This window comes from Microtus pennsylvanicus, chromosome X, assembly GCF_037038515.1.
Source record: "Microtus pennsylvanicus isolate mMicPen1 chromosome X, mMicPen1.hap1, whole genome shotgun sequence".
Taxonomy (NCBI): domain Eukaryota; kingdom Metazoa; phylum Chordata; class Mammalia; order Rodentia; family Cricetidae; genus Microtus; species Microtus pennsylvanicus.
In genome coordinates this window covers 27845622-27917710 of record NC_134601.1, presented here as the reverse complement: position 1 = coordinate 27917710, position 72089 = coordinate 27845622, and the positions used below count along the sequence as shown (strand labels likewise).

Sequence of the window (72089 nt, the reverse complement as noted above, 5' to 3'; positions counted from 1 at the left end):
GACAAAGATACAGAGCATGCATCAATGGATAAAACAGGGCTGTCTTATCCTGCCAAGACAGGGTAAGATAGTTTTGAAAAGTTGCTTGCCTTTGAAAATGGTGTGTCAGTTATGTTAGGCCTTAGCCAAAGTTGGTTGCTTCAACACTGCTAATGTGACTTTGGGTGATTGCCTAGGTAGCTAGTTGTCTCTGTGATTTGTTGCATGTTTTGGAAGTTGTTTTACTGAACTTCCTAATTAACCAGGTAACATTATTTCCCTTCTCGGATCTTCGATGGGGTTGAAGACTATATAGATGTAGTTACTTTTCTCTCATGACTTGGCCAAGTTATTTATTATACAAGACCTAAGCTAGTTAGAATAGGATATTTGTACTTATTGTATATAATTTCATAGTAGGTTTAGAACTCTCTTATTTAAACAAAAGGGGGAGGTGTTACGGGAGGTCCTCCCACTCCTCCAGCCTATCGCCGCTGAGATACCAGCCCCTTGGGGCGTGGTCTCTCTCCCTTTAAAAAAGCGGCCACTTCCCTCTCCTCTCTCTCTTCACTTCCTGCTCCGCCGGTGACTTGACTTCCTTCCTGGTTACGCAGAGGGCTGACAGTGATCTGTAAGTTTTTTCCCCTTTAAATAAATACCACCCTATTAATCATAATTCCAAACTGGTGTGGCATTGTTTGTGACTTACGCCTTCACTGTCCTGGAACTAGCTCTTGTAGACCAGGCTGGCCTCAAACTCAGAGATCCGCCTGCCTCTGCCTCCCAAGTGCTGGGATTAAAGGCCTGCGCCACCAACGCCCGGCGAATTGTGACCATTTTAATGCCTTGTCCTAACCACTCCTCTATCCTCCCTCCTCTGCACTGATCTCTTGCTCATATTTATGGCTTTTTTTATTTATTCTGTGACCTGAAATTAGTCAGACCTATCTGTGTGGCCACATGTTTAAGGATTTCCATAGGCGTCATTGGATTCAGCATGTGCATACAAGGCAATCAGTGAGACAATACATCACCTGTCCTCCTTTAACCTGTCCTCGGAGTCTGGAATAAACTAAAAATATCAGTTGGCCTGAGAAAAGTCTCAGTTCGATAAACTGAAAGTCTCAGGTGGCCTGAGAAACCCCCACAGGAAGAGTTGACATGTCATCAATATCAGTGGGCAATTCAGAGCAGGGAGGCTCCTAACAAGTGAGTAAACTTGTCATTGGAACGTATCGGGGAAAACTAGAAAGGATGCCAATGTGATAAGGACCCTCATCCAATTTTACAAGTTTGGGAAAGAAGAAAGTATGTCTTCAGACAAAATCTTTCCACTCAAAAGATCCCTTTTCTGTCCTGTAAAGGCCGAGGTACACTGGCACATAGCCTCCACCCCCAGAGATCACTGCCTTTCATTGTTCTAATTAAAGAACAATCTGCTTCTGTAAAGGTCGGTGTTATGGTTTTGGTTCCTGGTCCATTTAAGAGACAAGCCATGCCCACTCTCTCTCCCATCCGCTGAGGCAGGCTGATCTCCAGTTTCTGGCCTGAGCGTGTTCTCTTTTCCATCTTCCTCTCAGAGAGGCAGCTTTGCTTCTGCCTCTCTCCCCACTTTTCCACTTCCCCCTCTCTCTCTCTCATCTTCTCCTCTCTCTTTCTCTCTCTCCCCCTTCCCCCTTCTCCCTCCATAACCCCCCTGAATAAATATTCAACATCACTCTGAGTTTCGTGTCTATCCATGTCTCTGTCTCCTGCCTACCCACCATGTGTCTCCCTGCCTGGGACCAGCCACTGCTCGGGGACTGGCAGCCATATCGGCCTGGGACTGGCTGCTCCCAGAGCCCACTGTCTGCAGCCACATGGCTCACTACCACCATTTGAGACCTACAGCATTTCTGCTGCCTACTGCCGCCGGGGATCTTGCAGCATTTTTTAAAAAATTATAAAAGTCAGTCTCCTCTTTCATTTTCATGCCATCTCAATTAATCCTGACCTAACAGTTAAGAGTTAAGAATGTTTATTTATAATAGCCAGATATTGTAAAAAGCCTAGATGTTCCTCAACAAAAGGTACGTTTATACAATGGAGTATATTACTCAGCTGAATTTTTAAAAAATGACACCATTTTAACCAATAAATCTATTTCCTCTATTGTATCTTCACCATCTGAGATTCTTTCTTCCATCTATTGTATTCTGCTTCAAACAATGTGCTAAACTTGTTTGACTCTCCATGGCATGTCTTATCCTCTCTGAGGAGTGGATGGGGGTTGGGCCAGATTCTGTTTCCAGGGTCTAAAGGGACATTAGATGCTTTGACTTCATGTAGCAGGAGAAGAATTTTTAATTAGATCAGGTGTGGTGGGTCATGTGATGGTCTTCATGTACTCCCAGAGAAACATATAAAAAACCACTCATTAGACTGGGATTATCATGAGTAAGAAGAGACCAAAGATTAGGGGACTGACATAGTAGGGGACCTACCCAGGGCAGCCATCATCCTAATTTGTACTTAGTGATGACAGCTATTTGATACAGAATTAACTTCTGTAAAACATTTCAAAGACAAGGTAAAACTAAGTATGACAATAACAAGGAGGAAAGGAGTAGGAGGACCAAAAGCCTATCCAGGAGGAGGAGACTTGCACTGGCTATTTTGTTTTTACTTTGTCCCTTAAGTCTTTGGACCCCATATCAAACCAGTTTGGATTTCTTGGTGTATAAGCAACTCTGTTCCTGGAGGAGGGCACAAATGTAGTCAGGATATTTAGTCCTCTTTTATTTTGGAGTTGGTCCTGAAGGATGTTAAACTGATCTGAAACTTCTTAAGTTTTGCTGAGAGCTTGTGAGATGGGGGAGATTAATTGATGTCAAGAAGCTCTCAGTCCAGCTGCTTTGGATCTGAGTCCAGAAGAAAATGACCAGAGGAACAAGAAGAGAGATGATTTTGGTTACCCATTAGTCCCAGTGGTCATCTGAATTGCTATTAGAAGTTTTGGGGCACAGACGATTACAACTATTTTGAAGGTGGAGTAATAGGCACTGTAGAAGGAGCAACACATAGGGCTACTCAGAGGAGGGCCAATCTAAGGGACCACAATACAAATTAATAGATGGTAAAGATTCTGAAAATAAGACAGCCATTTGATGACAATATGCATCCTTGCAGTATGTTTTGTGAGTGGGGTAGCATCTGTAACATACAGAGTGTGAGACTGCTAGGAATACTATAATTGTTACTGTGATGGCTATTCTTAGTTGTCAACTTGGCTACATTTCTAATGAACTACAGTCCAGAAATTGAGGGCACACCTGGGAGATTTTTTTGTTTGATTTAAGGCAGGTCTATCTACTTCTAGTCTAGACCTTTGAGGTAGGAAGACCTGTGTCTTTGATCTAGATCTTGAGGTGGGCAGACACTAATCTGAACATACCCCCTTCTGGAAGTCTATATAAGGATATGGAGAAAGGAAGCTATTGTTCTTTGTGTGCTTATCTTTGCCTTGCCAACACATCCACTCTGCCACTGACATTAGAGTCAACTTTTTCAGGAATCCAGCAAATATTGAAGATCAATTGAGATGTCCAGCCTTGGGGGCTGAGCAACAACTGGATTCTTGGGAATTCCATTCACAGCTATACAGTTAGCCATTGTTGTATTAGCTAGACTGTAGCCTGTATGCCGTTCCAATACATACACACACACACACACACACACAGAGAGAGAGAGAGAGAGAGAGAGAGAGAGAGAGAGAGAGAGAGAGAGAGAGAGAAAGAGAGAGAGATTAATTCATTCTGTAAGCTGTTTATTGCATCAGCCTCCTGTTTAAGGAACAAGTACCTGGAAGCTTTGTAAGAGAAATCTGTTAAAAATCAGCATCTAAACAACAGTTTAAATGAGACTCAATCATATTAAGTCATTTTTATGAGAATGTCTAGCAGCATTCCAAAAACATCACTTGGGTATTCTGAGTAATTTCCAAAATCTTGGAGTGTCTAGCAGCCTCCTCTAACATAGGTGGTTAGAGTGAAGAAGGACACATGACAGCTGGGAGACACAGTCTTCCAGAAAGAGACAGTGTTCCATCATTAGTAAATACAGATTTAGATTTGGCCTCAGTGATTAAGAAGATAAACTTCTTTATGAGCTATAGCTAGACACTGCAGTGCTGAGGTAAACTGGTTTTTTCCTATATCAGGGAAGGAAAGAGTTGGGAAAGAGTTTTCAAAATACTATTTCATATGGTTATGTCTGGGGACTGCAATCCCTTGAGCTGTTAAGCATACTGATCATTTTTACCATGCATACACTTTCCTGCTGTGTGTTTAAGACCATGTAGGTAGCCAAAATTTTGTTTTTGTACTGTTAAGGCTACTTGAGAATCTAATCCTTGGGAACCTCTTAGGCTTATGAAGGATCTCAATCTCGTGTTCCTCTATGCTTTTTTTTCACCAGTTGTCCATCCATCTAAGATAAGGCAAAGACCTTGCTTGACTATGCCTTGCCTCGGAAGCACTGAGGAGATCTTTCCTCTGTGTTGACCTTCTTCTTTGTAGACTGGATGCTGGTTAGAATTCACAGGTTAGGGTCTCTGTGGCTTCCTTGAACAAGAGAATAGGTGACTTTCTACCTTTGCAGAGTGTTTCTAGAGATGGCTGGCAGTCCCTTGTAGCCTCATTGACCTTAGAGGGCAAGAAGAAAATATTCTTTATTTCATATCTCTGAGTATATTAATATAAGCCTCCAAAAAATGGTTTTTGAACTCCAAGATTAGTCACACCAGTCTGGAATTTTAATTACTGTATAATATTTTAATGGCTAACAATTTCTAAATAAAATTGGTTAGACACGCATTTCAGCCAATTATTGTAATGTAGATCTTTGGCCTTAGAAATTTTAATACCATATACACCTTCTCGAAGTCTTATCCCTTACATGCTTTGAATAACTCAGCTATTCATGACTTGCATAAGATTTCTTACTTTCTTTTCCATTCTATAAACATCCATCTAACTTAATCTTCATACATATCAATACTTTTTAGTAACACAATTACTATCTTTATATCTCTCTAACATTTTTTATGTGGTTTCCAGGGAATTGAACTCAGGAGCACTGGAAAAATAGTCAGTGCTCTTAACCACTGAGCCTTTTCTTCAGCTTTCCCTCCCCCCTTAAAGCATTTTGAAGTAAATTAGTGAAGCAGAGGTAGTATGCTTGTTAAGTTCTGTACTGCATGGGCTGTGTAGTAAGACCTTATCTCAAAGAGAAAACTTCTGAAACCAGACATGGGCTGCAGATAGGGCTTCAGAATAATTAAGAGTGCTTTTTGCTCCTATAGGGGAACAGAGTTTAGTTTCCTGCACCCATGTCAGGCAGCTCACAGTTGCCTGTAATTCCAGCCAAAGTATTCCAAACGTGGTTGCTGTATCCTGTAGTTTACTTCCTTTTGTAGAGGAAGATATTTTTTTTTTTGGCTGTTAAAACATTCACTCCCACAAAAGGGGAGTAGACAGATTTATTGAATTCAAACTGGGAGGGAGCACCTGGACGTCTGGACTCTGGGGCCAGCTCCAGGCCCCTATGCCCAGGATGGGGGCCTGCAGAGGTTGAGGCACAAGGCCTGCAGCTGCCCAGATTGGAGGTGCCTGCTGTCACTCCCCAAGAGGGCCTCTTGGAAACCTCCAATCTGGAAAGAAAACCAAGGGCCAAAGACTGGGCCAGAGCAAGGGATTTAGGGAGGTGGAAAGCAGGCAGGAGGCAGGCTCAGGAGGCTGCCCTGCGTTACACTGTGCTTCTTTAGGCAGCCTAGAGGTGCAGGACGGGGGGATGCTAGTTTTGTGGGAGCCTAGGCTGGACCTTCCTCTGGAGCCCTTTCCAGAATGGCTTTCGGATCCCCCCAACAAAGACCTGTTTGGGTGGCAAGGGGAGAGGCACTCTCTGGCCGAGAGCTTCCAGGACCTGTTCCTGGCTGCTGCTATGGTCTAGCCCACTGGTGGTATAGCGTGGTAGCACCGGACAGCTTCCCACCCAACCAGTGCCCTGAGCCCAGGAACTAACGGGGAGGAAAGAGGAATCGGAGAAGGAGGCAATAGCAGTGAGGCAGACCTCAGCCCCTGGGCCTGTCTCGGGGCCGGGCGAAGCATTCCTGAAGGCCCTGCAACTCCTCCAGCCATCTCCAGCAGCTGCCCAGAGTTCTCTGCCTTGGGCAGGTGCTGTCCTTCCGGGCTGGAGCGCAGCTATGTCCCGCAGATCAGCTTTGATGTCCAAGACCCCGAACTCCCGCCTGCCTGGCATGGTTCTTCCTAGTCACGTGGACCAGATCATCCAAGTGAAGGATGTGGCTCTGCACGCGGTCATCGATGGGAAAGGAGGTCAGGTACCATTTGACTATGGCAAAGTAGGCCATGGCCTCCCCAAAGCTGGGTACAGGGACCTCATCGCCATCATCATCATCATCCTCGTTTTCATCGTCTTTCTCATCCTCCTCTTCATCTTCCTCCTCTTCATCACTGTCTGAGTCCGAGTCCTCCCCACCTTCCAGAAATTGGAGGGTGGGGCACTGGGCCTCTTCCTGGACACTGTAACCCCCAAAGCCACCACTGGCCTCCACTACTCTCTGGGCCAGGTCTTCAGTCTCTAAACCCTCAGAGGAGCTTTCTTCTTCTTCTTCCTCCTCCTCTTCTTCATCACTGTCATCAACCTCACCCTCCTCTTCCACCTCCTCTTCCTCTCCCACCTCCTGTCCTTCCCCACCTTCTTCCTCCTCCCCTTCTTCTTCCTCTTCTTCCTCCTCCTCTTCCCCTTCACCCTCCTCTTCTTCTTCCTCCTCCTCATCTTCCTCCTCCTCTTCTACTCCCTCACTCTTGAAGGAAGTGGTGATAGTGGCATTAAGGCCATCCCCAAAACCGGCCTCCCGAAAGCAAGTTGCTATGTCCGAGAGCTCCACCGCTTGCCAGGCTGCAGCCACAAAGTGTAAGGTCTCCACCAGGCCGAGCTGCAGGCCTGAGGGATCCTGGCCCTCGAGTGCTGCCATGGCCTTGAGAAAAGTAGCCTGGCGGTAGTGGCCCTTCACCTGTTCCACCACTCCTCGCTCCAATGGATGCACAGTGCAGGGAGGGAAGAAGGCCAGCTGCACATGCCGCAGGCCCAAGGTGTCCAAGGACTGGGCAGCCAGACGGCCAGCCAGCAAAAGGACCCGACGAGATTCTGCAGTCATTCGGGTGACCAGCGCTTTCAAGTACTTAGCTAGGGCCTGGGTAGTGACTCCACCCTTAGAGTTGGCAGTGTAGTCACAGGGCAGACCACCTTGGCCTGCATGGGGCTTGGCGGACTTGCCTGCGACCAGCGGGGGAAGCTTTGCGCTGCCATCAGCGTTGGTGCACAGCAAAACACTAAGGCGCTGGGTGGCCTGGCGAGCCATTCCATCACCTCCCCACAGCCCCGAGGCCTGGTCGGACAGAAAGTCTTACCACAGGCTGGTCTCGGTGGCACTGAACACGTCCTGCGAGGCATAGCCCTCAGCCACCGACAGCGGCTGCTCCTCCCGCGGGCACCAGCCTGGTGCACTCCCACTGCTGCTCTCAGAGCTTTGCGCCTTGGAGCCGGTCAGGCAGCTGCAGGCCACTACACCTTGGCGCCTGCGGAAGAGATCCAGCCAGACTTTGGAAGCCATGAAGTCGTCCATGCCCAGCTCCTCCGCTATCTGTAGCGTCTTCTCTCTCAGGATGATGCCCTTGACCGGCAGGCCCGCGGCGCGGATCTGCTGGAACCAAGCAATGAGGAGCCCCTCCAGCTTGTCTTACGGGGACAGCTTGTTGGTCTTGCGGCAGGTGGCGGCCACTCCGTACTTGCTCTCCGACGCCAGGATGGCGCGCTTGTTCTTTAGGATGGTGCTCAGCGTGGGCGGCTGCAGGTTGAAGCTCAGCGGGATCTCGCCCTTGCTTAGGTCCGGGTTCTCCTCCACCTCCTGGATGATCCGCGACTTCTCCTTGAATGTCAGCTGCCGCTTGGGGCCCATACCGGCCAGGCACCGTCATCGCAGCCCTGGGAAGGGGGGGCGGGCCCGCGGCAGAGGGTCACCTGGCGGCCTCTCTGTGCGCCCCGCCCTAGACAAAGTGGCTCCCTGGGCAGCGGCTGGCGGTGGCAAGCCAGGAAGATGTTTGGGGTTTTTTTTATTGTTTTTTGTGTTTTTTGTTTGTTTGTTTGTTTTTCGAGACAGGGTTTCTCTGTGGTTTTGGAGCCTGTCCTGGAACTAGCTCTTTTATTTTATTTTATTTATTTGTTTATTTATTTATTCATTTATTAAAGATTTCTGTCTCTTCCCCGCCACCATCTCCCATTTCCCTCCCCCTCCCCCTATCAAGTCCCCCTCCCTCATCAGCCCGAAGAGCAATCAGGGTTCCCTGCCCTGTGGGAAGTCCAAGGACCACCCACCTCCATCCAGGTCTAGTAAGGTGAGCATCCAAACTGCCTAGGCTCCCACAAAGCCAGTACGTGCAGTAGGACCCAAAACCCATTGCCATTGTTCTTGAGTTCTCAGTAGTCCTCATTGTCCGCTATGTTCAGCGAGTCCGGTTTTATCCCAGGCTTTTTCAGACCCAGGCCAGCTGGCCTTGGTGAGTTCCCAATAGAACATCCCCATTGTCTCAGTATGTGGGTGCACCCCCCGAGCTGGAGAGATGGCTCAGCCGTTAAAGGCTAGGCTCACAACCAAAAATATGAGTTCAGAACGAGCTCTTGTAGACCAGGCTGGTCAGGAAGATGCTTCTTAATGTCATTGTTGCGCAGCCTATTTCTCAGTGTGACACCTAGACTCTTCCTGAGACATGCCTTCTCAAACACATTCTGCTCTGAAGAGCGTTTCATTGTCCAGGTTTCAGAGTTGTAAAGAAAGGAGCTTAAGACAAGTGTCTCATATACCTATAATTTTGTTGTTGTCGTTATGTGTCTTGCTGATGGGACCTGTGCCTGGAATGCAGCCCTAGCTGTCCCTATCTGCTTCTTGTCGTCCAGCTCAGGCCTCAGATAGGGAAAGCGTGACAGTAGCTCCCTGTCAGTCAGGGGACTATCTTTTACTTTTTGCAGCAGTTATTTTTACTATAGACTTTTTTATATTAGGTGTTAAAAACAGTAACCTATATTGGAAATAGTTTACCCATTAGCTGTCCTAGGGCCCAATAAGTTTTATTCTTAGACTGTTTCTTTCTCATGTTCCCTGATACAATCAGGGGACCAGACTGACCCAGGAGAGGGGTTTGGAGGACATTCTGAGACAAATATGCTTGACATTGGAATGGGAGGTCCAAATCCCATCTCTATTGACAGATTCTCAAAGATCTTAAATATTACAAGACCTCATTCAACGGGCAGACTAGCACTCTGAAGTTTAAGGCAAGCCAAAGGTGTATAGGAATGGAGGTCACAGATCCCATTTGGGGCAATGCAAGAGTCAAGCTCATTTCTGGTAATAAGTTGTCACCTATGTCCATGAGTACATACCCTTTAGCAGTAGCATTATGTATTGCTTACCCTACTGAAGAGATAGAGGCAGGCAATTCTCTCACACATAATCACGAATTCTTGGTAATATTTGGGTGCCTCGTGGAAGTGAGGTAGGAAAGCTAATAGCATCCACCTACTATCCAGAATCCCTTACACACACACACACACACACACACACACACACACACACACACACACACACCATGGAACCCTTAAAATGGAGGCTATTAAGAAATTAGAAGTAGGTCCTGCCCACCATCACCAGACCATTGAACACTCAATAAAAGTCAGAAATTTATTAATGGAAGAAACATGAAGGTGAAACAACCCTATCTGTGGATATCTATTTGAAGGTGGAAATGATCGGACACTTAACAAAAAAGGAATCTTACACTAGCTCAGAACTAAGAAAACACATTGGTGTTTATTAAGGGTTAGACTTACAAAGTCAGGATGTTCTGCTTGAACGATGGATGAAGATCAGATCCAAAGCAAACTGAGCAGCCAAAATGGGACCTAGGGGCAATCAGAGAGAGCAAGGAAGGGGCCAGACATGCTTCCACATCCAGGTAAATAGTGCATGATGCCATGCCCCAGTAGGCAGGTAGGTATTAGCTGTAACCTTCCTGCAGCACCTCCCCCTTTTATTCAAATAAGAGAGTTCTAAACCTACTATAAAATTATATACAATAAGAACAAATATCCTATTCTAACTAGCTTAAGTCTTGTATAATAAATACCTTGGCCAAGTCAAGAGAGGAAAGTAGCTACATTTATCTAGTCTTCAACCCCACTGAAGATCCAAGAAGGGAAATAATGTTACCTGAGTAATTAGGAAGTGTGATCAGACAACTTCCAAAACATGCAACAAATCACAGAGACAACTGGCTACCTGGGCAATCACCCAAAGTCACATTTACAACGCTGAAGAAACCAACTTTGGCTAAGGCCTAGAATAACTGACAGAGTATTTTTAAAGGCAAGAAATTTTTCAAAACTGTCTTACCCTGCCTTGGCAAGATTGACAGTTCTGCTTATCCATTTCCGGATACTACGTATTTTGTCAGTAGTTGAGGTATGGGCAGATCCTTGACCAAAGGCCGGTTTTGCCAAAAAGAAGACAAGCTCCAAGTGGAGTGTCTTTGGTTCTTAGTTTTATGTTCTTGTACAGCCTGAATGGCTGGTGACCTTTGTGTATATAGTACCTTATTACATCCTTCCCAGAATTATGAGTTCCTGGGGCTGCAGGAATGTTAATCTGTAGCAAGTCATGGCCCCATAAATTTATGGCAATATCAGCTACATATGGCCTTAGCTTTCCTCTTTGACCTTCTGGCCCAATATAGTCAACCTATCTCGTGCTTTATTTAACTCGAGATATGGTTCCATCTGCCTCTTGAAGGGGCCAATTTGGATTCCAAGATTCTGGAGTGATGATACTCACATCCGCTCCTGTGTCTATCAAGCCAACAACCACAATTCCATTTATACATACCCTCAGCTTTTTGGTCTCTGATCATTTATAGAAGTTTGCCAAACGATGCACTTTTTATTTCCTATTTGAATTTCTGACTTATCCTTCAAATTTGAGCCATCATTTAGAACCTTATGGTCTTGCACAGAAGCTTCTAGAGTTTTTAATTTTCCTGGTGTGACATGTCCTCCCCAGTTCCTGGGAATGACTGGGCCACTTTTGGCTTTGGGGCCTATGAGAGGCCCCTCAAAGAGTTTCCCGATGGTATCGGGTTGCCTTGTCTGTCTGCTGTTGATCTGCATTCATTGGTCCAATGCTTTCCTTTACCACACCTCCTACATATACCTGAAGGCTGAGGTCTCCTATTCCTGCCATTCCCAGATGAAGTGTTATTCTTAGAAATTCCTTGCCTGCAATCCCCTTTCAGGTGTCCTAATTTACTACAATTATAACATTTGGCAGTTTGGTGTCCCCTCATTGCTTTGTAAATCGCTTCTAATACCCAAGATTCATCATTGTAGCTAAACGTCTGAAAATTCATCATATGCTGAGTCCATTCATCCATAGGTGCTGATCTATACCTTAAAGGCCCAGTTACGTTTTTGCATTCTAAGTTTACATTTTTAAAAGCCAGTGATTCAAGAATTATTTATCTAGCTTCTGGGTCTGATACTCCTATGTGCAGAGCCTTAATTAATCTTTGCAAAAAGTCAGTATAGGGTTCCCTCTGTCCCTGCCTAACCAGGTATATGATTCGATAATTTTCCCTAGTTCTGGTATCCCATTCCAAGCAATCAAGGCTGCTTCATGGCATAGGGACAATACTTCTTTGTTGTAAAGAGCTTGGACCTGTGTATCAGCGTACTCTCCTACACCAAGAATTTGATCCTGGGAAACCTCCACATCCTTTGTTCTTTCTTGCTGTTCCATATGTTTGGATTCTTCTCTAAAATAAATTTCAAACATCAAGGAAGGTCCATCCTCTAACACTGCTGATGCTAAGTGGGAGAAATTATGGGGCATAGCCCTGACATTAGAAGCCCAAGTTCTTATCATTTCTTTAACAAATGTAGAGCACAAGCCATAAGTAACGACAACATGCTTAATTTTCTTTAGGTCGTTCGTTCTTATGGGTGTCCATCTACCTTCTTTGTCTCCCTTTGAGTCTTTAGAAGTTGACACTTTGTCAGAGTAAATTACAGGGGATGTCACTAAAATCTTGGGTAAACCAGTTCTGACAGCCAGTGGTGACATTGTATCCTACCCTTGTGCCTTCTCACCCTGTTCATCAGCTCCAATAATTTCCTCAATCATTTCAAATCTCTTTATCATTATCTCTCATAAAGCCTGAATTTCCTGACCTGCAAATGTTTCTAGTGATTCGCTACAGTATTAATTTTCTGGTCACCATTCTGCACCTGTGATTACAAGGTATTAATGTTTCCTTTCAAAGATAATGTCTTCTCCTTGAACTGCTCCTGTATATTGCATAAGTTGCCATCCTGGAGGTATATTCTGTCTGTTACCTTATCAAAACATGTGATAACTTCAAATTCAACAGCCTGGACCCTTTCAGGTAAGTTTCTAGTACCCTTAGATATGGAGTCAATTTTGCCTATCATGGTATTAATCCTATCAATTAGTGCCGTATACTTCCATAATGATATTTTATGGAGAAGAAAATTGAAACCTAATAACCAGTAAATTGAGGTACCTCCATATTCATGGAAGCCTTGTGTGATGTCTTCCATCATGGTAGCAAGGAGAGTGGCAAAAAGCACATTAGAAACGAAATCTGCCATTTTACCTGTTAACCAGCAGATGGCATTGTTTCCAAGTAGCTACTGGAACCGATGCAATGGTGTCATGACAGATCCTATGGTAAAATCTGACCTGATATTTCTTAAAAAAGAAAAAAACTCGGGGAAAATGAGTCACTCAAGAGGTTAGATGTAGTTAAATCAATTAAGAAAACCCAGATTCCAGGCACAGAGAACAGAAATTCAGGGAGCTTTCGGCAGCTGACAAACAGTGTCGCTCGCCCTAGGTGCCTGCCCTGCCACTCTGCTGGGGATTGCAGCTCTGTAGCGAGCTGCATGGTGTCACACCTGATGGAGATGTATAATCAACTCCTGAGATAGCTAAGGCCTGACCTATGCTATGATCACGCAATGATTATCAGCTGCCTGCATATGCGTGAACCTATGGGCAGTGCCCACCTGGCAGTTTGGGGTTGGCAGCCCATGCCTACTTAAGGGCTGGGAGAGGGTTTGCCCGGAGAGAGAGAGGAGAGAGGAAAAAAGGAGAGAGGTCATCGGAGAGGGAGGGGAAGAGAGGAAGAGAGAGAGAGAGTGAATAAGGTCCTGGAATAAACTGCAATGAGAAGAGCTCTGGTGGTCGCGTCATTCCTTGCGGGTCGAGGGTGGCCGTGACACGGCTCCAACCCTATGCGAGAAGTTGTGCACAGCTGTTGTGGAGGTTCCTGCGCTGCTTGGAAGACTGTGGGCCCCCACGTCCTTATGCTGTGTCCCTGGGACAAAAGGTCATTCCAGAGATTTTTCAGTGGCTGGTAAAAGCACTTCTATCCCTGCTCCAGCTCTCACACTGCTAACTCCCTAGTGACGGGTATTTTATAAAAAGAAAAAGAAAAATTACCTTTCAGTCAAAAGCAAATCTGTCTGTGCCGTGTGAGGTCTCAACCTCCAGCATGGAGAATGAGAAGTTAAAACCCACATTGCCTCACTAGAAGGTTGAAATAATTGGACGATTAAGAAAAACGGAATCTCGCACTAGCTCAGAACTAAGAATTGGGGTTTATTAAGCATTAGACTTACAAAGTCAGGATGTTATGCTTGAACGATGGACGAAGATCAGATCCAAAGCAAACCAAACAGTCAAAGCAGGACCCAGGGACAAGCAGAGAGAGTAAGGAATGGGCCAGACATGCTTCCGCATCCAGGTAAATAGTCGTGAGGCCACACCTCAGTAGGCAGGTAGGTATTAGCTGTAACATTCCAGCAGTAACTATTCATGAAAAATATACTACGTAAATAACACACAGCCAGCAGCTTGTAGAGATAAGTAAAATGTTATGTATCTATGCAATTGAATATTAATCTATCAAAAGAAAAGAAATATTTCTATATTATATAAAATATATTAATCTTAAAATACATTCTAGAAAATAAAATGTCAAAATCAAAAGACTAAGTGTTTTATGATACAGCTTATACAGAAAATAGTATTCATGAAAACCAAAGGACGAATATTAACTTCACTCAGCTAAAGGAAGAAAAATTTGATACTCAACACTAACCACCACACCCCTTAACATTAGTAATAATTGTAAGGATGTGGTGATTTGAAAATAATGGCCTCAATAGACTTAGTCCCCAGGTAGTGGGACTATTTGAAAGAATTAGAAGAATTAGGATGTGTGGCTTGGGTAGAGGAAATGTGTGATTAGTGGTCTTTGTGGTTCTGAAAAGTCCATGACAGGCCCAATCTCTCTGTCTCTCTGCCCGCAGATCAGGATGTAGCTCTCAGCTACTTCTTAAGCACCATAACTGTCCTCCCTGCCTCCATGTTCTCTGCCATGATGGCAATGGACTAAAGCTCTGAAACTGTAAGGAAGCCCTATTTGAGTGCTTTCCTTAGTAAGAGTTGCCTTGGCCATTATGTTTCTTTATAGCGATAAAGCAGTGGCTAAGATAGAAGGTGATACCTAGACTGTGCTATCATTGTGAAAGGGCTAACTGTGCTGTTGTTTGAAGACTATGGAAGACTTTGGGACTTTGGAATAGAAAAGCAGTTGAACACTTGAAATGAGACTTAAGGGACTATGCTGATAGGGCAATGTGGACTCAGCTCAAGAAGATTCAAAGGGAAAGAATATTACTAAGGTCTAGAGACCGTAACTGTGATACTTTAGCAAAGATTGTAACTGCACTTGTCCAAAATTTCTGGAGGAACATTAGGAAGTATAGTTGGCTATGTTCAGTGCTCAAGGAGATAAAAAGTTTCAGGAAATGCCTGATGCTAAATGGAATAAAAGGAGTGGTGTGACCTCAGAGCGACACCCCATCCAGCTAGGCACACAAGTAGTAGAAAGCAATTAAAGACAAGCTTAAGCAGTGAAGGAAACCATAATCAACAGCAACCTGATGCAACAGTAACTTAACAATGGGGAAGCTCCCAGTCCCATCAAGCAGCAGAACTTGTCAGCTTTAGAAAAGTCGTTCAAAGACAGGGGCTGTGGGGTCTTCCTCTATGCTTACAGAAAGCAACTGAGGCCTCGTAGTCCCTGCATGGAGGCTGGGAGACGCCATTTGTGAAACTGTGGAGGTGAAGCCAGAGCTGTAGGTTATCTGCCAAGGAGAGCTGCAGACTAGGTGTAGAATCATCCTAAGAGAGACAAGAATGTTACATTCAACAAAATTGAAAGACTTTGGAGTTTGGAACAGAGATTCAATATCAGTCATGGAGATGCAGAATATGAAGCCTGTCCTGCTAGTTTTTGAATTTCCTTTATTCTGGAATTTTCTCACTGTGCTCCCTATGCTCCCTTTAGGAATGGTGATGTATATCCTGTGCCTTTGTTTTTCTTTTTTCCTTTTTGAGGCCTGTCCTGGAACTAGCTCTTGTAGACCAGGCTGGCCTCAAATTCACAGAGATCTGCCTGCCTGTGCCTCCCAAGTGCTGGATTAAAGACATGTGCCACCACGGCCAGGTTTATCATGTACCGTTGGATGTAGGAAATAAGAGATCTGTTTTTTTATTTTGATATTACGGGGAATTTCAGTTAAGAGATTGTCAGGAGTCTCAGAAGGTAATTTGGACTTTGGACCTTAAAAAGTATTGAGACTATGGGGACTTTTGAAGTTGGACTGAATGGATATTTGCACTGAGATATGGTTATAAGCCCGAGTTAGATCTCAGGCACTCAAAGGAAAAAAAAAGCAAAGCCCACTGGCACGGCTGCCCATCTGTAATTCAGGGCTGGGAAGACAGAGATAGGGAACTTTCATTGCTAACTGGGTTAAAGTGAGGGATCATGTTTTGATGAAATGATGAGGAGAGCAATTGAGGAAGACTCTTGGACTGAAACTCTAGCACACACACACACACACACAAATAAATTTAAACATGATACACAGCATAAACACATACATACACAGAAAAATACATCTGACTGTATGACAAATACTTAAAATTTTTAAAAATGAATGTAAGGTTGTATTACAGAACTAATAAACAATATTATAGTAAAACACTGAAAATAACACAATTTGAAAATTAAGCAAAATTTAGCAACTCTTTGAATGTACATTCAATACCCAGGAAAAAACAGAAATTTTGATTATCCTCAAGCAATTAAAATATTAAAATAATAGTTGAAAAACTTTTCAACCGCAATAATTAGAATTTCCAGGTCCATAGTAATGATCTTATAAACTTAAACAAAATTTAAGGATGAGGTAAATCTCATCTGCATAACATTTTCAATAATGTAAATATGACAAGCTTCCTATTTTATTTTATGACACTTAATTCTGTGACAACCTAAGGAAAACTGTCAGAAGAAAAAATATATCAGTAATCTTCTTGCATATAGTTGTAAAAACTCATAGCAAAACATTAGTAAATGAAATCTAACAACACAAAGTGCTTTTTATGCAGAAACTCAGCTTCTCAAAATGAGATCAGTTTGGTTTCACTATATTAACAAACTTAAGAAGAAAAATAAAACGACTGTGTCACCATCCAGAAAAAAGCAACTGGTAGAAATAAGAACTAGTACTATATACATCAAAGAAGTGTGGACATTAATATATGAGAGTGTAATATATGTGTGTTTTCTAACAAATGTATTTTGGCGGTACAGAATGGTATTGTGCATATCTGCATATTTGTGTACCCTGTGCATATAGTGTCCACACAAGCCAGAAGACTGCATCTATTCTTGATGGAAACCTAAAGAGTGTGGTAGATTCAGGGAAACTAAAGGTGTCAAACGCTGGGAGTCATTTTGTGTATCCTTCCGACCTGGGACTTAGGCCGAGTAGAAGAGCCAATGCTTTTAACCACTGAAACATCTGTCCGGAAAAGGCCTGATTTTTAAGTGAAAATCTTGTGTTCTTTTGTTCATTCTATTTGACTATTTTTCTCCAAGCTTGAGACCGGGCTTAGTGGAATTCTCTGGTCATTCAGTGTTTAAGGCACACTCATATAGTCCATATAAAATTTTTAATTCACAAAGATGTAGGCAATGGCATAGACACCTAAATTGGACGTGCTGCTGGGGCCTCGTGAGCCGCAGCATGCAGAAGGCGTTGGAGAGCAGTCAGGTGACCCCAGCTAGCCAATTGGAGTCTTCCATTGGGCGCACTAACTGTGGAGAGGACCGGCTGGGGTCCTCGAGCGGCTTTTGAAGTTCTCGCTCTCTCGTCTCAGCTGCCGCGTCTGAGGTGCTGAAGAAGTCGGGAAATTCTCCCCGTTCCCCTAGTCAGGTAAGTGACGACGGAAGTTTCTTTTCATAAACTGAACCTATTTGGGGATTAATCATCGATTTCGTCGGATTTCTTAACAGTTCGGCCCTGTTCGCGCGAGGCAGCCCAGTTCTCGCGAGGAAGAGTTTCTTCGCCTGTTTGTTCAAGGCATAGGTCCTGGCTTGTTTCCTCGAGGCCGCGGTCCAGCCCTGTTCACTTGAGGTGTGAGTTTCTGAGGTCACATCAATTATGTGATCAATTGCTCTATATTCTCTATTTAAAATGCTTCACATTCTTTCACCTATTAGTCTATATTTTTGAGCTGGGTGTGGTGCCATATTGGAGGCTGAAGTAAACCGACTCCTAGTTCTGCCTCAGCCTGGATACATGGCGAGGTCTTCTCTCAGGGAAAAAAAAAACAAAAAACAACAACAAAATAAAAACAAACAGCAATAACAAAATCATCATTATTTGCATCAACCTGGGTACCTGATGTATCCTTGTATAAAAAATACACAGCCAACTATAACAGGAAAATATTGCCTTTCTTTCTGTTTGCTTCACCCTGAGTAGATATAAGGGCTTGTCTTAAAAAGTAAACAACCCCCACAAAGAAAAGAACTCATCATTTTTTTCTTTGCATATTTCTCCTGTTAGTTTTCATATACCAGACTTTTAAAATGGTAGATGCTGATTTCCCTTCCAGTTTATTTAATATGCATTTTAAAATACTTTTGCGTCTGCAATAGAGATACCTGTTGGTGATGAGTGTGATTTCATTTCCAAGGCATTTAGAAATTTTTCAGTTCCCTGCTGTGTCTGGTTGGAAAGTTTAAGATTTACATGCCTCTGCATACTGAATGTGAGAGTTATAAGTGTTTGCCTCCATGCCTGACTTTTATCTATAAAACATTTAAAATAATTTTACAAGTCTAAAATGTATTTTCCCAGATATCTCTGCTGAGAGACATTTTATAAAGCTAGTTTTTCCCATAAGGAAAGCAAACTCCATACAGATGTTCTTTGTTGCCCATCACCTTTTCTGAAATAGATTGGTGCTGCCAGGAGCAGACATGTCTCACTGTTATTAAAAGTCTTAAGTTATTAAATGTATTAAATGTCATATTCTGTAGGTCTTTGTAGTGTTTGAAGACCATCTATCTGCCTAAATGTAGCTGTTGATGACCTTGAAAACATACCTAACGTGACTATAAGTTTGACTATTATATATGATTATTAATCTGTATTTCTTAATTATACATTGCATTTTTAAATGGTCTGCATAAACACAATACTTTAAATAAGAATAGAAACATACATACAGTATAACTAAGTTAAATTTTCATCAATTGGGTATATACCCAAAGGATGCTCAATCATACCATAAGGACATGTGCTCAGGTATGTTCTTGGCAGCATCATATGTAATGGTCAGAACTACGAAACAGCCTAAATGCCCGTCAACCAAAGAATGGATAAAGAAAATGTGGTATAGCTGAGCATGGTGGTGCACGCCTTTAATCCCAGCACTGGAGAGGCAGAAGCAGGCAGATCTCTGTGAGTTCAAAGCCAGCCTGGTCTACATAGTGAGTTCCAGGACAGGCTCCAAAGCTACAAAGAGAAACTCGGTCTTAAAAAACAAAATAAAGAAAGAAAGAATTGTGGTGCATAATATAGTTATATCCAGTGGTAAAAGTAATGACATCTCAAAATTTGCAGGCAAATGGGTGGATATACACTTATAAGTGACTTTAAGACATAAAGCAAAGAAAACCCAGTCTACAGGCCATAACTCCAGAGAACCTAAGTAGCAAAGAGGACTCTAAGAGAGATATACATGGATCTACATATGAAGGAGAAAAGTATAAGATCTCCTGAATAAATTGGGAGTGTGCAAGTCACTGGAGAGTGTAGAAGAGGAAAAGGGAGGAAGAAAGGGGAGCAGATTTAAAAAAAAAACCTTTGTAGCTCAGTAAAAGCAATACAAAAAAGAAAAGAGGAAAAGATGTATCAAAAAATCAAAATTCTTATCAATGTAAAATATTTCAGAGTAATAGTTGTTTTTGCTTTTTGGATTAAAGTAAATCAATAATCTACCTTTTTATCCTATCATTTCTATATCCCCATTTTCTTTCTTTTTTCTTTTCTTTTCCTTTCTTTCTTTCCTTCCTTCCTTCCTTCCTTCCTTCCTTCCTTCCTTCCTTCCTTCTTTCTTTTTTTGTTTTTTTCTAGACAGAGTTTCTCTGTAGCTTTTGGTTCCTGTCCTGGAACTAGCTCTTGTAGACCAGGCTGTCCTCGAACTCACAGAGATCGGCCTGCCTTTGCTTCCTGAGTGCTGGGATTAAAGGTGTTCACCACCACTGCCTGCCAACCTTTGTTTTTAGAACAAGATCCCTGAATATAAACTTTTTTGTTTTTTTTTCCTGACCATTACCAATAACAACTTGCAACCAATCTACCTTAAATAATAATAAGTAAATATAATCCATCATTTTGGGATGTGGACGTTGTTCTCTAGACTACTTCCTGTTGATGTGGGCACTGTTTTCTTTTGGGGATCCTGGGAAAATTTACAATTATGGTCAAGTCCTGACTGGAGTATGATCTGAGACAGCAGCCTTGAAGCAATTCTGGATGCAGAATTTTGAGGAGACTGTCACAGAGGCATTTTGAAATGCTGGATCACCTAGGCCATCTGTTTTTCTTTTGGTGTTTGATCTCCTTGCTCTGAAGATATGCTTTTAAAGGTAAGATACATCTCTGCATTAATACAAGTATAGACTGTTAATTGTATGTAAGTCAACCAAAGATGATTTATGTTTGTTTTATGTTTGAGCGGGTAAAATATATTTTGCATATCTTATACTTCTTCTAGGTTATTTTCTTTATGTTTGTAGTTAGATTTTTCATGGGGTCTTCCTTGATCAAACCTGATTTTCTTTAACCTGGAATGAATGCATAGTCTCTCATTTTCTGTCAAAATATAAGCATAGCCTTTCTCCAAAGTAATATATCTTTGACTTAAATTTTGAAATCAAGATATATTTTAAAAATAGAGATTGGTTGAAGGGTAGCAGATTAAAAAACGTATAGCTCAATAAAAACAATACAAAAAGAGGAAAAAATGTATCAAAATATATATATATATCAATGTAACATATTTCAGATTAATAGTTGATTTTTGGATTAAAGTAAGTTCAATGATCTACCCTTTTATCCTATCATTTCTATATCCCCCTTTTCTTTTTTTCTAATTTTTCTTTTTTCCGTTTTTTTTTTAAAGGATTTCTCTGTAGCTTTTGTAACCTGTTCTGGAACTAGCTCTTGTAGATCAGACTGGCCTCAAAATCACAGAGATCTGCCTGCCTCTGCCTCCCGAGTGCATGGATTAAAGGCATGCACCACCACCTCCTGGCCAGATTTTTATTTCTTGAAATTTAATTTATCAGTTTTTGATATTGTTTCCTGGGCAGTTTCCAGAATGCATTTAAAGAGGCTTTACAGTTCCTATACAGTGCCTATAAAGTGTTTTTATTATAGAAGTTTCAGGATGTCACATCTTACACTAGGAGCATTGATTGGTTTTGAACTGATGTTTGTAAAGAGAGACAGGAATACAGGTTAGTCTCTCTACATTTAGATGGTTAGTTTTGCTAAAATAGCAAAAATTAACTAAAGTGTTGTAACATGGTTTCCTTTACTCCAGTGGATGTTTCAATAATCAGGTGATTCTAGATAGATGATCATATTTCAGGGTTTGCTATTTCATTCCACTGACTTACACATCTCGTTTTGTTGCAATAGCATGCTGTTTTTGTTTCTATTGCTCCATGACATAATTTGAAAGCAGCTAATATTTACTTGCTTTTTCCTGGATGTAAGAGGGCTTTCTGTCTTCTACTGTCTTCTTCGATTTCTTCCTTCACTGTTATTAAATTAGCTGTTTCAGTCTTTCACATCCTCGTTAAGTCTGTTCCTTAGTATTTAATGTTTGAAGCAGTTTTGCATTGAATTGTTTTCCTGATTTATTTGTCGATGTCATGATTATTGGAATATGGAAAAGCATCAATGTTTGCACTTATCTTGTAATACTGAATTGTTTTTTTGTTTTTTGCTGCTTTTACCAAACCCTAATGCTTTATGTTAGAGCATTTGAGGTCTTTTAATTATGGGATTATAGCAAAGATTCTTAGAAATCATTAGACATCTCCCTTTACTTTTTGTGTATCATTTGCATTTTCTCTTGCTTTACTACAGTGAACCGAATCTTCATTCAGCACATTGAGTGAGATTGGAGAGGGTGGATCATGCTTTCTCGTTGCTGACTTGAGAAAAAAATGCTTTGCAGTTTTCCAAATTTAATATGATTTTGACTGTACGTTTATTGAAGTACCAGCTGCAGAAGTCTGTGAGGCTGGACCATCTCAGCCAGCAGCCTTGAAGCTGTTTTGGATGAAGAATTTTGAGGAGACTCTAAAAGAGGAATTATGAAATTCTTGATCAGCAGGGATATCAGTTTTCATAGGTGTTTGGTCAGCTTGCTCTGAAAATACATAAACTTTTAAAGATATTATATATTCACATTAATTCTAGTATAGAATGTGCATTGTACATAAGTCATCCAAATATGATTTTTTATGTGTTTAAGTAGATAAAATACGCATTGCATATCTTTTAGTTCTTTAGTTAGGGTTTCAGAGGATCTTTCTCTTTCAGACCTGATTTTCTTTAACCCAGAATGAATCCACAGCCTCTCATTTCCTGTGGAAATAAAAGCATAACCTCTCCTGCAAAGCAATACATATTTTGACTTAAAATTTGGAGGTCAAGGCATTTTATATATATATATATATATATATATATATATATATATATATATATATATATATATATATATAGGTTTAATCAAGCAGTCCTTATAATACAGTATGTTCTAGAAACCAAAAACTTCAAAGATGACAGAATAACATACAGGATCCAGACTCTCTATGTTTTTTTAATTTTTATTTTGCTGTTGCTTTTATATTATTTTACTCTGTCTTTTAGGACCTAATTATTTTAAAACTCTTTTATATACCATTTCTCTTTCTCTTCCAAGTCTGTGCATATTATTAAACACACTGTGACACATTTAGAGGCTTTTTCCATCTGATCCTGCTTTACTGAGTATCTCTGTCCTTTTCTGACCACATGAGTCAAATTTCAAACTGTTAAGTGGTGTGGCTAGGACCAAAGCCTGTGCCTTGGCAGCTGATTCTGCCCTGTTTGGTTCCCTGAGAGCCGAGCTTCATGTCAGAGGTACAGGTGTGAGCAGCATTTACTGCCCCAACTCTGGGAAGTGTTGAGTCCATGCTGCCACCAAGTAGCATTGCTTGCTGCTCATAAACCCCATTTAAGTGTTCAGTAGCAGGGCCTCCCAAAAGACCCATCCATGCTGGTAACACAAACCAGGAAAATGCATCTTAAAGTAGGCATGCCTCTGTTTGCCTCTAGCAAACAAGAAAACAGTGGTACCAGGAATTCGAGTTTGACTGTGTGTTTAGATTCCTTTTTTAAAGCTTATCTGGCTTTATGTGAATGTATATGGTCCTGAAAGTTGGGTGCCATTTGTGTAGGTGAAATTTTCCTGTCCTGCAGCTGCTCTGAAACACACTGCCTCTTTTATTTTGAATGCTCATCTGGTAGCTCAGGCTTAGTACTTACGAGCTGTTATAACTTAAATTTACCCATATCTGTTAGTCTACATTCTGCTGTTTAGCTTTATGTCTGTCCCATTTTGTGTGTGTGATTCATTCTGCCATTGGCTGGTCACTCCTTTGACTCTGTACTTCTTCATCCAGCATCCTTTTAGTCTAGTTTTCCCATCTAACCTCCTCCTGCCCAGCTATAGGGTATTGAGCTCTTTTTAACCAATGAGAGTAATACATATTCATAGCATATAGAAAGATTGTTCCACAACAGCAGGACATCTTGGGAACTGTCTCAAAAACAGTTCTCCCTGAAATATGAATTTGGCTGACTGATAACAGTTGCACAATGACATTAAGACAGTCTCAGCAGGACTTTTGGTTTTCAGCTGCCAGGGTATTCTATCAGAATCTATTACCATGTCAAAGCTCATGTAAATGTAAGTCATGGATGGGACAGGTTTTAACCCAGGTAAACGTAAGTTGGTACCTTAAGTCCCATGGTTCTGTCTTCTTTAAAGGGAGATACAGGTGTAAACGGGTTGTGGAATCTTGCTCCATTGTTAAGGAAAACTGATGATGTAGTCAACAACACTAGGAAGAGTGGGAGGTATGAAGATTCATCAAATAATCGCTTTAATATAAATCATAGAGATACAAAATTTGTGTGTAGGGTTTCAGTCTTGCTTTGCTCCAGTACTTATTCACTATGGACCCTTTCCTCCTCTCTTTTGGAATAGTAATATAATTTTTGTGTCATTCAATGTTAGGAGTATGTAATTTGATTTTTTATTTTGATTTTACAGGGCTTACAGTTAAGAGATTACCCTGAGTCTCACAAGAAACTTTAAGCTCTGGAATTGTAAACAGTCTGAAGACTGAAAGACTGTGGGGACATTTGAAGTTGGACTGAGTGCATTTTGCATTAAGATAGGACTCCAGACTTATGGGGGCCAGGGAGTAGGATGGAGTAGTTTGAACGAGGATGGCTCCCATAGGCTCAAGTATTTGAATGTTTGATTCCTAGTTGGTGAACTATTTAGGAAGGATTAGGGATTGTGGCCTTGTTTGAGAAAGCCTGTTACTGGGCAGTGGGTTTTGACATTTCAAAAGCCAGTTCCAGGCCCAGTCTCACTTTCTCTCTTCCTCCTGCATGCAGATGAGGAAGTAAGCTCTCAGCTACTGCCCCATCGCCAGACCTGCCTGCCAGTCAGTCACCTTACTCCTCACCTTGATTTTCAAGGACTAAGCCTCTGAAACTGTAAGCAAACCCCTAATTAAATGTTACTTTTTCATATTTTCCTTGGTCATGGTGTCTCTTCACAGCAATAGAAAAACTACTAAGACAATGGGTTCAAAGCTACATATGATTATTGATTGCCTTTCTCTGTTAGCAGCTGGCATAGCACATTGAAAATTGTAAGACCTAGTCCTTATGGATGAGACTTGAGGGCTGTTTCCAGCCCAGTTCCTCCAAGTCCTAGGCCTGAAATGTGTGGTGACTTTCACAGTAGTGTCCTAGCTTCAAGTTCTCTTAGGCAGCTGAGCACAATGGCAATAGCTTCTATTCCTTGAGGTGTTTCTTAGACTTACCAAACCAGATTTCAGTAATTCCTGATTGCTTCCTTTACCCATAGACCATTATGGTATAATGTTTAATTTTATTTGGATTGTTTCATTTCTGTCATTTCCCTTGATAGTGATTTATAATTTTACTGCTTTAGGATCTGATAAAATAGAAAACGTTATTTTTACTTTTAAATAGTTTTTACTTGCCCAGTGACTTACATTGGTATCTGTATCACAGAATATCCCATGGACTGCTGAGAAGATACGTATCCTGTAGCTATTGAATGTAATAGTCTATACATTCTTGCTCTAGTTTGCTTTCTTGTTTCTGTGATAACACAATAACTGAAAACAAGTTGGGGAGGAAAGGTTTTATTTAACTTTTCCTCTTATATGTCCATTATCCAGGGAAGTCAGGGTAAGAATTTAAGACAGAAATCTGGAAGCAAAAACCATGAAGTACTTATGTTTACTGACTCCTCCCACCCCTGGTTTGTTCAGTTTCAAACCATACTTTTTTTCTCAAGTATACGTTTAGACTATGTGTTCAGCATTGTAAGTACTTCTGCATTTTTTTTGATATGGTATTGAGATATGTTCATTTGCCTGGCTTTTTCATATTTCTTATAATTTTTTGTTGTGACTTCTGTATCACGTTGGATGGGTATGTGACACCTTCAGGTTTATCTTTTCATAGTGTATAGCCCTCTGTGGAAGGCTCAGTATCAAGTCCCAAAAAGAAAGAAGAAAAGAAACCACTGTAATAGCTAAACTATATATAGAAGGAAGCAGAGAAAGTGTTAAAGTCAACTACTGTCCCCAACAGCTATGCAGCAGATACTCACAGTAGTAATGTACAGTAGATTATTAAGTTAAAACTCAGTTTGGGCAAAAGTAGAACGAATCATACCCAATGTCTGTGAAAAAGAGCACATAAGGTGGGGAGGCATTTAGAGGGGGGAATTGATCCAGGAGCATATGTGGGCAGTACTGGGGTCAGATATTAATAGAATACATTTTATGCATTGTGAACTTTCCAAATAATAAAATGTTCTATTTTAAAAGTAGAAATAATAATAAGTGAATGAAGAGGACAGGAGAAGGAAATAGAGCCCTGAGGTGTGTGTTGGGATTTTTGTCTTAGCGCACTCACTTCTCACCCAACAGTAGATCATCTGTGAGAGGGAAGAGGCTGCAACAACCTAAGGCCTTCGTGGACCTGAAACTCAGGATTCTCAGTTTCACCAGCACTGAACCAGAAGGTAAGTGACTTCAGATGTAGGACTGTTCCCCAACCTCACGCATGGGATCATCAGTGTCCTCACAAGGTGGCAGAGATTTCTCATTAACATGCAAGTGGTGTGAGCTCAGAGTGGTGGGGCCTTCAGTTCCCGAGGAGCTGCTGCCTGTCTTTTTCAGTGCGTCCTTGCCTGTCATTCACCCAACCCTTCACTGCCTTCTACAGGTGTCTCCCCATAAATCTGGTGTGGGAGCCTCTCTCTAGTTCTTATTCACCAGAGTAGCTTTGTCTTAAATGTAGGCCGCTCTCAAGATTGCACCTGGCTGGCTATCCCTCAGACACTAAAGAGGAAAAAATATTTTTCTCTCACATTGACTAGTGCCAATAGCACAATCACAGTCCCCAAATTTCCAAGAATGAATTAATGCTAATGAGAAGTTTGGGCTTTGAGGTAGGGAGTCCATCATTTTATCAGAGACACATTATATTTGGAAGTGACTTTTCCTCATTCCTCACACCTTCATCCAGAACTGGCGCTAGAACTTTTGGGACATGGCTATTCTATATACAGAGACTCATTCTTACTTGTGAGTTCCTGGCCTTAGTTTACCATGTTTCTAGCCAGCTTCTCTTAACTTAAATTATTCTGTCTACATTTTGCCTCAAGGGTATTTTATCATTCTCTATTCTCTATATTTTTATTTACTTCTTAACACCACAGCTTGTTGTATAGCTTGGTGGCTGGCCCCTGTGTCCCTTCTACTCCTTTTTTCCCTTCTTTCTCTTCTCTCCTCCTATGTATTCTCTCTACCTGCCAGGCCTGCCTATTCTTCTCTGGCTAGCTATTGACTGTTCACATCTTTATTAGCCCATATGGGTGTGTTAAGTAACATACCTTTACAGAGTTAAACAAATGCAACACATCTTTGTATAATTAAACAAATATTCCACAGCATAAACATCTCTTTAACTAATATTCCACAAGAGATGCTGGTATAGAACTCTAAATGTATTTATATTGTTGGTATGGGAAATATTACTGTCATTCACATAACCCAGAATAAAACTGTCTTTTTAAAAAGTACTACACATTCCCACCTTTTTCTCCTTTCCCATTTCTTTCATATCCTTCACTGAAGGAATAGTATATTCTTCACTTTCTGCTCTAATAGCACTTACATTTATTTTGCACAAAGGATAGGTAATATGTTTTTTATATCACATTCTTACATGAGAGAGAGAGAGAGAGCATAGAGTGCACATTTCTATTCTTTTATTTAACAGCAGTTCTTTCTTTACTGAAAATACATTTTAATACAATATATTCTGATTATCATTTCCTCTCCCCCAAACTCCCCATTCCTCCCCATTCCCCCAAACCTTTACCTTTTCTATCTCTTGCTCTCATTAGAAAACAAACAAGATTAACAAAATAATATAAACTAAGATAGAATAAAAGAAAACCAGAATAGGTCAGTACAAACAGATAAACAGAAAAAAAGAAAGGCAGAAAAAAACACAAGAAAAACACACATTCACACACAGAGAAAACCCGTCAGAACAAAATCTGAAGTGTAGTCATAATATCTTTGGACTGCCAGTGACGAAATAATGACATGTTGATTTCCTATTAACTATGAATACTTGGCCTTGGCTTAGGCTTGTTCTCAACTAGCTCTCAAAACTTAACCCATTAATATTAATATTCATTCTGCCACATGGCTCGTTACCTCTCCTCCATACTATAAGTCTACTCTGCTTATTAGTAAATTATGACTTTCTTCCAAGAGTTCCTATCATTGCCTGGAAGTCCTGTCTTGCTATTGGCCATTCAGTTTTTTTTTCAAACCAAACAGAAGTTGCCTTGGTAAAGACAAATTTTCACAATGTTCAAAAAGAATATCCCACAGCACTGAAACCATAATTTAAAAGCAAAAGACATATAAGATTTAAAAAATTACCCATATGATACCTTATTTGGCAGAAACCCTCCAAATACATCGAGTTCATTTTGTGTTAACTATTTAGTGCCAGGCATAGATCTTGCTCTTAAATCTGGTTTCATATCCAGTGAGACTCATCATGGAGAAAACTATTTTTTCTTTATGAGTATTATTAATCAGAGATAGATAACTTTTTATTTAGGTATGGAGGCTTGCGTCCACTTATGCAGGCCATGCACATGTTGCCACAGTCTCTGTGAGTTTATAAGGGCATCATTCCTGTTGTTTCTAGAAGGCCTTGTTTCCTTGGAGTATTCCATCCTCATTGGCACTTATAATCTTTCTGCCTTATCTTCTGGAGTTTTCTCACCTATTTTATTCAGCTATTTGTCTCTTTTTTATTTTTTAAAATATCTATTTATTATATATACAATATTCTATCTGTGTGTATGCCTGCAGGAGAGAAGAGGGCACCAGACCTCATTACAGATGGTTGTGAGCCATCATGTGTTTGCCAGGAATTGAACTCAGGACATTTGGAAGAGCAGGCAATGCTCTTAACCACTGAGCCATTTCTTCTGCCTTATTTGTCTCTTCTGACAAGATATTGTAATTACAGACATTCTCTAGAAAGTTTTCATTTTCTTGGTATCAGGAGTCCCTTCTCAAGTGGCTTCCTTCTCTCTTCTTAGCTATTCCTGTGTATTCTTTCATATATGAACTTTACCATCAGGCCGTCTAACTCAGTAAAATGTAGATATTTTTGAAATTGAATTACATTTAAACATCAACTTAGGGAGAACATCTTAAATGTTTTTTTTAATTTTGAGTTTGTCAGGGAAAAGTCGAATTTAAATAGCATTGTTCCAAAACCCTTAAAATGGCATCTGGAATCCTTATTCAATCATATCAGGCACATCCACAATTGAATTTTGAACCAAAGTCCCAGAATATTTACAGATATTCTTAGGAACAGGCACCACTCTGTTGTAATGAGAGTGGCGGTCTGTGTCCCCACCACCCGGCTAGTTTATACCGGAAATGACCACACCAAATTATATTAATTAAATTACTGCCTGGTCCATTATTTCTATCCCCTTATTGGTTAACTATCACATATTGATCTAACCCATTTCTTATAATCTGTATTGCCACTTGACTGTGGCTTACCAGCATGAGTCTAATCAGCATCCATCTCAGAGAGGAGAGCCTTGATGTCTGCCGCACTGTCTTCCTCCCAGAATTCTGTTCTGTCTACCATGCCCATCTAAGGGCTGCCCTATCAAAAGCCAAGGCAATTTTCTTTATTTAACCAATGAAAGTAAGACATAGACAGAAGACCCTCCTACATCATTTCCCCTTTTTCTGTTTAAACAAAAAAGAGAGGCTTTAACTTTAACATAGTAAAATTATATATAACAAAACAGTTATAAAGCAAAAATTAGTTATATTTATATCTAGTTTATCTTTTATCATAACAAAGGAAAACTATAACTATAACTAAGCATTCTTCAACTCCATCAAAGACTCCAGAAGGATATAATATTACCTAAGTAAACAAGAAATAAGAAAACTCTAGAAATGACAGAGACATCTCACTGCCTGGACAGTCACCCAAAGTTCTTTTGTACTGTTGGGGCATCCATCTTTGGCCTTCAGGCCCATAGTATCCAGCAGACTTTTCCATGAAGCAGGAAATTTCAAAGACAGTTCAGTCACTTTCTTTTGTATCCTGCACAATGTCTCGCAGACTCTCTCATGAATCAGGAACCCCAAAAGATCATCTCACCTTTAGGCAAGTTCAGTAGTCCTCTCTCTGTGGGATCTTTGTGTCCAGTTTATGCAAAAGTCCAGGCAAGAGCAGTTTCTTGCCCAAATGGCTAGCAAATTCTATAAGGAGCCTCTTCAATGCCCATCCTCCTCTTGAAGTAGCTGGTGCTGCCAGGAGCAGATGTGTCTTATTGTCATGAAAAGCCCTAAGTTATTAAAACATTTAAAATGCCATATTCTGTAGTCTTTGAAAGATATGAAGAATGCCTATTTAACTAAAATATACCTCTATATATCTAGAAAATATAATTAACATGACTACAAGCTTGACTATTATTGATGATTATCCATTAACAACCTATATTTACTAATTATATGTTACATTTTTAAATGAACTACACAATCACAATACGTTAATCAAGAGCAGAAATACATATACACATAATAAGATTGACCTTAAATTAGTATCAGTAAACCAAGATTCATATCAATGAAAATTATTCATATCTATATCATATCCCACTTTAAATGTAAAAGAACATTTATAAACAACATTTGGGAATATGGGTGCAGTTATTTCTCTCCAAACTGCTTCATGCTGTATGGGGGCACTGTTAATCAGGTCTTTCATGATATAACCTGTGTGTCAGGTTCATCTCAGTCAGCAGTTGCGTAAAGTAATTTTCTGAAGTAGTTCACAATGACCTTTCAGGAAGGGTGTGGTCTGTCATGCCATATTGGGATAGAAGCAATCCACAGGGTCTCATCCTCTGTGAAAACAAAAGAAGAACCTCTTTTCCAAAGCATCATGTCCTTAGACCCAAATTTTGAAGTCATAATACCCTTATGGTATCCATTCTGGTTTAGCTTGGCAGCCCGTATAATGAAATGTCTCTCTGTACTTAGCTCCTTTACAGTCAAAAAATTCAAAGAAAACACAATAATGCAAAAAATCCAGATTGTCTGTGAATTTTCCATTTTTATGTGGCTTACTTTTACTCTTATCACTTTATTCTGTCTCTTTAAAGACTTTACCCTTTTTCTAAAGCATTAACTTTACTTCATGACATTTTAACACTATTTTTCTTTTCTCTCCCATGCCTACCTATGTCTATCTAACACTATGACCCATTTAGAGGTCTTTTATGTCTGAATCTGTCCTATTGTGAATCTGTAATTCTTTACTATCCAAGAGCACTTCTTAAAATGCTAAGCACTTCTTAAAAACTTAAGTTGCACCATGTAGGGGTAATACGGTACCACCTGTTTCCTGCCCAGTCTAAACCTTAACTGTACTGTTATTATGATAATTACAACTGTTTTCTACCTGAGATCAACACAGTTCAGCATGGCAGGAGACACTCCTGCCTCAGAGCCATTTGGTGCCCCTGAGCAGCGCACAGTTCCAGGTACACAGCAGTCCACATTGCCATCAAGTAAGCCGTAGCACTTTACTCACAAAAGCCCATCCAAATTCTCTGTCTCCTGTTGTAATATGGGGAGCGGCGGCAGGGTTGCGTCCCCAAACACCCCAGCCGCCTGTCCGGCTCGGCTAGCTTATGCCCCAAATAATTACACGAACACTGTATTCTTTTAAACACTGCTCTGGCCCATTTCTAATCATCTGTGTAGCGCCCCTAGGTGCGCTTACCGGGAAGATTCTAGCCTAAGTCCATCCTGGGTCGGAGCTGGGGCATGGTGTGCGTCTTCCCTGGAGCAGGTAGCATGGCGTCTCTCCTGAGGCGTCTGCTCTGGAGAGCGGAGCTGTGGAGTCTGACCTCACTTCCTCTTCCTCCCAGCGTTCTGTTCTGTTTACTCCACCCATCTAAGGGTGGGTCTATCCAATGGGCCTAGCAGTTTCTTTATTGCTTAACCAAGGAAATCAACAGATTGATATATGACACTCCCCCATCACGAGAAACAGAGGTTGAGGTAGGAGCATAGCCCAGAAAGCCAGTGTTTTAAAACTGTGCGGCTTTTTCCCTTCTGCCTTTATGTAGGAGCCACACTCAACACTTTAACTCTGAGAATGAGCTTTTTATTTGAGTTAGAGCCTATTCTGCCCTGCAGACCACTGCGCAGCCTGAAAACATCTCTGTGTATGGTGGCAGGAATCCACCATGCTCCCCTGGTTATGCACACCTAGTAAACCTGATCCCGCTGCCTGCCCAGGCAGGGAGCGCTGAGTCACAGGCATGGTCTCAACCCGTTTCCTCTCAACCCTGAGTGGGCACAGAAATATCCGGGCCCAGAAATGCTCCATAGCTGGAGATTGCATGGGCAATAGGGCCCAGGAAGCTGCGTTTTAAAATGGTGTGGCTTTTTTTTTGTAAGGCTGCTGAGTCAGAAATTCTTTCTGTAGCATGCCACGCACAAACAACAAAAAGTTGTGTTAAACTCTCTCTCTCTCCTTTTTAAGCACTCTCAGGTTTTACATGGAGTTAGTAGACCACATTGGGCAGCCACTCTGTTGTAAAGAGGTGCGGCAGGCCCTGTCCCCACCACCAGGCTAGTTTATACCTGAAATCACACAGAGATCTGTATTAATTAAATTGCTGCCTGGCCCATTTGTTCTAACCTCTTATTGGCTAACTATTACATATTCGTTTTACCCATCTCCATTAATGTGTTTTGCCACTTAACTGTGGCTTACCGGCATGAGTCTAACCAGTGTTCTTCTCAAAGAGGAGAGCCATGGTGTCTGCCAGACTGTCTTTTTCCTCCCAGAATTCTGTTGTCTGCCACGCCCATCTAAGGGCTGCTCTATCAAATGCCAAGGCAGATTTCTTTATTTAATCAATGAAAATAAGAAATAGAAGACCCTCCTACACCATGTGACCTGGTAATAGAGTGCAAAAAGCAAATTCTTGAATACATTTCTCTAACATAAAATAGAAAATTCTTGAATATATTTGACTAACATTTGTAACAGTGTGTGAAATCAGCTACTTTGTTACATGAGACTGCCCAGTGCCTTCCTTTCTAGACTGACTTTTTCTTCACACATAAGAAAGTTCTTCACCAAAAGGAATCACTTGCCCCCTCTTGCACTTTGAGCTACAACAAAAGACCACCTTTTTAAGACCCTTAGCCATGTCCCTGAGATTGAAATCCTAGAAACGTCAAGAAAGTGTAACACTTTTTAAATCTTAGTCATCAAGTTATTTTATCAAAAGACAATGCCATGAAAAGTGTACAAGATGCTGTAGCAAAGTACCATATTAGGTAGGTGATAAGCAACAGTTAATTTGTTTCTGATTGTTTTAAAGTTTTTGCTTCAAAATTTTCCTTGTTTTGTATATTCATATGATACTACATTGTTTTACAATCCAATTTATCATACTGTTTTCTTTTTATCAGTGCTATGTAGGCATTTCAGAGGATTTGTTGTCATTCTGGCAGTAGAAGGAAAATTTTAGGAGCTTTCTGACTCTTTTATGTGTTACAGTATTCTTAATCCCCTCCCCCCATTTTGTCTTTTTCCATCATTAACAAATTTTCTTGAATGTTTCTCCTATCCACATCAATTTATTTTCTCAGAGTCTGTGTGTTTCAAAGACTGCAGTCTTAAACCCTCCATATTGTTTATTTGATATGCATTTGATATGCTTTTTTGTAACACATACTCATAAATCATATTACTAAGACTCATTGTAATATGTCCATACCAACCTCCAGGTTACAGGAATTATATCTAACTGTGTTTTGTCACCCCAACCCCTGCCACCTATCCTAGACTTTTGAAGTCATTATTCCATGATCAGATTGACTATTTAATTTCTACTTTCCACGTGTCAGACAACATACAGCTTTGAGTTGAACAGTTTTGAAGTCTTTGCCCCAAACTGTACTGCCTTATTTTGATTTTATGTTTTTTTCATCTTTAGGATTAATTTATGACTAATGTTTCTAAATGTTTTATGATCAACTTTAAGTTCTTAACCATCTTCCTTTATGTGTATCTTGTAGACGTTTGGTGTCTTCATCTGCCACAAATATAGTGATGGGAGTGAGAAAAATCAAGGGCTAGATTGTCATTCTTTTTCTCTTTAATCACAATTAATTTGATGTTTTAATATTTACCATTGTACCACTTTGTAGATTTATCTTTTTCTTCATCATAGCTTATCTACTACTGAGGGGAGGGAAAATACTGGCATTCATATAGATAAGTGACCAAACTTGTTTTCTGCTTACTTACTACCCATTTTGATGACATTTTACAAAATACAGACTATGTATACATGGGGGAGAGAGTAGTAACACACACATAAACACATACGGCTATAAACTCAGAAGTCTATTTCTATTTTGTGTCTTTAGTAGAAGACACAAAGAGGTGGTGGCTGATTGATTTCTCTTTTAAATCATTTCTTCTTTACTAGCACAGGTTGCAAAGAAGACCCTATGTGTTTTCCCAGAACTTCTAAATGTTTCTCCTCCTGATGCAGGTTCACAAAAATGGATGCAAAGAACCCCAAAACTCTGATGGATCTTGCTATACAGTGTTTGCTGAGACATGAGTCTGCAGCAATCCATGCTCTGGAGTATATTCCAAGAGATCTTTTTATTCCATTGTTCATTGCTGCCTTCAAGGGTGGGCATAAGAATATATTGGGTGAGATGGTGAAAGTTTGGCCCTTTTACTGTCTCCATCTTGGGACATTAACTGTACGGGTGCCTCATCGTGAACTCCTGAAAGCCATGATTGAGAATCTTCCACTATATCCTGCAAAGAACTCTTCTTCTCGGTAAGACTGTATAATAGAGATATGGTAAGACAAAGGAGGTCTTAGAACGAGTAACTAGTGAATGCAGAAGTTTTATTTGTAAGACTCAGCTAAAACTTGGAAACACATTAAAGACTGATGTCTTCAATATTCCTTAGGAAATCTGTTATTGAGGATTCTATTGATAGGTTTATGTAATGGGTGTTACTTAAGAGAAAGACAGGAGCTTTAAGACTGGAGGGTATTTAAGGTGTACAAAGGATGGGAGAAGAAGAAGATGAATTTTCATGGCGAAGACTTGTTGGTACTTAGTACAAGGAGTACCAGCTATGGATAAAAGGATTTGTTCCTATATGTCATCATTGACTCTTCTGGGTTTCATTACCGTTTGCTATTTCTCAGATGTTCTATCTCCTCTTACCCCTACAGGAAACCTAAACTGAGGATCCTAGATTTAAGACAAGACATTGACTGTAGGATCACATGCCCTGAAGTCAGAATCAATCCACCTTTCTGTTTTCACGCTTGTACTTACTCTGAAAACTCTGTCACGAGAATGGAAGAACAGTTTTGTTTGACAGATTTAGAGTCCTCAATTCATTTACCCAGGCCTATAGAATTACTAATGGATCTTTCCCTGGATGGCTCTTTAATGGAAAGGGAATATTCAATGTTGCTTATGAGGAAAATTAGGGAGAGTTTCGGTGCTTTGCACATATGCTGTCGAGATTTGCAAGTTGATAAATTGGATGACTACAAATGCACCCTGAGAATTCTTGATCTCAACTGTGTTAATCAGCTGTCAGTTGATAAGGGTTCACTGAGTGATATCACCAACATCCTGTCTCAGATGAGCCACCTAAAGAGCCTTAGTCTGTTTAAAGTCACTTTTAGATCTCTGAGTGGGAATGTCTTTAAAAATTTCCTTAGTCATTTGCAACGTATGGAAAACCTTAAGAAACTCAAATTGTATTCATTCAGTCTCAAAAACCATCTGGACAGCGTGCTCAGGTAAGAGTTTCAGACAGGTTTCTGGGTTTCCCGGATAAGTCTTGGGACAACATAGAAAATATTCATGGATATTCCTAAACTCCTCAAAGCCTTTTATGATTTCCACTCTGTCACTTTTGGGAATTTGAAACTGGAGGAGGAATTACAAAAATTAAGCAGCCAGCAATTTAAAGATATGTGCAGAAATATGAAGGTGAAAAACCACTAGCCCTCTAGAAATGAGAATAAAGAGGAATTGAGATGGTGGAACACTTTTTTCTATAGCACTGATGCCAATGGTTTACAATGTCAGATCACTTTACTAATATGTAGTCACCAAGGTATAGGTCATGAAAATAGAGGATGGTATTTAGGAACTGACCAAAGGTAATTTTCAGTTGATTGCTCTTTCTGATCCCTTTCCACTAAAAACGTGAACTGAAATCTACAATGGATAATATTTTAAGTATCAAGTGTGTTAGTTTTTCTCTTAATATTTCTTGAAATAATCAACTATAATACCCTTTACACATTCTTAATATTAAAAGAAATAGTATCTCAGTGCTGTACACAAAACTTTCAGCCAGGTTTGGTGGCACAGGATTTTAATCTCAGCACTCGGGAAGCAAAGACAGGCAGATTCTCTGAGTTCAATGAGGTATGATCTCTATAGTGAGTTCCAGGACAGCCAGGACTACATAGTAAGTTACTGCCTAAGAAATTTTCTCCAGAGTCATGAAACTATTAAGCAAACAAAGTAAAGATTAACTTATTAATACCCATTTGTAGTGCATGAGAAAAGTGGTTTATTCTGGATATAAAGATATAGTGTTTATCATTCAATCCTCATTCTTAAGAAGTTTTATTGTTGTTTTCTCCCTACAGAGTTCTGCCACTTAACCTGGATGTTTTGTATCTGTCATTCTGTGATATATCGTACAGAGACTTCAGATTTCTAGCCCAGTGCCCTCAGGTTTCCCACGTAAAGATGTTGAATCTTAGTAACAACCCAATGAATTGGGATGACTTTGTACCCTTTCAAACTCTTCTGTTAAATCTCTCTGGTACTCTTAAGCATCTAGAGATAAGTCATTGCCTTATAAATGATTCTGCAATCTCTGTTCTTATCCCTGCCCTAGTTCGTTGTACTCGTCTCCGTGTCCTGGGCTTTGCTGCTAACCCCATCACAATGCCTATGCTTGTGCATATCATGCATAGTTTAACACCCTTGATGAGGCTAAAATACGTGATATATCCTATCCCTATACATTGCTATGAACGATGGCATTTTCAGGGCCGATTAGACCGATGGAGGCTTGCCATTGTACAACTACAACTGAAGGCAATGCTACAGATTGCAGGAAGGAATGACATGAAATGGATCACTTACCCATAGTAAATTTCACAGTCTTACACCATTTCAATATGGTATGTACTACTTAAGTACTAAATGTTATTTCCTAAACTCATATATGCAATATATAAGGTTCTTACATTGAGGGAAATTACACCTAGGGAAAATAGATACATAAACTAAGTAGTATGCAGAATAATTTAGAAAAAAATGGAGGACTTTGAGAATTCCTGTGTCTCTTGTATACTATTAATATATTTCATTTTACTGATCACAGTGATGTGCATGTAATACAGGATGATCAACTCCTAGTTTGCTATATTTCTGCTCATACTGTTCGTTCAATTGTTGGTACACCACACAAATCAGAACAATGACAGCCTTTCCTGCCTATATTTGAGGATATGGTGGTGGATTTTTTATGAGACAATGTTTCCATCCCCTAAGTTACTATAGGCGGTTTTCGTTGCTCTGGGGAAACCGCCAAGATTTAGTAGTGGACAAGGAAAGCAGGCAAGCAGAGGCTCTGATGTTTCAGTATAACCTCAAGAACATAATTATAATTGGACAATTCCTTGATGTAGGCCAACTGTAAAGTTTCCACTACTTCCCATGAAGTCTTCAGTTGGGTGTCTAGCCTTTGTCACATGATTTTTTAGGTAGGACTTAGGATCCTTGCCATAATATTCCCCCTACTGTAGTTCCCCTATTCCACTCCCAGTTCTGTCAATCCTGTACATTTCCTTAGCTGTATAAGTCATTCCCTATATACAGCTTGTTTCTCTTTTCCATTAGCTGTGCCCCATTTGCTATGATGCATACTAGCCCTGTTTGAGTACTGAGTCTCACTGACTTTAAACTCCAAAATAGAACACCATTATAAATTCAGTTTGCACATCCTAGAATTACTTAGAAATGGTGTATGTAAAGTAGGTAATTAAGAATTTACACAGGGCTAAGGAAATGCCTCAGTCACGAGCACTCCTGTGTTCAGCTCCCAACCTAGCATTTGTGTAAAAAGCTGAGCATTAAAGAGCACACTTGTAACTCCAGTGTTGAAAAGGTGGAGGAAGGAAGATCATTAGGGCTACATAGCCAGACATTCTAGCAATATAGTGCATTATAGTTCAGTGAGAGATCTGCCCTCAGAAAATATGTGTAGAAAAAGAAAACAGATACTGACTTTACTCATTCATGTTTGAGGATGAGCACATGTGTGCGCACACACAGTCAAGTGCATGCACCTTCTCCAACACATGAACACAGACACATAACAATATCTTACTCATATTGTTAATTTCTTTAAATGCATACTGCATCACAAGTCATGGTAAAAATACAAAATTAGCTTTTGTTGAGATGCCAAAACAACTGCATTTCAGACATTCAGTAACAAAAAGAATAGATAGTAAGTAATAATTTATATATAATGACCTATTGAAATAAATTAGTAAATGCAATGGCTTAATTCTTTACATTGTTTTCTTTTTAAAGTGAGATCATTTCGGTTTCAGTCTTAAAAAAAAGTAATTGAATTTTGTTATTAGTAGTGATACTGGTAAATGTTTCAAACTATATATAGAATTTATTTCCAAGACAGGGTTTCTCTGTGTAGCATTGAAGCCTGTTTTGGAATTCACTCTGTACGCCAAGCTTAGCTCAAACTCCCAGAGATCCACCTGACTCCACCTCCAAAATTCTGGGATTAAAGGCATGGACCACCACTGCCTTGGTTCATACTATATTTTACAGGCAAAATGTAATAAGAAAATGGCAAGGCAGTTAATATTTGTTTTTATTAATTTTATTTTGGTGGTAACACTATATTTCTAAATAAGAAAAAGAATGTTAAAATATGCTGTAATTCATATGTCATAATTAATTTGTGATATAACATTTCAAATTTGTACACATTTTTCATAATGCTTGCATCATTATATAATGCACAAAATTTCAAAAACCAACTAAAATACCATTGTAATGAGCAATTTACTTTTATTGTTTACAAGGTAAAAATGGAAATTATTGGACAGTTTGTATTAAATAAAATATTAAAATTAACTTTACCTGTTTCTTTGAACTTTGTTTTTTGTGTTTTCCATATGGCTGTCACTATATATTCTGAGATCTTGTGCTCTCAGAAGTACGGATCTGATTAATGTGTTCACAATATAAGAACACTAGGGAATTTGAAACTGGACCTATATTGGCATAGTTTCTCTCTCTGTCTTTCCTTGGTTGCCGTGTTTCTGTCAGAAACTGCACTCCGAAGTGAAAACTAGACCCTACAATGAACAAAGAACTTGGAGTTTATTCCTGTCGAACTGACATTGTGAATGGTATTCCTGGAGACTCCTGTGCAAACAGGTGCTCTGGATACTTTGTTTTCTATAGATTTGAAAGGTAACCTAAGTGTGTGTACTTTATTGTTTCTATATGGCTGTGATAAAAACTTCAAAAGCAACTGAGAAAGGAAATGAAGTCCCAATCTCAGGCCATCATTGGGGAAAGTCAGAGTAGGCATTTGAACAGAAGCAGAGGCGGGAAAGATGGAGGAAAGCTGCTTAGTGTCTTTCTGTGGCTTGTTGAACAACATGTCTTGTACAACCCAGGACCAGTTGCCCAGGAAGCACTTCCCAGAGTGGGCTGGGCTCTATTTCATCAACCATTCATTAATCAAGAAAAATGTCCCACAGACTTGCTTACAGGTCAATCTGGTGGAGACAGTCCTTCATCTATGGTCCACTTTCTCTCCATGACGCTAGTTTCTGTAAGTTGACAAACTAGCCACTACAGTAGACCTCTGCCTTCTTGAAACACATACATAGCTTCTAAACCATAACCTTTCCCTGTTTATTCCCAGTACCTTTCGTTACTATCACAACATAAAACAATATGACCTTCAAAATACCAAATCCTTTAATTTTTCCAGTATATTAACAGTTCAAGGTCTCTTTAAACTTTCAAAGTTTCTTAACTGTGATTTCTTATATAATTAAAAATAATTTCATAAAAATTCCATAATGAAACCTAATATTTGGGGGATGATTTAAATATATGTATTTATATATTCAAAGTATTTTAACATTTTGTCACATTTGATATGCAAACACGTGTGCGTGTGTGCTTTCAGGGACAAATTGTAGGAGTTTGTTCTTTCTGCCAGGTGGGTGCAAGGGATTGAACTCATGCAGTCAGGTGTGGCAGGAGATGCCTTTACCTGCTGTTCTATCTCCCTGGCTCCTTTAACAGGTGTTTAAGAAGTTCAAATACCTTCTTTTGTAAGACAGTATAAATTTATCCAGTTCCTAATTATGTGTGATAGATTAACATACTTAGTTTGTATTTTAATTTGTTATAAATCATGTTGTGTAAACCTAACAGCAAAGTGTTTTCTCCCCTCAGTCTTAATTTCCAGAATTACCATTTGTAAGTGCAGAAACTTAAATATTCCACCAGGAGGCCTTAAGTGAACATTTCCATATGTACACTTTAGTTAGAGCCAGCTGAGATAAAGGCTTTGAATAATGGATTTTTCAAGAGCCATAATAATTACAGAAGGGACTGGAGAGATGGTCAGTGGTTAAGAACACCGGCTGCTCTCCCAGAGGACCTGGGTTTGATTTCCAGCACCCACACTGTGGGCACAACAACCACCTGTACCTCCAGTTCCAGAGGATCTGACCCTGACTTCAGGCCCCTTTGGGCACTGCACATACATGGTACACAAACATCCATGTGGGAAAAAAAACAATACCCATAAAATAAAAATAGAAAGATTTAACGTACAGACAACAACCCCTGGAAATCCAAAACTCACAGTTTGAATTAGATTTATTGGCAATAATTTAGAATGATATGGAATTTGAAATAATAAAAGATTGTAGCTTCAGCAGTATTTGTGAATTCTGTGTAGAATACCTAGAGACAAATTGTGGTCCATCTTGGTGAATTAAGAAAAAGTTGATGTGATATGATACACACTGTTAGGTATGTATTTCTGCTTCACCAACACTTCCACGTGAGTCTCACAGATGCAGCTGTACTTAAAGTGAAATTCTGGTACCTGTGCATGTAGGTAAGACTTGATGGCAAAAGTACACATTAAGGTCAGACTTTCCCCCACCTCCAATTCCAGATGTATCTCCATGTTTCACTTGTCCTAGATGTCCGCTCATGTTCCTCACATGGCTGTGATCTGAACTCTGAAATCACTGCTGTTTGCCAGCCCTATAGCTTGACCCACCTGGCCGAGAAGAAAGGCCAGAGGAAAGACCTGCCCCATGCAGGGAAGCCTCGACTCTGTGGTCTCAAAGCTCAGTTGCTTACACCTCGCAGCTACTCCTTCCAGTCCCAATCACATCTCTCCAACCAAGGAAAACCCCATACCAAACTGAGAGGCCCACAAGTGTCAACGTCTGGTGCATTGGGGTCTCTGGGTAAGGGTCTCACGCAAATCAGGGCACAGGATGCAGAGTATGAACAACTGCATAACAAGCTTTAGTTCGTATGGTTTTTATACAGACTAAAAGGCATTACCTCAACTCGGGACCCCCCTTTACTGGCATACATGATCATGAGAAACTCTTACCTCACTTTGCAAGAGACAATGTCTCAATAAATAACAGTAATTAAAAAGAAATGAAGTACCTAGAAACAAGGCAAAAAGTATACAGAAGCAAAGCACTTGTTTATATCAGGTAGAGTGTGAAGAACTGAGCTCAAAGGCCACTTCCTTATCAAGGGTACAGATTCTGACGGAACGTTTGCGAAAGGGCAAAAAAAGTATGCTTTCATGTATGCTTGGTGAGCCAAGCAACCATTTCCCAACTTCATCCCATCTGTCCCAGGAGGAGCCTACACTCTAAGCCAGTTGTGTCTCCACAAACAAAGCTCAGAATCATAGAACAGTGTCCTGCTGCAATGGCCCCTTCCCCATTGCAAAGCTGCCCCTTAGCTTCAAATAATTCCGGTGTAAAAATCTCTGATTATTAGCTAAGATTTTTAATTTGACATTTCCAGCAATACTTATTTTTTTTTCTTTGCCTGTCACAATAAAATTTATTATGAAAACAGGCTGCTGTGGGGACAGAGGAAAAGACAAATACATCTGGGTTAGGTGGCTCAGGTGAAGTAGTGCATATTCTTCACATTGATGCCATATTCCCTGAGGGCAGGGGTCAATTCCTCCATGGTTAGGGTGTACTTGCGGTCCTTGCTATTGCTTCGGGACCTGCCAGAGGCTGTGTCCTTCATTTTGCAGTGCTGTAGGGCATCATTAGCAATATCTGAGATGAATTTCTGGGCAGCTAGTGAGATGAAGAGGATTATGCGTGGGTCTGAAGCTTCAAAGCCAGCACGGTTCTGGTAATAACCAGTCACTGCATCTGGGATCGCAGGGGTGTAATCCTCCAGCTGCATCAACAAGTCCACCAGTGGCGTGCTGGACACTATGGGCTTCACTTCTCCATTGGCCGCGCTGGGCAGGCCATAAACCTTGTTGAATATTGCCTCTTCAGAGGGAGCCATGCTGCCTGCTGCCACCTAGGCCTGCCCGCTACTTTCCGCTGGCTCCAGGCTCGTGCCACTATGGGTGCTGTGCGCATAGTAGAGGCTCCAGACCCGGGTCCCCCTGCCATCCCCGCGGGGCTGGCCTTGTTCTTTGTGGCTGTGCTGGTGGGGAGCATGGTGTGAGCCAACACAGGAAGCGCTGGTCCCGCGACCAAGGCAGCACAGGCCTGAGCCACCTCGGGGTCCGCGCCTGAACCACTGCAGCTCATGGGGCTAGTGGGAGAGGCAGCGAACCAGTATATTTATTGAAGAGTGTGTCACAGTGCCCTGTGATTTCCCTTTTAGCATGCACAAGTTTCTGGGATTTGGTATCATGTCTTTCACCCAGCTCTTTGTTTCAATACCCATTGTTGGCATCATTCCCCCATCCGTCACTAGTTTCTGGTTAAATAGATTGTTTTCCAAACAGTCTCCAAAATTAAATTGCTCAGAGGAGCTGCCTCAGTGGTTAAGAGCACTTGCTGCTCCTCACAGATGATCTGGATTTGGTTACCAGCACCAATGGAGGTTGGTTCACAAACCTGTAACTCCAGAGCTAGGTAATCTGACACCCTGTTCCCAGAGCTGTGTGCAATTGCACTTGCATGTTCAAATGTACACAACACACATCTATATATAAACAAAGTTTTAAAAGTTAGATTGCCAAGCAAAACTTGAAAATATTTTCATATAATCATGTAAAATGTGAATATTCACGGAGAATTTTTTCATTTTGTTCCTATTTTTATACTAGGATATAGAATTCCCTAGGATAAAGCTTCATTAGTTGACTTTCAGAAACCTTGAAATTTTCCCTCTGTTTGGCCAAGCTTATATAGTCTCACTCTTTAACTCAGCTCCTACAGGAGAATCCAGCAAACAACATCATATAAAAATGGTATAACTTTGCCCAACTGAAGTCTGAAGTGGCCCTGTTTTCCAAAAGAACAGAAGGTTCCGTTCACCCTGAGCTAAGCATACAAGGAAGACCCACAGTTTGACCTTGGTAGGATAGGTCATCTTGAAGTGCAGAAGCTGCAGTGATTTCTCCAGCTTTTCTCTCCATGAACACAGCTCTCAGCTCAGCTCACGGGAACTTATACACTACGGTATAGAAGGAGGTTTTGACTGATTCTACAATTGCCAACAGTGCGTCATCAGACCTTGGATTTGAATGTGCTATGGTTTTTGTCTTTGATACCTCCATATTTCTTGTTTGCTCCCTTTGTTGTTATTTTGACATTTTAATTAGTATTAGTACATAGATATAAAGTGTTTGGAGCCAATATATCTCCAATTCCCTCCCCTCTATTCCTTTCGTGGCAGTGTGTGCCTGGATCACCAGAACTGACACACAGAGACTGGAGGACCCTGGGACTCGCTTACCAGGCCGTCCAGCAAAATGGAGAGCTGCAGATTCGGGAAGAGACCCTCTATCCAAAAATAAGGTGAAAAAGTGATCCGAGAAGACATCCCAGTGTCACCATCTAGCCTCCACACAAGATACACACACACACACACACGCACACACACACACACGCACACACACGGACATCTAAAAAGAAAGTAGTCCTCTGACACTTACTTGCCTTTGGTTCCCAGAGAGGGACATGCAGGTAGAGACCTTACCCTCTGGAGTTGCCTAGCCTCCAGTTCAGCAGACATATTTTAAAAATAGCTTCAACAGTACTTGGTGGCTCACACATCTGATCCCAGCACATAGGAGGGAGAATCAGGCAGATCTATGTGAGTTCAAGACTCCCATGGTTTATGTAGAGCACTCCAGGAGAGCCAGTGAGACCTCCCCCCAAATTTTTTATTATCACTGCTCCAGTCAAAAGCCAAATTGAGGGGCTTTTCCCATATATGTGCCTACCCCATTATCCTTGTCTCTGTGGGTCCTCACAATTGCTGTTGGGGTTAATGGTGTGTTTTGACTCTGTTGTGATTTTTGTTTCCTTTTTTACCTGCCCCTTGTTCTTCCTCCATCTGCATATCTAGATAGCATGGATCTGCTCTCACAATGCTCCCACTGTCTCCATCGCTGTCTCTCTGTTCCTTTCTATCCACCCCCCTCTCTCTGTCACTGTCTCTCTCCCATCCTTTTGAAGACAAAACACCAAGAATAGATATGTCCTTCTCTGTTAAGATTCTGGACTTCCCAGAGACTCTCAACAGAATACACTAGGACTTCTCTCCCACAGTGCAATGGTGTCCTCTCGCCAAGACCACAACCTTATTTTTCTCTAACCTTGTTCCAGTTTACTGACAGTCTGTTAGTTACTTTAACGTGCATTCTTTTCTCAACTCATTCTCTTGCTCAACCAAAGATTGTTGCTCAACTCAAAGCTCACCAAGCTAATGCTCTATCTACACATGTTAAACTGTGCACTGTTTGACGCACATTCCAGCTTCCACCATGAGAATTTTCTCCTGTTCCTCTTTTCCCTGGGGGAGGGTGAAAGGGCAGAGGGCAGAGAAGAAGGGATGCGAAATTGAATGGAATGGACATGTACGTTGTGAAAGACACAAAGAATAATTAAAAGGATTATTAAAAAGCTGGACTCTAACTGTATAAAAACACTGAATTGTGTCAACACCGGGGAGAAACACTAGCAAGCAAATCCTAAATACTGGGTTAGTATCTATTTTCTGTGAGATTCACTTACTAATGGAGATGAAAGGTAGTGATTTCATTGAGCAGCTTGAACAACATATTTTAATATGTGAAGACACAAGCACTCATGAGTTACCGAGGGACCGTGAGAGTGCGAAATGGGAAAGGGTAGCTTCAGTGGAAGTTCTCTGCTGGAGCTGACTACTTTAAAATAGTGTGGCCATGTGGGAAGGGGGAATGTTCGTGGGCTAAAGCAATGTGTCAGAGGGCTGTCCCCAGTCTGTGAGTGAGACACTCTGAACCATGAGCAAGGAACTGGTCCACTGAGAGAATGATTTCCCTCTACAGTGTCACTTGCTCCAGCTTTGAAATTTCTGCAGTCAAGACAAAAGGAATTCCCTGATTTAAGGAAGCCGAGAATGTAATTGTAAGCAGATTAACACAAGTACTTTGGATATACTGACCTTTGGAAAACATTGTTTTCAATTTCATGGAGGGAGAACATGGATAAAAGTGAAGCTTTGCTCCTATGAGTGTACACATCCACGCATGGGTGAGGAGGGGATTGTGTCTCTTCTAGCACTGTACATTCCCAGGTGCAGAGTGTGCACGGGCTTCTCGGTTGAAGCTAGACATTCTGGGAATGGGTGAACATAATTCGGTCACAACTAGTGATTAAATCATTCATATTGCTCAGACAGTTCCTAACTTTGTCTCACTCTCCAGACCACAGAGTCAGCTGTTCAGACTCTCAGAGGGAAAATCCTGACTCTGGCCACTAGGGGCTCCATGGATGTTTTCTTTTGAGTTGTCAGTTAAATATCTTAAATGTTCACTGCAACAGGGGTTCTGTGTGACAAATCTCCACACACATTAACACAGTCCTGTTTGCTGTTGACCCCAGATCTGCATCCCATTATAGGCTCATTGTTTCCTCCCTTGGTGCAGACTGAACCCTGCAAACTGTAGTGTGGTGGCATTTCGGTTGTATTTTAATAAATACAGACTCTCTGAAGATCTGAGAGTAAGACAGACCCACTAGTCAGCCTGATAGACCAGGTTATGGTAACATGCGCCTGTAATCCCAATAGCCACAGTTGGACACACTTTTAATCTGAGTGGTGCTCGCCTTTAATCCCAGCCCTAGTTAGGCATATGACACTGGGGGAGACAACGATCAGTCACACATTCTCATTCTGAGATTGCTGGAGCAGGATCACCATTTCAGACTGAGGTTCAGCTAAGAGCCAGTGGCTGGCTGTTTTGCTGTTTGAATCTTCAAGTTGAACCCCAGTGTCTGAACCTGAGTATTTATTAATCACGCTTCACTGTCGAGATTTCTCCCCAGGAGTCGAGTGTGGGTTCTCCAACACCCCATTCTTTCACGGGGTTCTCCATTCTCCTCCAGTCACTGGAGTCCCTGGCTCTCCTGTGTGCTCTGCACACATCTGTCAGCTCCTGAGCCTGCATCTCCATCTGCTTCCATGCACTCCTGCCGTCCCTGGCACACGCTGGTGATTCCCAGGGGCTCCAGAACTACCTGGCGTTTTATAATATGGACACTCAGAGGACATGTCTCTAGCATGTGCTCAGGACTAAAGCTTGGACATTCTCCAATGATCTGTTTGGTGAATCTTTGTTGTCAAGGCAACACTATTGGGAGGTGGTAAGACTTGATAAGCAAGGCTCTGTGGGAGGCCCTATGTCTTTGGAACCGAGCCTCAGAAGAGATGGATATAGTGAACCCAGTCCTGTGTCTTTTAGTCTATGCTCCCTAGCCACGAGATGGCTGCTTTTTCTCTACCATGCACTCAAACCAAAGGATGCTGCCTCACCACAGATCAAAAGCAACAGAGTCAAACTGTCCAGGACTGGGGTTTCAGTCCTACTAGGAAAACTGTGCTTTTGCTTTATAAACTAATGATCTATTTGTTCCTGTAAGAAAACCTGATGCACACAGTCTTCCCTTATACCTATCAGGATTTTCAGAATATAAATTCTGTATTTAGGTTCATTAACTGATCATTTTAAATACCGTCTCACTGTGCCATCCATGACCTGAAACCTGCGGTAGAAATCAGACTGTCCTGGAAATTCACGGACATCTGCATTCTTATTTATCGTGGATGTTGCAATAAAATTGTGTAGCACAATGCACGGCCAAACTGGGTTTTTAAGGAATTGTGTTCATTTTGTGGTATGGAGAATCTAAACCCTGTATTTGTAAATTCTAACTAAGCAAAGTCCCTGCATGTTTCTCTTGTTGGCTATATCCATGCCAGACAAGAATTCTACCAGGGAGTCTGTATGTGCCCGGCTCCAAGATTTTTCTTTAGGTCTACGTGGATGGACACTTATTTGATCATAGTGCCACCTTGTGGCGTCATCATGAAGTGCAGCTAGAAGACAACTGAAATTCTGGAGGAGGAAGCCTAGGTTCAAAACTTTAAGAGAGGGAGGGGGCACTGGTGGCCTCTAGGGAAAATTAAGATAATTCCTGAATCAAATAGAACGTTCTGTACTACCGGGAATGAAAGATTTTCCATCATTTCTATGTTATGAGACCTTTGCGTAGAGATCTGTACAAATAAAAGTGATCATGTGGCATTTTTTTACTTGCTGATGTAAAAATCACAGCTCTCGTACTGTAGACATTTATTCTGGAGCCATTATGAGTGATGACAGCACAGAAACACAGATTGAGGTTACCCAAACTTCCACGTTCCAATGAAGAAGCAGTTTCGTGGGTTTTTTAAAATATTATGTTTACACAAACACACACACACACAGAGAGAGAGAGAGAGAGAGAGAGAGAGAGAGAGAGAGAGAGAGAGAGAGAGAGAGTTGCAAAGTAAGGCAAGGTTAAGATACATTGATAGGCACACCAGAAAAGCCAGAAAAAGAAGAGTACATTGAGTTTGGGGGAGATTTTTCATGGACCTAAATATTGTCTGGTGACATTTTACTCTTGGATTGGTGGAAGCAGCTGTTCTGCTAACTTGAAAACTTCGAAGTGCCTTTTATTTAAGACAACAAGATATTAGTTCTATGGTCACAGCTTCTTTCTATGAGGATTTTCTTCTTAGACGTGGAAGTTCAGAAACAGATTTGGGCACATAAGGGATATTCCTGAAGGTACCACTGACCCAAGATAAAGCAAACAGCCTGTAAGTCCAGTGTCCCCAGAGTGCAGAAATTCCCATTTTCCTTCAGGATCCGTGGTCAAGGAGGATCCTTCCAGTGCCCACGTGTTCATGGTAAGGCATAGCTTCTGAGCAGGGATTTCTTTCTCACACTCGATGACAAGGTGCGTTAGCTCTTTTCTGGACCATGTTTGCGTGAGATTTGTTTATATGGTACCATCTTAAATTTTGTTGAAATTTCAGGTTTGTGTTTTATGTCGACTGGGATACCTTAAACTGTATCTCACCAACCCCCAAGTGATGGGAATTTTCCACCTTCATAGTTTCTATTGCCTTCAATTGTACATCTTTCAAATACTTGTCTATAATGAAATGTTGAAGGTATCCTTTCAGAATCATAAAGTCTGTATGTTGTGTGAGCTGCGGGCCTCTTCTCACAGCTCGACTCCTGGCCGCTTGGCTAGCTTATACCCCAAAATAACAACACACAAACTGTATTCTTTTAAACACTGCCTGGCCCATTAGTTTCAGCATCTTAACCCATTTCTAATAATCTATGTAGCACCACGAGGTGCGCTTGCCAGGAAAGATTCAGCATGTCTGACCTGGTGGCTGGCTGCATCTCATCTCCCTGGCATAGGAGAATCATGGCAACTCACTGACTCAGCTTCTTTCACCCAGCATTCTGTTCTGTTTACTCCGCCTATCGAAGTTCTACCCTATCAGGGGGCCAAGCCGTTTTCTTTATTACTTAACCAATGAAAGCAACAGATAAGATACAACACCCACCTCCATCATCTGTATTTTAAATTATCCTTTACATTACAAAGGCCATCGACAAACTTTATTCCTGACAACACAGTGTGGAAGTGCCTGCTCTCCTGCACACTGGAAATCATGTGAGGTTACACTACTTTGAAAACCTACAAATTGTCTTGCGATAGTTTTTAGTAGAATCTACATTCTGCCATTAGTTTTACTATAATGTGCTTGCAAACCTGCATAGAAGTCCGTGCTAGGGATATGACAGTTTTATAATATCATGTTACTTAGGATGCTATAACAGTCCCAATGATCTAGAGGATGGAGCTGACATATTTTCCACATCTGTACACTGCTAAAGAGCCTAGTTCACCTGTTTCTGGAACGTGTGGCAACCCTCGTGTTGGATGCCAAGTGGTACTAGGGAAACTGGATTGGCCTATTTTGAGTTCTTAGTCTTGTAAGTAAATTAATTGAGAAACGGAGTCAGAAGGAAGCTCAAGGACAATTTTTACTGATTTGAGAGGGAAACTGCAGGGTTGGCAGCCTGTGGATCTTGGCATTTGCTCAGAGAGGGAATCTAGAGAAGAGGGAGAGTTATTTGCACACAATTTGTTATTTGTCACACGGCAGAGGGAGCAGACAACTAAAGAGAGAGAGAAGCTCTAAGAACGCCCAGAAGCCCAGGGAAAGCAGGCTCAGGCTTTAGAGGAGGACTGGAAACTGAAAAGCGTCCTTGTCTGATGAGATCTGCAGGGCTGTTGGAGGAAAGCTCTGCATGTGTCTGCACTGTGGTGGGCGGCTTTCTGAGAGGGACAAGGACCTTGTCTCGGTGTGCAGAATACTGTCCTTCACTTCTCCTTAGCATTGCTCCAGGAAAATCAGCCTGCATGAGGGCCTGTTGCTTCACCAGATGACTGACTGACACTGATTAACTAACTCTTAAGGGACCATCGATATGAGAGTCTGTGACAGTCATTCTTCAGAGCCGTTTACAGTCATGTCCCCAGCCAGCCACAGCCAGAGCTGTATTCCATCCTTTCCATCCCGAGGAAGTAGCTTTCCCTTAAAGCAACTCATGAGAGTTCTGGTATCCACCCTCAATGGCCTCCAAGGCTGATACTGTCACACACACCCTGAAGAGTCCCCAGAATCATGCAGGAGAGGGGTTAGAATTGGAGAATAGATAATAGTTCACCATGAAAGCCCAGATCCAATGACAAAGGTGTTCCCCAGCAGGGACTAGTGTCCATATTTGAGTCTCAGTTACATCTTCCCATGTCCTTCAAGCAGGGGCTCTAATTCAGGAGGACACGAGAAGATAGAGTTCCCTTCTGGTATTCTACCAGAAATCTAGGACATTTCCTACTTCTGTCCATGGAAAAAATGGACCATTTCTGTGGGGGTTTCCTGCTTCTAAATGGCCTGATCAGTTTCTGTGTTGCCTTCATCAGGAGATTTCGTATGTCTGTTTGCACTGGTGAAGTCTGTTCTCTTTGAATGTATCACATGCTCAGGGAGAATTTCCTGGCAATGATAATAGAACCTGGCTTGTGTACATGTGTGTAAAAGCAATTGTGTGTCACACAAAGAAGCCTATCTCTGTCTACTTCTTTTTGACAAGTGAACACCTGGATGGGACAAAGTTTAGTTGGCTGGACAGAGGTGTGTGCAATGCTGGAGTTGACCATATTCCCAGTGTTCTTTTTCTGTATCATAACTTGTAAATCATTGGTGTTACAACTTAGCCAGGGAATTCAGAGTGGAGCAGAGTGGAAAAGAACAGGGCTGTAACACTTTTGACGGGGAAGCTTTCCTCTAACATGGCAGAGTTGTTGCAAGTTTGCTGGTGAAGTCCTTTCCTGCCTGAGAACAGCTGTTACATGGGGGAAACCTGTCCTGGAGCAGGGCTGTAAGCTGCAGTGCTTACTGTGTCCTATGCTATTATACCCTGGCTTCAGAGTGCCAGAGTACTGTTCCATTTGAGCTGTAACACTCAGTGTTCTCTGAATCTCTACTGACAGAATACTGTTCCATTTGAGCTGTAACACTCGGTGTTCTCTGAATCTCTACTGACAGAATACTGTTCCATTTGAGCTGTAACACTCAGTGTTCTCTGACTCTCTACTGACAGAATACTCTTCCATTTGAGCTGTAACACTCAGTGTTCTCTGACTCTCTACTGACAGAATACTCTTCCATTTGAGCTGTAACACTCAGTGTTCTCTGAATCTCTACTGACAGAATACTGTTCCATTTGAGCTGTAACACTCAGTGTTCTCTGACTCTCTACTGACAGAATACTCTTCCATTTGAGCTGTAACACTCAGTGTTCTCTGACTCTCTACTGACAGAATACTCTTCCATTTGAGCTGTAACACTCAGTGTTCTCTGACTCTCTACTGACAGAATACTCTTCCATTTGAGCTGTAACACTCAGTGTTCTCTGACTCTCTACTGACAGAATACTCTTCCATTTGAGCTGTAACACTCAATGTTCTCTGACTCTCTACTGACAGAATACTCTCCCATTTGAGCTGTAGCACTCATTATTCCTTGGCTCCCAATAGCCAGGATCCTTTTCCATATGAACTCTAACACTCACAACTGGTACTCCAGAACAGAATGATGACAAAGAAGCAAAAAATGGGAATGAAAGGTAAAGACTAAAATGTAATAAGTGAGAAGACATTCACAGTTCATACACAGTAAATTGTCAGTGTTTCAGTACTGTGTATGTCTACTCTGTGAATTGTATATTTCCCTGTTGCTTGATCCAATTGAAAAAATGTAATTGTAATATTATTACTGATGGATAAAACCTCAACAACCTTAGGAAATTAAGTAATTCAGGTGCTGTGTCTGGAATGAACTATTATTACAAAGCAGACAGCCTTTATTCTCACATGGCTTGGTGGTCAATAAAACTCTCCAATCAGAGCTGAGCTGTCATGTCTCATTTGCATAATTTTCCAAGATTGCTTTTTCCAGTCAAGCTTTGCTTTTATCCAACATTGTATCTCATGATTTCAGCGACAACCTTATTTTCTTTCTCAGACAATCTCAGGTCTTGTTTAGCTTCCAGCCAGTTTCCTGAAGCATGAGCTCACACTGAAATGAAGCCTGTTACCAAGGGAACAGGGTACAGCACTGGGAGCTGTGATAGATCCTTCTGCAGCTTCAAGAGCAGGTCCGTGTCAATAGAGAGAGATTTTCTGAGTCATTGACTTATACAGATACTGCAGGCATTTAGTTGCCTTATCCCTTAATGGTTGATGGAGGATCCTCTTGGAAAACCTACTTACCTGTGAATCTGCCTCAATCAGGGAGAGGTCAAAAGTCCCCATTGCTTGTTCCAGGATACATGAACTTATAAATCCCAGTAGATACCCCCCCTGATGTGGGAGTGTCATATATCAATCTGTTCATTTCATTGGCTAAGCAATAAAGAAACTGCTAGGCCCATTGGATAGGCCCACCCTTAGGTGGGTGGAGTAGACAGAACAGAACGCTGGGAGGAAGAGGAAGAGAGGTCAGACTCTGCAGCTCTCCTCTCCGGAGCAGACGCAGGAGAGACGCCATGCTACCTGCTCCAGGGAAGACGCACGCTATGAAGCTCCGACCCAGGATGGACTTAGGCTAGAATCTTCCCGGTAAGCGCACCTAGGGGCGCTACACGGATGATTAGAAATGGGCTAAATTAATATGTGAGAATTAGCCAGTAAGGGCTAGAGCTAAGGGCCAAAGCAGTGTTTAAATGAATACAGTGTCTGTGTAATTATTTCGGGGCATAAACTAGCCGGGCAGGGCAGGCGGCTGGGGTTTTGGGGACATAGCCCCACCGCTGCTCTTATTACTACAAATGGCGCCCCACGTGATGGACTAAACCCACTTACAAAACCTGAGAAGGCTTAAAAATAATGGAGAGAGAGTTTAACACAGATTTTTGCTGTTTGTTGGTGGCGTGCTGTAGAGAGATTTCCTGATTCGGCAACAGCAGCAGAAAAAACGCTGTGTCATTTCAAAGCGTGGCTTCCTGGGGCTGTGCCGCCAGTGCAAACTCTGGCTTTATGTTTGTGTTCCCACTTGGGATCAGAAGGAGAGTGCTCTGAGACCATGACGATGACTCAGAGCTCCCCGCCTGCTCCTGGGCAGAAGGCAGAATCAGGCTTAGGCAGGCGGAAGAGCATGGCGGATTCCTGCCGCCATACAGAGACGTGTTTTCAGACTGCGCAGTGCTCTGCGTGTCAGATTTGGATGTTACTTGGATGAAAAGAATTTCTGTGCTGCACGCTCAGTCTCAGAATTAAAGTGCTGAGTGCCGCTCCTACCTGGTGATGGAGCTAGCACAAAATGGTACGTCCTCCATTTTGAAATTTTCCTGACTCAGCTTCAGCTGCAAATCCCTGCAGCTCATTAAGAGGTCCTGCCACGAAACACTTAAACGGTGGTGACGAAAAGCTGAACGCATGCTTTTCGGTTTTCAGCCGTAGCAGGAAAAAAGCTGCCCGTTTAAAAATGCCGGCTTTCTGGGCCAGCCTGCCAGGGCAAACTCTGACTGTTTGAGGCAGGAGGGCCGGCTACCAAGAGAGGACTTGAGTGTTGTCTGTTGTAGCTCGCTGGCTGGCAGGGAACTTGAAACGCCAGTTGTGGCTATAAACATGGCTACAGCCAGTACCTCAGCCGTGAGGCTGGAAAGCTAAGGATCCAGCCGTCAAAGCCACGCCTTTAGTCCTACTGAGTGAGATTGCTCGGTAAACTAAAGACTCATGTGGTCAAAAAACAGAGAGATATACAGTAAAGAGAGATTCAGAGACAAAGAAAATTTCTAAATGGTTTACTGTGTGTTAAAAATATATGCAAGCTAAAAGTTGAAGTTCTTAAAAAAAAAAGGAAGAGAGTTGTTGTGTGTCCTAGTACACACCTTTAATCCCAACACTTGGGAGGCAGAGGGAGATAGACCTCTGTGACTTCAAGGTGTGGTAGCACACGCCTTTAATCCCAGTGCCTAGAAGGCAGAGACGAACAGATCTCTGTGAGTTCAAGGTGTAGTAGCAAACACCTTTAATCCCAATGCCTGGGAGGCAGAGACAGGCGGATCTCTGAGAGTTCAAAGACAGCCTGGTCTAAGGATATACGCTCAAAAAGCAAAAAGTTAACCTAGGAATGTCACAGCTTAGATTCTTAAGCGCCTAGTGATTTAAAGGCGCAAATCAAAAGTGCTCCTGGATAGTAAAAAATTGCAGATTCACAATAGGACAGATTCAGACCACTAAATGAATCACACTGTTGGATGAATATACGTAGGCTTGGGAGAGAGAAGAAAAAGAATATAGAGAATAAAGTTAATGGTTTAAAAAGAAAAAAGTAAAAGTAAAGTCTTTAAAGAGACAGAGTACAGATAGTTATAGATATAAATAAAAATAAGCCGCGTAAAGATGGAAAATTTACAGAAAGTCTGGATTATGTACATTGTGTTTTCTTTAAAATTTTTGACTGTGAAGGAGCTAAGTACAGAGAGACATTTCATTATATGGGCTGCCCAGTGGAACCAGAACGGATATCATGAGGGTATGATTTCAGAATTTGGATCTAAGGATATGATACTTTGGAAAAGAGATTCTTCTTTTGTTTTCACAGAGGATGAGACCCTGTTCATTTCTTCAATTCCGATTTGGTATGATGGACCACGTCCTCCTGAAGGATTGCTGTGAACATCTTCAGAAAATTGCTTTGCTCAACTGCCAACTGAGATAAACCTGGCACACAGGTTACACCCTAAATAATCTGATTAACGACGCCCCCATTCAGCAGGAAGCAGTTTGGAGAGAAAAAACTGCGCCCATGTTCCCAAATATAGTTTATAAATGTTCTTTTACATTTAAAGGGGGATATGATATAGGTATGAATAATTTGCATTAGTATAGATTTTGCTTTATTGATAGAGATTTACGGTCAATTTTGTTATATGTATAAATGTTTCTGATGTAACTTTTACTTGATAACTGTTTTGTTATATGTAATTTTGCTATGTTAAGGTTAAAGCCTTCCTTTTTATGTTTAAACAGAAAAAGGGGAAGTGATGTGGGAGTGTCATATATCAATCTGTTCATTTCATTGGCTAAGCAATAAAGAAACTGCTAGGCCCATTGGATAGGCCCACCCTTAGGTGGGTGGAGTAGACAGAACAGAACGCTGGGAGGAAGAGGAAGAGAGGTCAGACTCTGCAGCTCTCCTCTCCGGAGCAGACGCAGGAGAGACGCCATGCTACCTGCTCCAGGGAAGACGCACGCTATGAAGCTCCGACCCAGGATGGACTTAGGCTAGAATCTTCCCGGTAAGCGCACCTAGGGGCGCTACACAGATGATTAGAAATGGGCTAAATTAATATGTGAGAATTAGCCAGTAAGGGCTAGAGCTAAGGGCCAAAGCAGTGTTTAAATGAATACAGTGTCTGTGTAATTATTTCGGGGCATAAACTAGCCGGGCAGGGCAGGCGGCTGGGGTTTTGGGGACATAGCCCCACCGCTGCTCTTATTACTACACCCCCCCAATTCCTGGACATCCTTATATGACATCCTCACTGGAGTAAGGATTGCTTTCATCAAAGGATAGAAACAGACTTGGTGGTAAAGGTGCGGGAAGAAGATCCATTTATGATTCACTTCTAGTTGGTGTGTGTTCTGGTGCTGCCATGATCTAGTTATACAACACTAGTGTATACACCAAAGGACTCAATATCCCACTGCACAGATACATGTCTGCCCACGTTCACATCTACTTTATTCACAACAGCAAGAACAAGACCCCAGTCTACCCATGGACACCAATACATGGACCTATAAGTAAAATGTGTATAAAATACACTATTAAATTTTATGTAGACATAGGAAAAAATGAAATCAAGGTCTTTTCAAGAACATTAATAATTAATTATTATGGTAAACAACATAATCCAGACGTAGACATTCCATATTTTCTCACATATTTGGGTCTTAAATTTCTCTCTTTCCCTCCCTCTTCTCTCTCTCTCTCTCTCTCTCTCTCTCTCTCTCTCTCTCTCTCTCTCTCTCTCTCTCTCTGTGTGTGTGTGTGTGTGTGTGTGTGTTTGTGTGTGTTTATATGTGTATGATATTCTCTGCACACATCTTGAAACTAGAAAAGGTTCATGACAATTGTAAAGAGGTCTTAAGAAAGTGTTGATGGGGAGTTAAAAAGGCTACTATTGTGTGGGTCAGCCATGATAATACGTTAGATATGTGGAGAGACGGAGTTTGCAAGCTTGATTAAAATAAAGTCTCTTTGCTTTTACATATGGGACTTGGTATCCTTTTTGGCTTTTGTGGAGACTTCGCAGATTTGGGCATAACACTATAATACATGTGACATGAAAACCAGGTCTACACTACTATGAGAAAAAAGGCACAAGTAGGAATTGGAGAGGGAATGGAGGGGCATGGTGTATAGAGGATCAAAAAATAAAGCTCTATTAAAACATCAGAGTGACACTGACTATTTCATGTGTTAATTTTTAAAAAATAATTCTTTATTGATTCTCTGGGAATTTCACATTATGCACCCCAACCTTGCTCACCTCCCAGGCCCTCCACATCTGCCCATCAGCCCTGCAGTATTGCCCTAAAAGAACTCCCCCATGAGAGACCCACACCCCAGCAGACCTGTAGCCATAGCACAATCCCTGAGCACCCTGACTCTGAACCCAGAGCCAGTGAAAGAAACACATCCAGGATCTGGAATGTGAGCCAGTGAGAGAAACGTCTTATCCCTGAGCCCAGAGCCAGAGAAAAACACCCCGGCCCTTAATCCAGAGCCAAAGAAACACAAGAACACCCCTAGAATCAGAGCCAGTTAAAAAATAATATGCTCTGACCCTAAAATTAGAGCCAAAAGGCTAAAAAGGACCAGTGGAAGAGACACAATTTGGCCCTGAAATCAGACCCTGACCTGGACCAACTGAGACACAAAACCAACCAACCTCTGAGCAGGAAAACCCAACCAATCCCTGAGCAGGGAAGTAGCTGCCTCAGGTCTAAAGGTGTGACCTCACCCTGTCCTTAACAGGAAGCAGCCCCTTCTTCTCCAGGTGTGACTGCCCCTGACCTTTCTCTGCCCTTAGTTCACACACCAAGAGAGACCAATTAGGAACAGGCAACACCTCACTGCACAGGGAGAGGCCAATCAGAAACAACTCGAGGTGTCCTCATGCTTAGAGAACATTGTTGCAATTGCTCCAGACCTGTGGCAGCCAATCAGCTCAGTCCAGATACCCCTACTCAGTGTTTGAGACAATCCCAAGTCTGTAACTATGTATGTTTGGAGGACTTGAGCCAATCCTGACTCTGCAGCCATGCAGGTTTGGAATGAGCCAAGCCCTCCCCTTTGGGTCTGGCCACTATAAAAACCTCCTCCCTGTTTGCTGCTCTATGTCTCTCCTGCTCTGCTACTGCTGTTGCTTTGGATGGACAGAGAGACCCACGTTAACCCACAATAAAGACTATTTGATTTTGCATCAGATTCTGTCTCATGGTGGTTTTGGGGATCCAGGCTTTGTGCATAATGCCCCAAATTTATTACAATCCAAACAAAACAAGCAAAAGAAAAACGTCGCTCCTCATTCTGTCCCACCCCCCAACAACGCTCCATTCATCCTAGAGGCACTGAAAACTGCAGTGTGTGACACAGTCTACTCTTTTGTCCAATCCGTGCCACCCAGAAAATGTGCATTGCAATGAGTCATTGGTCTAACTCTAGACTCTGGCACACCATCATCACTGGACCCTCTTGGAAGTCCTCTTCGATAAGGTGCTGTTGTCCCGAGTCATGGAGATCCTGTGGCTATGGTTCCACAGGACCAGTCCCTTCACACTTCCAGCAGGTCATAGATGAGGTAGATTTAGGGTCATCCAAACCAAGGCCCAGGATGTGGGCCTGGGTGACAGCTGGGTCGGTCAGTTCAGGTAGCAGGAACAGCCTGGCCTCAGGCAAGGGTCAGAGCCAGCTCTCCCACAGCAGTTGTGAGGGAACATCTCTGCCATGAGGACTGAGGCCAGGCAATGTGTACTCGGGAAGCCGGGTTGGTAAACAGCTCTGAGAGCACAGAACTTGCAAGTTTCTCAGAAACCCAGAACAACAAGGGCAAAAAAGGTCACCAACAGGGGAGGTGAGTTAAAAGGCCAGGACTCTATCCTATCCCAACATCGCCACCCTAATTATTTTATAAAAGGAAGATCCTCCTGTCTTAGGTCATCTCAGGAGAGCAGTCCCTACCCATCCTTGGGAGGCCTCTTGCCTGTTTTAGGGGGGCCCTCCCCTGTTGAAGTTGCCCATCTGTGGAGGTGTCCTCAACGTTTCTGCATTTGTAGCCAGACTTGCGGCACATCTGGATTCCCAGATGACAGACTTAAAACAACTTGCTGAGTGACCATGTTTTGTGATCTCATGGATTGCATAAGTTTACATAGAATCCAGAGACAAATGTTCATGGCTAGGATACCCAGCATAACCAGTGAGAGAGTCCCCAACAACTGCTAGACCCAGCCTCCCAAGTGGGCCATAGCATTCCAACACCCCTTTTTTGAAACAGGGGACAATCAACTATTATTTCAAAGATTTTATGTGAAAATTGCAACGTAAAATTAAGAAAAGTAGAATTCCAGGGGCCCCGCAAGTATGCATTAAATTGCTTTACAATTTCAGAAGCATTGGTCACAACAGAGGTTGTAACACAAGCCGTATCATAAAACTGCAAGCAAGAAATTTGTTGACTACACCTGCTCTTGCAATGAGGCAGTTTGCTGATTTAAATTTAAGAGTCCAAATTTGATGTGAAAATTCAAGGCAGTTTGTGCTTGAAGGACCTTGCTAACTTTTCCTGTCAATCTATCCATAGTGTCTGCCACAAGAGACATTTGGGCCATTGCCTGTCCAGTAACTGTGGCAGAAGCATCAGAGACTCTAATGACTGCAACCACAGCAGCTGTTATTCTGATATCACATTTTTTCTTGATAAAAGGTCACTCTCAGATCAGCGAAGGAATGATCTCTGGTACACGAACTAACAGGGCAGCTGAGGAGCTTCCATCCCAGCAACTGCTCAGGCTGCAGTCTCTGGAAGAACAATCAAGAGCAACATCTCCCTCCCACCACCTTGCTATATGTAGCATTTGGAGTAAAATCAGCCATGGCAGCATTATTATTACACAGTGATGTAAAAAATGAAGAATTTTCCTTTATTACAGTTTTCCAGCCAAAGGTAGGTGGGTTACATCCATCTGCCAAATGTTATTTGGCTTAAGTTCACAGGGCTTAACTCCTGCAATGGGTGCATTTTGGAAAGGGGCACAAGTAATCTGTAAGGCTCTAGAGCAACCAGTATGGTGCAGCAGGGACGGAGCATTAAGGTGATACTTCTTATGGAGTTTAGAAGCCTTTTCTTTGTGTTGGCAGTAATATTCGGGTATGTGCATTTGTGAGCTGATCACCCTCAGCCAGGAGTCCAGGTAATTGAGTATGACCTCTAATATGACTCACAAATAGAGGATCCCGTCTGGACCACAATAAATGTTGCAAACAGCATAACTGTTGTTGTATATGGGACACAGGGGAAATATAAGGAGCGGTCTCCAAGGGACAATAATTTGAGACAAGTAAATATATCAGTATATAAATTAATTGGCCCATCAGAAAACATTTATTTTTTTTAATTGACATCTAGGACTGGGTTGCAGCCAGGGGCCATGTCTGCGTCCATGGCCCTTCTGCAGCTGGAGTCCATGTGGATGTCAGTGGGTCCTGTGACCACAGAAGGTCATAAGGACAGGGCTGCACAGAGTTGGTCCTGCCCTTCCCTAGCTGCAGCTCTTGGGAGAGCAGTTCTTACCTCTTGACTAGGCAGCACAGTAGAAATGACCCTGTTGGTAGGAAAGAAGGCACACACATGAGCTAGCCCTAAGGGCATGACAGCAGAAGAGTTATTCCTGCCACTCATCTGCCATGGGATATACAAAGAAATCTACCACCAATCCACCTAGTCCCTTGCTGCTTGTGGACAGTGGCAAAGCTGCCCTGAGGTCATGAGAGCAGGAAAGCTGATCCCACAACCCCATCTCGGCTGCCATGTGTGACATGGGAGAGGGAAAGATGCCCCTCCCCCTCAACCCTCACCACCTGTGACAGACAGAAGAGCTGGTCTTGGGGGGCCTGAGAATGGGAGAGCTGGTTCTGCCCCTCACTAACTGCAGCCCTCGGGAGAGTGAGCTCTGTACCTCATGTAGGCAAAGCAGCAGAGCCTACCCTGGTGATGTGGGTGCATGTAAGCCAGCCCCTAGGACAAAAGAGTAGGAGAATGGGCCCCACCCCTTGTTTCCTGCTGCTTTGGATGAGCTAGCCAGGGTAGTGATGGTGAGCACAACCTCCTGCTGAGGGTGAGGGAAACTGGCAGGCTGACCAAACTAACTCCCACCCAGGCCCAGAACCAGGGCTATGAGCCTTCCCACCCCAACATCTACCCCATCTATGAACTCTAGAGCATGTGAAGGGGCACATCCTGTTTTATTGAGCAATATATTGTTCTGTGCTCCCCCTTCCTCTCTCCACCCCCTCTACTCCCTTTCATGATCTCCATGACCCAATTTACTCAGGAGATCTTGTCTTTTTCTACTTCCCATGTAGATTAGATCCCTGGAAGTCTCTTTTAGGGTCCTCATTGTTCTCTACGTTCTCTGAAATTGTGAATTGTAGGCTGATTTTTCTTTGCCTTATGTTGGACACCACTTTTAAGTGAGTGCATATTATATTTGTCTTTCTGGGTCTAGGTTACCTCACTCAATATCGTGTTTTATAGATCCACCCATTTACCCGCAAATGTCAAGATACCATTGTTTTATTCCACTGTATAGTACTCCAGTGTGTAAATGTACACATTTTCCTTATCCATTCTTTAGTCTTCCACTTGTTTGGTTAGAGTTACCTTAAGATATTTTATGTTATTGGTGGCTATTGTGAATCTTGTTTTTTCTCTGATGTGTTTTTCAACCCATTTATCATCTGTGTAAAGGAGGGCTACTGACTTTTTTTAGTTACTCTTGTATTTCATTATATACATGGTTCTCTTTGGATATTATGCTGATTCTTTTCTATTAAGGTTGCCACAATTGTTATGATATTGTATATCAAATATGTACATGGAGTCTTTTATATTTGACACTCCAAAATGTTATTACTATGGATAGAAAAGCATGCTTGCTCAAGATATACTACAAAAAAAGCATATAAAACCAATTAATTAGTAATGTATTCATGTTCTTAATGTATTGATATGGGAAAATGCTGCATTGCAAGGACATAGCAAAAGTTTATAAAATTTGGTCTGTTCCTGTCACATGCTGAAATGTCAACACCACTGCTTTTTCATTACTTACTAAGGAAATGAAACAAAATAGCCATTATGCAGTTTTGTAATAAACCTAACTGCATTTTAGTGATCTGTAAGAAAAAACAAAAACAATAATGTATCTATATTGTTTCAAACTTTAAATGAGAACATACTGGATTTCAGATCAACCAAGCAAAAATATAATTAAAAGTAGCAGAGTTTTGTTCATAGTTCTCACATATTGAGATGATATTAAACTTCATTTTAGAGATGTAAAACATGAAAATGCATCTCCAAAACTAAAGTTTATATGTTTATGTTTATATGATAAAAGCATGATCAAAATCAAGACGATATCAGTAAAAAGAACATACACAATTCTGGCATATTATTTCTTGTTTTGAATTCATATATATGATTGTAATAATAACATTGTTAAGAACATATACAACATAAATATTAAATTATTGATTCAAACTCAGAAGGAACATGTCAAAATCTAACTTCAAATCAGTTTGAGCCGGGTATGGGATCACATTCCTTTAATCTCAGTACCTGGTAGTTACACGCAGATAGCTATTGGAAGATCAAGGCGAAGCTAGTCTACATACTGCCAGCCATGGCTATATATTAAGACCTTGTCTCAAAACATTTAAATAGGAATAGAAAATTTGATTAACTGCTAAATTCATTCTTCAATAAATTTTAATTAATTTTTTATTTTTTTAAAAAAATTCTAACTTTTCTCATTTTACATATCAATCCCCGTTTCCACTCCAGACCCTCCTCCCACGCTCTCCACCCCTCTCACCCACATCCACTCCTCAGAGGGTAAGGCTTCTGGTATGAAGTCAACAAAATCTAGCACATTCCTTTGGGGCAGGTCCAAGGCCCTCCCTACTATATCTAGGCTGAGCAAGGTATCCATCCAAAGAGAATGGGTTCCAAAAAGCTAGTACAAGCAGTAGGGATAAATCCTGGTCTCAATGCCAGTGGCCCCACAGTCTGTCCCTGCCATACAACTGTCACCCACATTCAGAGGGCCTAGTTTGGTTCTATGCTGGTTCCCACACTGTCCTGCAAGAGTCAGTGAACTCCCCTTAGCTCAGGTAAGCTGTTTCAGTGGGTATCCCCATCATGGTCTTGACCCCTTTGTTCATACCTCTCTACAACTGGAATTTGGGAGCTCAGTGCTCCACTGTGGATTTTGGCATCTGCTTCTGTGTAGTTATTTTGGGAGTCTGGGCAGCCAGAAAACAAACAAGAAGCCTCTTACAACAAATTGGTGTAGTAATAAGGGCGGCGGGGCTGCGTCCCCGGCACCCGGCCGCACCCACGGCTAGCTTTACCCTAAATAATTACTGTATTCTTTTAATTACTGCTTGGCCCTTTAGCTCTAGCCCTTACTGGCTAATTCTGATATCCCGATCAACCCATCTCTAATAATCTGTGAGCACCGGTCTTACCGGGAAGATTCTAGCCTAAGTCTATCCTGGGTCTGAGCTGGGGCATGGCGTCTCTCTGAGGCAAATTGGCACCCCGATGTGTGCTAGCTAAATCTACATAAACCCTGATAGGGCTTGGAAAGAAATTCTAGACACTAAAGAAAAAGTTTGGCCACATTTTTTTCCAGATGGTCTCTGTTTCCTGGTGGCATGCTGTAGATCCTTTAAGAGAGGTCTTCCTGATTCAGCAGTAGCAGAAAACAAAAAAGAGGCATGGTTTCAAAACGGCAGCATCAACTGCTCTGGTTCTTTCATGAGTCCGAGCACTTGAATGGCATTTGTGGGCCTGGGTGCTTGTGTGCCCACTCAGGGTCAGGAGGAAAGAAGCTGAGACTATGAATGTAGCTCAGTGCTCCCTGCATTGGCAGACAGCAGATTCAGGTCTACTAGGCATGCACAAGCAGAAGAGCAGGGCTGATTCCTGCCACCATACTGTGGCAGGTTGTTACTCAGATAAAATGGTGTATATGCTGCACGGTGCTTCACAGAGTTAAGGTGGTAAGGATGGCTCCTACAGGCAGTCTCAGAGATAATAAACATGTTTTCTCCATGTTGGATGGGGCAGAGCCAACAGGCAGAACCTTGTTAGTCCTAACCATGCCTGCTTCTGGTCAGAAAATAATTACAGATACACAATAAGGACAGATTAAGATTTTTAAAAAGTCCTTTAAACGGATCACAGTGTTAGAAAAATGTACATAAGCTTGAGAGAGAGAAGAAAAATATTATAGAGAGTTAGAAAAGAAGTAAATTGTTTAAAAAATAAAACAAAGTCTTTAAACAGACAGAGTACAGACAGCCATATATTAAAAGGAATAAAGAAAAATAAACCACATAGATGAAATATACATAGAGAGTATGGATTATGTATGCGATTGCATTTTTCTTTGAATTTTTTGACTACAGAGAGACACTTGATTCTGGGGACTGATAAGCCAAGCCAACATGTATACTTTAAAGGTATCTTGGTTTTAAAATTTGGGTCTAAGTATTTGTTGCTTTGGAAAAGAGGTTCTTCTTTTGTTTCCACAGAGGATGAGAACCTGTGTATAAATTCCAGACTAATACGGTTTCATGGACCAAGAACCCATAAAAGATCTCTGTGAAAAACTCCAAAAATACTTCAGCCAACAAAAAGCAGGAAGCAGTTTGGAGAAGAACTACACCCATATTCCCAAATACTATTTCTAAATGTTTTTTTACATTTAAAGAGGGATATGCTATAGAGATTTGCATGGGTATGGATCTTGGTCTATTGATACAAATTTAAGATCAATTTTTTATGTGTATTTCTGCTCTTGATTAAGGTATTGTGTATGCAGATCATTTAAAAATGTAATGTATAATTAAGAAATATAGGTTAATAGAGAGTCATCTATAATAGTCAAGCTTATTGTCATGTTAGTTAGGTTTTCTAGATTATAGAAATGTATTTCAGATGGATAGGCATTCTTCCAACTTTTCAAAGCTTACAGAATATGGTGTTTAAAGTATTTTAAGAGCTTAAGACTTTTCATGACAATGAGACACATCTGCTCCTGGCTGCACCAATCTACTTCAAGAGTACAATGGGCACTGAAGAGGCTCCCTATAGAGTCGGTTAGCCATTTGGGCAAGAAACTGCTCTTACCTGGACTGCTTGGTGCTATGCTGTATGAATTGGACATGAAGGACCCACAGGGATATGACTGCTAAAGTTGCCTAAAAGCAAGGTTCCTGTTTCATAAAAGAGACTGCCAGACATTCTACAGGACACAGAAGAAAGTGACTGACAAACTGCCAATATAGGTGGAGCTGTTTTTGAAATTTTCTGCTTCTTGGGAAAGTCTGACAGATACTATGGCCTGTCGACTGAAGATGGATGCCCCAACAGGTACAGAAGAACTTTGAGTGACTGTCCAGGCAGTGAGATGTCTCTGTCAATTCTAGAGTTTTGGAAGTAGCTTATAATGTACTTCCTGTTTACTTAGGTAATATTATATCCTTCTGGAATCTTTGATGGAGTTGAAGAATATATAGATATAATTATAGTTTTCATTAGTTATGATAAAAGACAAAATAGATATGAATATTGTGACTGTAATTCTTGTTTGATACCTATTTTGTTATATATAATTTTACTATGTTAAAGTTAAAACCTTCCTTTTATTTAAACAGAAAAGGGGATGATGAGTGGGAGGACCTTCTGTATATGTGCTGCTTTTATTGGCTAATGAATAAAGAAACTGTTTTGTCCTATAACAAAGCAGAACTTAGCTAGGTTGGAAAAATTAAACTGAATGCCAAGAGAAAGAAGGCAGGGTCATGGAGAAGCCATATAGCCCTGCTGGAGACAGATGCCAGAATGTTAACTCAGTAGGCCACAAACACGTGGTGACACACAGATTAATGGATACGGGTTAATTTAAGGTATGAGTTAGCCAGAAATACGCTTAAACTATTGGCCAGACAGTATTGCAAATAATAGAGTTTCTGTGTGTTTATTGAGGGACCAGGTAGGCAGAAACCGCATACGACATTCTATGATAACATTTAAGAGAGTCTTCAATCTGATTATGGGGCAAGGCCAGTCCAGGCATCTTCAGGCATCTCTCCACAATTGCTTAGGGTCTTAGTTAGACTCACTCTTGTGCATTCCTGGGAATTTCTCTAGTGCCAGGTTTCTTGCTAGCCCCATAATGGTTCCCTCTATCAAGATATCTCTTTCCTTGCTCTCCTTCTCTGTCCTTTCCCCATCTCGACCATCTAATACCCTCAAGTTCTCTTGCCCCATCCCCTTCTCCTCTCTTCATCTCCTTCCATCCTCCTTTCTCCTCCAACCCCTACACTGACAATTTTCTCAGGAGAACTTGTCTATTTCCCCTTCCCGGGGTGATCCATGTATGTTTCTCTTAGGGTTCTCCTTGTTACCTAGCTTCTCTGGGGTCAAGGGCTATAGGCTTGTTACCCTTTGATTTAGGTATAATATCCTCTTATGTTTCAGCACATACTGTGCTTCTCTCTCTATGTCTGGGTTACCTCACTTGGGATGGTTTTTTTCTAGTTCCATCCATTTGGATGCAAATTTCAAGATGTCTTTTTTTTTTTTACCACTGAGTAGTACACCATGTTGTAAATGTACATTATTTTTATCCCTTCTTCCGTTGAGGGGCATCTGGGTTGTGCTTAAGTTTGGTCTTTCCATGATGCCCCAGATTATCTGAATGTTTTGTGTTAAGAATTTATTGGATTTAACATTTATTTGGCCAGTGAATGGATTTCCTCTATTGTATTATCAACACCTTAAATTCTGTCTTCCATCTCTTAGAATCTGTTGATTATGCTTACATTTATAATTCCATTTGTTTATCCAGATTTTTAATTGTCAGACTTCCCTTGGTTTTTGTTTACCTTACTGCCTCTATTTCAATGTTCAATTCTTGAACTGTTTGATTTGGTTGCTTCACCTGTTTGTTTGTTTTTTCTTGAGGTATTTAAAGAGATTTTTGATTTCTTCCAATTTCTGTTTGTCCTTTCCTCCATTTCTTTAAGGGAATTTTTCATTTCCTCTTAATGATCTCTACCATCTTCACAAAGTTATATTTAAGGTCATTTCGTTCTGCTTCTTCTATGTTAGAATGATGAGGTCATCCAGATGTTCTAGTGTTACAATGTTGCCTTTTAGGTTGTTGAATGAATTCTTGCATTGGCACCTATCCAACTCTTCCTCCAATTTGTGCCGGGGCAATATCTTTGCCTCTTGACCCTATCCTTGCATTCAGCATCTGTGTCTCAGGGATCCTCTCTTGGACCAATTGTTGCAGTTGCTGTCTGTGTCTTAGGGAACTGTTATACCCAAATCTGCAAAGTCCCCACAAAACCCAACAAGGAGACCGAGTCCTGTATGTAAAAGCAAAGAGGCTTTATTTTAATCAAGTTTGCAAACTCTGTCTCTCTACATGTCCAACGTATTGGAATAACTAGAGAGCCCCTTGCTTAGTTATAATTGGGTTTTAATAGTAGTAAAGGTGGGGGTGAGGGGTTTCTGAGGTTTTAAAACTCCTGATTGGCTGACATTTGTCTCGGGGTGTCCTGTTGAGTGTTTTCTGGCAGGTGGTCCTATCTACAGTGGTTGGAATGCCAGGTATTTCCTTTGAGTGTGTTCTTGGGTGGAAGTCAGGTAATGTCAGTTTGTGGTTCTTCCTGCAACCTGGCATTGCCTCAGGGTAAAGTACTGAGACTCAGGCCTCCATTTAAATTTATCTATGGCCCAGTTCTACTCTGACAGGTGATAATGGTTGGAAGTAAAGAACTTCCTTTGGGTGACCTGCCCATACTTAGATTATCTTGGCTGGTCATGGCTGGCCCCCACAGGAACTACTGAGGTCTCCATGGATAGGTGAGTTAGAGGGTGGAGTGGGACTTGTAGATTACAAGTCTGACTAAAGCTGGGTGTTAAGTAGCTGCCTGTTGGCTAGCTAATGATACTTAGGCAGGTCTTAGAGGGCCCGGGTTTTTGCATCAGTTTCAAAGGCCTAGAGAATGGGCTGTCCAGCATGGGAGCTGATCACTCACATCTTGGTCCCCTCTGTGTATCAGAGATACTCTGAGATCACAGAGGATGAGTTTGAAAGAGGAGTACAAGTTGTAGCTTACAGGGTCTGATCAATTGGGTGGGGGTGATGGAGCAGCCTCTCTGCAGGAGCCTTGCCTGCTGGCTGGCCAGTGAAGCTGAAGCAGGTGGGGGAGGGGCTCGGTAATTCCTCCCAGTACCTAGTCTTGTTCTTTCTGCGGGTTTCGAGAGAAAACACGAGACGCACGGCAGTCCCACGTGGGTGAACTTTAATGGGGGGGAGTGATGACAGGTGAGGGACGGGGGTGAAGAGACAAAAGGAGAAAAGAAAAGGGGTGAGATATGGCATTCCCCATTTTTAAGGGGGGATCCAGGTGCGTCTGGGAAAATGTCCTGCGCGTGCATGGCTTTCCATCGAACTGGGATTTGTAGTGTCCTCTACCGCTTCTGGGAATTGTAGTCCAATGATCCTTCCACGCATGTGCAGCCTTATCTCCAAAAAACAGTATTTAACCCTTTTGGTTTTATTTAAAAAAATTGGGTGGGGGGTTGAGGGTCTTAACGGGTAGGGAATGGGGGTGTAGCCCAGTCTCTCATGACTGCTTCCTGCTGGCTTTGGCATTTGAGGGATTCGGGGAGTGTCCGATTGTTCTAGTGATGTCCTGTTGATTATGTCCTGTCCGCTAGCGTTTTGAGGTGGCTGATTAAAGAAATTGCGTCTGGCTGGCTCTTGTGTAGCTGGGTCATCGTTAAGATGCTGGAAAACAAAAGTCGCATTAGTAGAGAAAAAAATTAAAGGGGAGAGGAGGTTTGGGAAATTAAAGGGGAGATTTGGGGTGGGGGGACTTTAGGAGGTCTGGGGTTAAGAATGATAAAAAATTAAATGGTACTTATTCCATTAATTGAATGGTACTTATTCCGTTAATGATCCGTTTGTGTCTGCTTTGTTTAGGTGGGTCGGGCTGGCGTCTTGGTGCTTAAAGAAAATGTCTTAAAAGAAATAGATTTTAACCATATATTCCTTAACATTATAGGGGTCACTGCTGCAGTCAGTGACGAACCTGTTATGTCAAGGAACTTTGTTAAGAATTTGCTTACCACCTGAACTTTTGGCTCTGTGTTCAATGATGATATCTGTAAAGACAGCTGGATGGTTATTTAGGAATTTAAAGAAGGGAGGGTGTGTTAGCACAGGAGGATTAAGTGAAGAATGGGACCACTGTTTTCCTTAGACTGGAGTAGAGGGGGCTGAACCTGGTGTCCTTTGGAACTTAAGAGAACAAGGTCCTGTCTGAGTTACTGTGTATGGAGGATTATCTTGAGCCGTGGAGATGAATGGTTTAAGATGTGACAGGTGAATCCAATGAGGAATTCCCTCAAGCTTTGCAGCTGTGGGAGTTAGAAGGATTACTCTGAGGCGACACTGCCATTTAGGGGAAAGGGGTGAGGGACGTTGGTCTGGAGGTGAGAATAATACCTTATCTCCTATTTTAACTGGAGCTGGACATGTGTTAGCACACAGTTGAGGTAGTGAGTGATCTGTGAAGTCCCACAGTAGCGAGCGTAGATGGAAAAGGAGGGGAGTGAGCAGGTGATCAGGAAGGGGAGAGGTTCCTGATGAGAGGTCGGGGGTTAAAACTGGCCGCCCATACATGAGTTTGAAGGGTGAAATGAAAAGGGGGCCCTTTGGGAGAGCCCAAAGCCTGAGAAGAGCCAGAAGCAGAAGCCTTACCCAGTCGAGGTGGAGTCCCTGTGACATTTTACCAAGAGCTTCCTTTAAAGAGTGGTTAGTCCGTTCTACCTTACCTGAAGACTGAGGGTGGTACGGTATGTGGAAGTTCCAGGGGATTCCAAGTGCCCTAGACAGATTTTGAGAAATCTGGGACGTAAACTCTGGGCCGTTATCTTTTGGCAGATCTGACAGGAGGCCATGGTAGCTTTTAGGAATCTGATATCCTCAGGTCTGGGTGTTTTAACTGAATAACAACGGGGAAATGGTGATTAGCGACAGTGGGATTTGGGGAGTCCCACACGAGACTCTGCGGCAGCACGCGAGCGCGTGAGCTGAGGGGTGAAAGAAGGTGCAAGGTGGCAGGCGCGAGGGGAGCCCAGAGGGGCTTTGGAAGATCGAGGGGGAGGCGGAGGGCGGGAAGGGGATAGGGAGGAGTCCGAAGAAGCTTCCGGTTGCCTGTGTGACCTGCAGTGGGGAGAATGAGGAGAAGCTTCCAGCTGCCTGTGCAATCTGCTGCACAAGAAATGGGGTGAAGCTGAGTTGGAGGGACTAGGCGAGGCCCTTGTTGATCTGGAATGGGAGTTTCTTGGGGACCTAGAATGAGAATGGTTAGGTGATCTGGAAGAAGATTTACGCAGGACTCTGTCTGAGGGGCTAGGCGAGGCCCTTGCAGATCTGGAATGGGACTTTCTTGGGGATCTAGAAGGAGAACGGTTAGGTGACTCCTTCCTGTGCCTAGAAGAAACCTTGGAGGAAAGAGGAATGGGTGAGCTGTTGCTCGACCGGGCAGAGCGAGAGGGGGTGGCCCCTCGAGGCCAGGGGAGGTGGAGGTTCGTCTGTGGGGTCCATGGCAGGAGCAGAGGGTTCCTGGAGGGATGGCATTGCTAAGAACATGTGGGCAAGTGAACAGTGAGCGGCAGCAGAGGGGTCAGGTTTGAGGGCCATGTAAAAGAAGGCTATAATATACATCATTTCTTTCCATTTAGCTGAACTGTGACAAAAGTTAGCTAGCTCCCATAAAAAATCAGGGTCATAGGAGCCATGAGGAGGCCAATTAAAGTTTCCCTGTAAACAATATCTTGGCTTGTCTTTGAGCAAAGACGGATGAGTGTAGATAATTTAATGGAAGGAATTAGGGCTTGAAGTTGAAGAGCTTCCAAAAGTTGTCCTAGGGGAGAGGATAGGGGAACTGTCTTTGAAGGCTTAGCACCCATGGCTAGAATTGTGAAAATATCTGCAAAAGGCACCTAGAAGATGCCACGAACACTAGCAATTCTGGACACAGGTGTCCGAGTGACCAGAGGGCAGTGTTAATAGCCTGGCTGAACCGATCCTAGCCTCCAACAGGAAGCTAAGTCCCGGGCAGGAGGGTCCCAGTCAGGCCAGAAGGGTTAGGCTGCCCATTGCAGCCAAGGTGCTCATACCGTAATGAGCCCGAACGTAAAGAGGACAGAAAAAGATCAGAAAGAAGAGGTGAGAACTGGAAGCTCTGAGCTTCCAGGTGCAGATAAAAACACAGGTCTAGCTCAGGGTGGAAGGGGGGGGATGTTAGCACCCGTATCCAGGACATGCCAGAGAAAGCTGGGAGCTCAACTGGACAATCTTGGGGTGAGAAGGGACGGTAGGTCAACCCAGGTGAACTCACGAATGAGCCACTGTTGGTCGCAGAAGGCCATGTTCAGATAAGTGGAACACGTGGGGGCAGTCGCAGGTTGTCAGTCCTGACCTTGTCCCGAGAGGTCCCGAGCTCCGGGAGGCGCCAAACTTGGAGCCGGCAGGTGAAAATACCGGAATGAAAAGGTCCCCCGAGTAGACAGCACCAACTGTTGTACTTTCTGCAGGGTTAGAGAGAAAACACGAGACGCACGGCAGTCCCACGTGGGTGAACTTTAATGGGGGGGTGAAAACAGGTGAGGGACGGGGGTGAAGAGACAAAAGGAGAAAGGAAAAGGGGCGAGATATGGCATTTCCCTTTTTTAAGGAGGGATCCAGGTGAGTCTGGGAAAATGTCCTGCGCATGCTTGGCTTTCCAAGGAACTGGGATTTGTAGTGTCCTCTACCGCTTCTGGGAATTGTAGTCCAACGATGCTTCCGCACATGTGCAACCTTGTCTCTGAAAGGAACAGCACCTAGGACCTACAGACTGGGCTGTCCACCTGGGGAGCTGGCCACTTACCTCTTGGTCTACTCTGCTTAGTCACAGTCTGTGTCTCAGAGATCCTCTGGGGTCATGGGGGATGGTGGGTTGGGGTCAGAGTGACAGCTGTAGTTTACAGGGTCCAATCAATGGGTGGGGAGTGTTGGAGCAGCCTCTCTGCAGGAGGCTTACCTGCTGGTTGTCTGCTGAAGCTGAGGGAGGTGGGGGAGGGGCCCGGGGTTTTGCCCAGGTACCTAGGCCTAGAGACTAGGCTGTCCGCCCTCGTGGCTGGTCACTAATTTCTTGTTTCCTCTGTGCATTCCCAGCCTGTGTCTCAGAGTTTTTCTCGGTATATTGTTTCTTTTAAAAAAGCAAGAACGGAGAATTAATGTCATTCATATTTCTCATATTGCTTATATTATGGCATGTTAATGTACAACATTTAAAAAACTGATTAAAATGTCAATGATGTAGCCAGCAAATGATTTATATTGCTTCCTTCTTTATCAGGTACCAGGCTTGACAAAAATACCACTTGCTAGGGTAGGCCCTTAGGGATCAGAAAAATAAATAAATAGTACGATGATACAAATAAAATAATAAAACAGAAACCATCGAATAGTACTGGGAAGGAGTTCCAGTGAATACTGAAATCGCCCATGTTTAATTTTCCATTCATTTTATACCCCAGTACAAAAGGGAGAAGAAGGCAAAAGATTGCTTTAACATTATACAAAGGACAACCCAAACAGTTATTTACTTCAACACTTTCAGAATCAAGCCATTAGCATTCTGATATTTAGGCAGTGAACCCACCCTAGACCAAGTATCCTAAAGGCAGCCATTCCCAACATCAAACCTTCCATTTCAAAAGAAGGAGCAGATATATGCTTGCATATCCTGGTCATCTGTCAGGGTGGAGTGGATCTACCCGTACGGGCCATCTTAATGTCAAAATAAGTAACCACA

At 41.9% G+C, this 72089-nt stretch overlaps 2 protein-coding genes and 1 pseudogene across 2 annotated transcripts; 1 reads left to right on the top strand and 2 right to left on the bottom strand.

The window, feature by feature from the left end:
* Positions 1-5559: 5559 nt before the first annotated feature.
* Positions 5560-7999, bottom strand: LOC142840613 (major centromere autoantigen B-like). Its single transcript, XM_075957128.1, is given in 1 exon segment — positions 5560-7999. A coding segment is annotated over 1 exon segment (1767 nt). The 3' UTR covers positions 5560-6232.
* A 26116-nt stretch (positions 8000-34115) lies between these two features.
* Positions 34116-36770, top strand: LOC142840286 (melanoma antigen preferentially expressed in tumors-like). Its single transcript, XM_075956876.1, has 3 exons — positions 34116-34405; positions 34814-35395; positions 36260-36770. Exons 1-3 carry the CDS (start codon positions 34116-34118, stop codon positions 36768-36770), a joined length of 1383 nt encoding a protein of 460 aa, XP_075812991.1.
* Positions 36771-41852: 5082 nt separating this feature from the next.
* Positions 41853-42508, bottom strand: LOC142841043 (transcription initiation factor TFIID subunit 10 pseudogene; annotated as a pseudogene).
* Positions 42509-72089: the final 29581 nt, after the last annotated feature.

What these genes read in the sequence shown, in the direction of transcription:
- LOC142840286 (XM_075956876.1), top strand. Translation starts at nt 34,116, where the DNA reads ATGGATGCAAAGAACCCCAAAACTCTGATGGATCTTGCTATACAGTGT. An exon ending in GCAAAGAACTCTTCTTCTCG is followed by an intron (nt 34,406 to 34,813) that starts GTAAGACTGTAT and finishes TTACCCCTACAG; the next exon opens with GAAACCTAAACTGAGGATCC. An exon ending in CATCTGGACAGCGTGCTCAG is followed by an intron (nt 35,396 to 36,259) that starts GTAAGAGTTTCA and finishes TTCTCCCTACAG; the next exon opens with AGTTCTGCCACTTAACCTGG.